The 72089-nt window shown below is 33.5% G+C and overlaps 4 protein-coding genes, 2 non-coding genes and 1 pseudogene across 7 annotated transcripts; 2 read left to right on the forward strand and 5 right to left on the reverse strand.

Annotated features, from left to right (window-relative positions):
• Nucleotides 1–35: 35 nt before the first annotated feature.
• LOC116118312 lies at nucleotides 36–617 on the reverse strand. Its single transcript, XM_031404300.1, has 2 exons — nucleotides 284–617; nucleotides 36–172 (listed from the first exon to the last, which is right to left on the reverse strand). The coding sequence occupies exons 1-2, from the start codon at nucleotides 615–617 to the stop codon at nucleotides 36–38; spliced, it is 471 nt and encodes a 156-aa protein (XP_031260160.1).
• Nucleotides 618–18327: 17710 nt separating this feature from the next.
• On the forward strand, nucleotides 18328–21097 carry LOC116118367 ((R)-limonene synthase 1, chloroplastic-like). Of its 2 annotated transcripts, none has more exons than XM_031404355.1 (7): nucleotides 18328–18648; nucleotides 18902–19163; nucleotides 19258–19633; nucleotides 19749–19967; nucleotides 20062–20200; nucleotides 20304–20552; nucleotides 20650–21097. In XM_031404355.1, the coding sequence occupies exons 1-7, from the start codon at nucleotides 18415–18417 to the stop codon at nucleotides 20944–20946; spliced, it is 1776 nt and encodes a 591-aa protein (XP_031260215.1). In that variant the 5' UTR covers nucleotides 18328–18414; the 3' UTR covers nucleotides 20947–21097. The 2 variants fall into 2 exon arrangements, with proteins under 2 accessions (XP_031260215.1, XP_031260216.1); XM_031404356.1 differs by having other exon boundaries at nucleotides 18507–18648; nucleotides 18906–19163.
• Nucleotides 21098–26631: 5534 nt separating this feature from the next.
• TRNAS-UGA lies at nucleotides 26632–26712 on the reverse strand. The gene has a single exon. It is a non-coding gene; the product is annotated as a tRNA-Ser (tRNA).
• Nucleotides 26713–29742: 3030 nt separating this feature from the next.
• On the forward strand, nucleotides 29743–31279 carry LOC116118313. Its single transcript, XM_031404302.1, has one exon. The coding sequence runs from the start codon at nucleotides 29743–29745 to the stop codon at nucleotides 30976–30978; it is 1236 nt and encodes a 411-aa protein (XP_031260162.1). The 3' UTR covers nucleotides 30979–31279.
• A 1-nt stretch (nucleotide 31280) lies between these two features.
• Nucleotides 31281–33217, reverse strand: LOC116118363 (putative pentatricopeptide repeat-containing protein At3g15930). The gene has a single exon (XM_031404352.1). It carries the CDS (start codon nucleotides 33138–33140, stop codon nucleotides 31455–31457), a length of 1686 nt encoding a protein of 561 aa, XP_031260212.1. The 5' UTR covers nucleotides 33141–33217; the 3' UTR covers nucleotides 31281–31454.
• Nucleotides 33218–44525: 11308 nt separating this feature from the next.
• LOC116118378 lies at nucleotides 44526–44633 on the reverse strand. The gene has a single exon (XR_004126143.1). It is a non-coding gene; the product is annotated as a small nucleolar RNA R71 (small nucleolar RNA).
• Nucleotides 44634–64809: 20176 nt separating this feature from the next.
• On the reverse strand, nucleotides 64810–67316 carry LOC116118371 (annotated as a pseudogene).
• Between the last annotated feature and the right edge of the window lie 4773 nt (nucleotides 67317–72089).

Raw genomic sequence — 72089 nt, forward strand, 5'->3', positions numbered from 1 at the left:
AAAAGATGAAGACAACTATTGTAAAGAAGAACTTGTTATCCTAGCTCGAACTCCTTTTTCACAATGTGCCTATCATGCCATTTCTTTGTCTTCTCCTTGTATAAACTAGCACTCTCGTATGCCCAATGACAAAATTCATCTAGCTCACTCACCTGCAAAAGACGTTTAGCACCTGCACTTTGTACATCAAAATTCAAAAATTTAGTAGCCCAATAAGCTTTGTGCTCTAATTCTACCGACAGGTGACATGCTTTTCCAAATACTAACCTATACAGTGACATACCTATAGGTGTTTTAAAGGCTATCCTATATGCCCATAAAGCATCGTCTAACTTTCTTGCCCAATCTTTTCTAGAGGCACTAACAATCTTTTTGAAAATTCGTTTTAGCTCTCTATTAGAGACCTCTACTTGACCACTAGTTTCGGCATAGTAAGGAGTAGCTACCTTGTGTATGACTCCATATTTCTTTAAGAGGGCATTAAATTGGTGGTTACAAAAATGCTTTCCTCCATCACTAATGATTTCCCTAGTAGTGCTATATCTAGTGAAAATATTTCGCCTAAGGAATTGGAGTACTATTCTAGAATCATTAGTTTTGGTGGCAATTGCCTCCATCTATTTAGAAATGTAATCTACTGCCACAAGTATAAAAGTGTTCCCATACGATGATAGAAATGGAACCATGAAATCAATACCCCAAATATAAAAAATTTCACATACCAATATATTATTTAAAGGCATCTTATCTTTCTTAGAAATAGCACCCATTCTTTGGCAATGATCACAAGAGGATACATACGTTTGAGCAACCTAAAACACAATGGGCTAATAAAAACCTGATTGCAACACCTTTGCCACTATACGATTCGCCCTGAAATGCCCTCTGGTTTCTCTATCATGGCAATGACTCAAAATAGCTCCAATCTCTTCTTCTGGCACACATTTTCTAACAACTTGATCTGCACGTATAGTTTGTACGAGTAAGGGTCTTCCCACAAATAATATTTGACGTCAACCAAAATTGTCTTCCTTTGCTAGAATGTAAAATGCTTTGGGATCCAGCCTCCTGCAAGAAAATTAGCCAAATCAACAAACCATGGAGATTTAGAAAAGATGAGCTAAGAGATAGAATCCGCTCATTAGGAAATTCTGCACTAATATCTCCCTCTTCAAGGATTGAATTATCTAGTCGGGATAAATGATCAGCAACTTGATTTTCTGTTCCCTTTCGATCTTTAATCTCCAAATCAAACTCTTGAAGTAGAAATACCCATTTGATAAGGTGTGGTTTGGCATCCTTCTTAGCAAAGACATTGAGGATTTCAAGCATGGACATTGAATATGAAAGAATCATAAGAGTGTAAGAACAAACGGTTCGAGAATCAGAGCTCAAACGAAGAAGTTATGGATTTTTGAAGATTATTCACAGTAGCAGAACTATTCCCACGCCGCAGCATAAAAAATTGTAAAATGGATAGAAACTTCATGCCGCAGCATCACAAAATCATGCCACGGCACAATGTGGGAAATTTATGTTTGGAAATTTTTCTACCGGAACATGCTGCACGAAAATGATCATAACTTGAGCTATACAACTCAGATTGACCTGGTTCTAGTGGTGTTTTAAATCTAAGAGACAAAGCTACAACCTTTATGTTTCAATCATGGCCAAGTTCAACATGTAATATGATTAAAATGGAGATGAAAGCTACATTAGTGCTTGGAGATGTGCAAATTTGTTATTATGCATTTTTAATTGAAGTATAACTTTTTACCATAATACCCTCATGAATTTAATATTATAAATAGATGTCCTTAGCAATATTTTAGGGAGCTACGGTTTATGATATCAAATATAATTAGGAAGAGGCAAGGAGAGGAGATCTTACCTAGGGTTTCATCTTCTTCTTCTTGTACTTCATGGTTTTCAAGATTTTGAGATTTGATTTCCTTATGTTCATGTGTAACTAAATACTTTTCTAGGCATCCAATGTAGCCTAATAAGAAGGTTTTATGTCTTTGTTAATTCTATTTGTCTTACCAATCCATTGCAATTCTAGTTTTATTCATTATCCTTTATTAAATCTTTAATTGATGTTATTGCTTGATCACCTTTAATTTTAATTAATTGATTGTGTGAGACAACGTTAGACTACACACCCTAGCTAATCTTGAATAGCTCGTGTGAATGAATTATTAGTATTTTGTGCATATGCCCTGATAGAATGCTAATTGGTTCATGATTTCTTGAATAATTAGTGTCTGTGCATACACCCTGACAGATGCGCATTTGTTCTTGATTTCGAGTGCTCTTGTGTTTAATGGGTTTTTAATTATTAGGCTAGACTATACGCCCGAGCTAGTCTCATGTTAAAGATACTAGGTTAATCCCGAACGCCTTCTGGTAATACCTTAATTATGTGAGTGTGAACCCTAGAAATTGGATTGTGATAACAATAGTTTGATAGTTGGCATAAAATTGGATTATTATGGTGAAATTGGATACATAGGTTGTAGTTCATTGGTTCTTAAATCAGTTTTTAATTGGTGTTATTTTGGCTCAGTCAGTAGTAGTTAATTTTTAGTTTCTTTTTACACTTAGTTTTAATCACTAGTTCTTTAATTTGCTTAATTTTTTTTTTTTTAATTAAGGCATAGTTATTAGGATTACTTGATAACTTACAAATCTCTGTGGGATCAACCCTTGCTTTTGCACACTATACTGCGATAGCGATTCGTGCACTTGCAAGGAAGTAAAATTGTTCATCAAGCACCAAAAATTTTACGTGACTAAATCAACCCTAGCAAGTGCACTAGTCATATTCAAGTAACAAAGTGATGAGTTTGAGTATCGTCCCACAAAGATCAAAGCAAATATTCGTAATTATCTAAAACTACCTACACGTTATTTGAGAAAATGAAAATTTAGAGTGCAAAACCATCGGATTAAAAATAACTAAATTAAACAAATACATAATGTGAAGAACTTTGCAGTGTTAATGAAGTTAGGGTACAGATTTCCCCTTAATTATGCTTGACAACTACTCTTAATACTCGTTTGTGCTATAAATTGGTAGGATTCTTCTAATGCTAATTATCCTTATTCAGGCATAATATTCAACTTAATATAGATCCCTATTCGGTTACTCTAAAATTAAGAAGCATAAATTCATCAATCCCTTTCGACTAATTCGCCCTATTTGGTTATGAATTAGATGGACCACAAATTAATCCTAGAATCTCTATTCGATTAGTTCTAGTTTTAGTACGTTGTGCAATGTTATTCCAATAAAACAATTATGAATATGAATTAAGTAATAAATCCTAACTTCTCTATTTGAAACATCATCAAGGTAATTGAATCAATCCAACATTNCTGCCATACAACTTGAAACACGCGTTGAATCCACAGGATGTGAATCAAAAGGATTCACTTGTGTGAGATTAATTAATTGAATCCTAAAGAAGCTATAGTCTAGACTTTTTCACTTTCCCTGGTACCATAATTTCTCTTTGTTGAATGGTGAAGCACAAAATGGTGTAACTGGGGCTTTACTTCAACAATGTCGTTTCACTCTAAAGCTCTAAGACTGATCCTGATCATTGATTGCTGCATAATCTAACGGTTAAGATTCTCCAGTAGTGCAAGTATAAAAGAGTGCAATTCAGTCAAATTACATAGCGCAATATACTCTCTGATTTTGTGATTAAGTTCTTAGAAATTAGGGTCTTGTTTCTCATAGGCTTGTAATCTGTTGGGATTCTAGTAATCATGTTTAAGAGTTGTGTTTCCTTTAGGTTGTGAGGATCTGGTTAGTAGTCTCATATAGGAAAGGTTACGGGTGAGTCTTTGAGAGAGTTACAGGGAGTGAGTGATTTGATTCTGTTGAATCAGGTTGTATTTGTAACAAATCTTTATCTCTAGTGCAATGAGCCCCAAGTTTACTAGAGCTCAACGTGGATGTAGGTTATCCAATTTAGGTAAGTGAACCACGATAAAAATCCTTGTCTTTGTGTTTGATTTTGTATTTGCTTTCTTGATCAATTGGTGAGATTGTGTGTTTGGAGTTTCAGAATCTTACGTTGGATTACAACAGTGGTATCAGAGCTAGCTAATTAGGGTTTGTCAATTTTTTAGGGTTTACTGTTTGAAATTAGGGTTTGGTAAATTTTGTGGGTTTCTTAATTTAAAGATTCAGAGCACTCTAGAGTTAGGAAATCTACAAAATTGAGTCTCAAATTTCTTGAAGAAACTCGAAATCGAATGTAATCCTTGGGTTCTTTCTTTCGGAGTTCACCAAACAATATTACCTACTTCACACAATGAGCACCACATGAGTTGAGATTGCAATGTACGATGGTAAAATCGATTTCAACACTTGAAAGAAGAAGATGAAGGCACTCTTGTCACATAATAAAGTGGCAATAGCATTGGAGAAGGATCAGACCAAATGGCCCGAGGAAAAGCTGAAAAGGAAAGCTAAAATTGATGAAGAAGCATACAATGTCATCGTAATGAACCTTGCCGACAACGTATTACGAAAGGTAGATTGTGTTGAGACACCGATTGCTCTTTAGGGTAAGCTTGAATCCATTTATGCAATTCAGTCTACTCCTAATCTTGCTTATTCGAAAGGTGTATTGTTTTCTTATAAAATGGACAGTGCTAGGACTATACAAGAAAACTTAGATGAGTTCTTGCAAATGACCCTTGTACTCAAGGGCACCAATCAAGAACTCAGTGAGTCAAGCTTAGCCATGAACCTCTTAAACTCCCTTACCGAGGAGTATCAAGTTGTTAAGAATGCCCTCCAATACACTGGAACAGTCCCTAGCCTAGACTTAATTGCATCAGGATTAAAGGCTAAAGAACTAGAGCTTAGGGTTCAAAAGGAAAACAATAGTAGTTTATTTGTAACGAGAAAATGAGATTCTAGGCAGTCTGGGAGTAATTCGCACTTTAACGGTGGTCCTAAGAGTAAAAAGAAGGGTAAGAACACTCATAAGACTAAAGGAGAGACAAGAAAATGTTTCTTCTATAACAAAACTACACATTTGAAGAAAAATTGCTATGAGTGGATCAGAAAACAAAAACAGAATAACATAGAGAGTAATATAGCCTCTAGTAAGAATGATATCAAAGAATCTGAAGGTCGTAACTTTGTCGAGAGACTAAAAACATAGAGGAATGGGTGCTAGATTCTGGGTGCTCATTTCACATGAGCCCCAATGGAGATTGGTTCCAAGATTTTGAAGTTGGTGGGTTAGAGACTGTGTATATGGGCAACAACAATGCCTACAAGGTCCAGGGGATTGGGAATATAGTTTTAAGACTAAATGATGGTAAATCAGTTAAACTGACTAGGGTGAGATACATACTAGAATTAAAAAGAAACCTGATCTCCCTAGGAACCTTAGTCAAGTTGTTGCTATAAAGCTGAATGTGGCTACCTAAATGCGTATAAGAATGAAAACTTGGTCCTAAAAGGTGTCAAATGCAATGGGCTTTACATCTTATGTGGTAATCACTATTCAAACTATGTTAACTCTACTTTCTTTACTACTAACCTCACTGTTACAGAGAAGTGGCATCTCATAATGGGCCACTTGAGCCAAAAAGGACTAGACATTCTAAGCCAACAAGGTATGTTTGGTAAGGACTCTATTGACACTTTGAATTTTTGTGAAACCTGCATATTGGGTAAACAACATAAGGTGAGTTTTCATAAAGGGACTCACCTTGCCACAAATTGCCTTAAATATCTCCATGTTGACTTGTGGGGGCCTGAAAAGACCAAAACACATGGGAGAAGCAGCTATTTTCTATCTATAGTTGATGACTATAGCAGAAAAGTATGGGTTTATCTGTTTAAGACCAAAGATGAGGCCTTTACCAAGTTTAAAAGTTGGAAAGTGTTGGTAGAAAACCAGATAGATAAGAGAGTAAAAGCCCTTAGAATTGACAATAGACTAGAATTCTATAATTATGAGTTTGATAAGTTCTATAGTGACTAGGGATATTAAGACATAGGACTGTTAGGAAGACTCTACAGCAAAGTGGAGTGGCTGAGAGAATGAACAGGACTCTATTAGAGAAGGTTAGGTGTTTATTGTTCACATCAGGTTTGCCAAAATCTTTTTGGGGAGAGACCCTTAACACTACTACATACCTAGTTAATAGGAGCCCTTCAAGTGTTATTAACTTCTTGTGCCTAGAAGAGAAATGGTCTAATAAGAAGCCCAACCTAGGTTATCTTAGAGCTTTTGGGTATGTTACTTATGCACACACCAGTGAGGGAAAGCTAGAACCTAGGTCTCTAAAATGTGTGTTCCTAGGATACCAAGAGGGAACTAAGTAGTACAGGCTGTGGGAAAGAAGTGCACCAAGGGTCAAAATTATCATTAGCAAGGATGTATTTTTTCATGAAAATTTGTTTCCTTGTAGAACTCTTAACAATTCTGCAGGTACCTCAACCAATGATACTGTTAGTCAGGATCAACACCAAGGGACACAAATTGAGGTGGAGTAGGTCTAAGTTCAACTTGAACTAGAGAATCAAGAAGAAACACCTATAACACTAGACTTGGAACATGAACCAAAGGATGATCCAGCTGAAAATCCAGAATTGCCCCAACATGAATCACTGTCCAAATACCAACTAACCAGGGACATGACTAGAAGAGAAATCAGATCACGTGCTAGGTATTCATATCCTGACTTAATCTATACTGCTTTGGTTGCAGGAAATCCAAAGAACTTAACCAGATATCTATGATGAAGTTATAAGGTCCAGAGATAGAGATAAATGGCAAGCTACCATGGAAGAGGAGATGCACTCCTTGAAGATAAATAGGACTTTGTCCTTGGTACTGTGCCCTAAAAATCAGAAACTAACTGATTATAGATGGTTATATAAAGTAAAGGAAGGTATGAATCCCTTTGATCCACCTAGATTTAAAGCTAGACTTGTAGCAAAGGGTTACACTCAAAGGGAAGGGATTGATTTGAATGAAATATTTTCCCCCGTAGTCAAACATAAGACTATTAGGATTATGTTATCAGTAGTTGCACATCTTAATTTAGAACTAGAGCAGTTAGATGTAAAAACTGCATTTGTGCATGGTAACTTAGAAGAAAAGATTTTCATGAAACAGCTTGTGGGCTTTATTGACAGAAACTTCCCTGATCATGTGTGTTTTTTGCATAAGTCTTTATATGGGCTTAAGCAAGCCCCTAGACAATGGTATAAAAGGTTTGATACCTTTATTAGCAGTATTGGATTCAATAGAAATGAATATGATAGTTGTTTTTACTGTGACTTGAATGCTGATGTGCCTGTATACTTGCACCATTATGTGGATGACATGCTATTGATTAGTAAATCAAAATCTAGGACTCTAGGTTGAATTCTGAGTTTGATATGAAGGACCTAGGGATAGTGATTGATAGAAACAGTGAGGACTGTGAACTAAAACTTCAGCAATCCTCCAACCTACTGAAACTGGTATCCAGGTTTGGAATGTCTAATTCTAAGTTGGTTTCCATGCTTTTAGCTAGTCATTTTATGCTTAGCAAGACTCAGTGTCCTAAGTCTAATGCTGAATTAATTAGAATGGAAAAGGTACCTTATGCTAATGTTAGGGTTTAGGATGTTACAAACTTTAAACACTGTTTGAGCTTGCTGTTCATAAAATAGGTAGCAAACTATAGAGTTGAGAAGGGTTCTTGGGAGGCAGCTGCACTAGAGTGACTTGAACTGAGTAGGGAGTTTTGAGCTTCAAAGTGGAGAATGTTGAATGGTGAAGCACAAACGGTGTCGTTGGGCATTACTTAAACGTTGTTGTTTCACTCTTAAGCTCCAAGACTGATCCTGATCGTTGATTGCTGCATAATCTAACGGCTGAGATTCTCCAATAGTGCAAGTATAAAAGAATGCAATTCAGTTGAATTTCACATTGCAATATTCTCTCTGATTTGCAATTAAGCTCTTAGAAATTAGGGTTCTTTTGATTTCTTGTTTCTCATAGGCTTGTACTTTGTTGCGATACTAGATATTGTGTTTGAGGGTTGTGTTTCCTTCAGGGTGTGAGGATCTGGGTAGTATTCTCAATAGGAAAGATTACTGGTAAGCCTTTGAGAGGGTTACAGGTAGTGAATGTTTTGATTGTGTTGAATCAGGTTGTATTTGTAACGAACCTTGATCTCTAGTGTAGTGAGCCCCTAAGTTTACCGAAGCTCAACGTGGATGTAGCTTATCCAATTTGGGTAAGTAAACCATGGTAAAAATCTTTTGTCTTTGTGTGTTTGTTTTTGTATTTACTTTCTTGATCAATTGGTGTGATTGTGTTGTAATGCCCACATCAAGATACGTACCTTTATTTATGCCCTAATACCCTTAGTTGAATCTTGTTAAAGTTATCTTGAACAAGTGTGAAGAAAATGCCTTAAAATTTCATTAGGGGTAAAATGGTCTTTTCACTCATAATTAGTTGAAAAAGTGGGCAGTGAAAAGATGTAGAATAACATGGAGAAGTTAATAAAAATGAGGGCATTATGGTAATTGACTAAGGTACATAGATGAAATTTCATAGAAAATGCAAGGGTAAAATGGGAAGCTATAAGTAATATTTTGTTATATTAAGAGTTCAAGAATGAAACCTTAGCCATTCTTCCCCTTCCATTCATGCCACTTTCCACCCAAGTTCTCTCAAATTTCTTCAATCATTTTCAAGGAAAATTCATGGATCTTGGTTTATTTTTAGTGGAATTTCAATCCCGAGCATCCTTAGGCAAGATCCTTGCACAAAGGTGTGAGATTTAATTTTTAAAGTGTTGAATTCTTATGATTTGTATTCTTAGGGTTTAAGAGAAAGAGAGTTGGATCAAGGAAGAATGCTAAAGTGTTGGGTTGCTCACATCTAAGGTAAGTAAATCCAACCCTAGTCATGATTGGAGTAATATTGTGTAGAGAACTTCTTTTATGCATGTATGTGCTTATATATGAAGAATTGTTGATGGAATGGGTGTTGAATGATGGTTAGAATTTATCCATGAGAAGTAGTGTTTGTGTACTTGATGTTTGATGAGAGGTTGGGTGAATTATGGAAGAATTGGAGGAGAATTTATGAAGTGTAAATCCTGGACAGGTTTAACGTTGATTGTAGTGAGTTTGATTCCAAATTTTGGTGGCTTAGAAGAGATGTAGAAGTGTAGGCAAGTTAGAGTTTGTGTGTGCATACAAATTGTTTGATGAAATGTCAAAGAGAAGTGCATGTATGAGTATGATTATTTGTTATCTTGAGATGAGTTTGTAGACGGTAGAGAATGACATGTTAACATTCCATATTGCATTATTGCATCCAAACATGTGAATTTAGAAAGAATAATAAGCATGAGCCCATCTATTGCATACACACTCACAAGAGCATTAAAGAACAAAGAATAAAGAGAAAGAAAAGGGAAATATTAAAGAATAATTCAAAACTAAAATTTTGTTTAAAGAAGTGTAAAAAGATAAGAGAAGAAAAGGTTGTTGCGATGGGAAACCCGTGAGTGACCTAGCCCCGCATGCACGCCGCCTTTAGTGAGCGGCCTCAAAATCAGAAAGAAGAATTGTACAGTCCGTTAGAAGTGCATGTGGATGAGGACTGTACCCAGAATTAGAGAATACACTCACAAGGCCAGGGTTTCGAATCCATGCCTCAACTGAGTCCGATCAGCAAGAAAGAAAGAAAGAAAAGAAAAGAAAAGAAAGAATAGAAAAGAAAAGAAAGAAAGAATAAAGAGAGAGAATAGAAAAGAACTATGCATTTGTGCATTTGCATCACCTATGCATGATCCCATGCCTACTATCAGAGTAGTGTGAAATTAGAAATTGAGAAAGAACAAAGAAAGAACAAAGAAGAATAGAGAAGTGTGATGTAATGAACAAAATTTAGAATATAAGCAACGGAGAGAGAAGAGTAGCATAGCGGGTTTACTTACTGAGCAATTAGTGCTCACCCCATTGTTTTTCAATATTTTTGCAGGTAGTAGATGAGATTGCAGAAGGGTTTGGCAACAATGTCGAGTTGATGTTTTGTGACCTTATTACATTATGTAAAGATTTGTGTATAAAGAAAATTTAGATATGGGCCCATATATATATATATATATATTTATCTATTTATCTATTTATTTTTTAATTTATTTATTTTACGAGTATACTAGGCAGAGAGAGAGAAAGTACTACATTATTTATTTATTTATTTTAAAAGTATATTAGCTAGAGAGAGAGAAAGTACTACATTTTTGGTATCAGAGCAAAGGTTTTGGGATTTGACAGTGTACCTCTCTCACCACATTGACGTCCCGTAGTCAACCGTTGTAAGTTATTTCTTTCTTTACTTATAGTAGATGAGTTAATTGAGTTGACTAAAAGTGTTGATGTCATGTAGATGAAACGTAGAACTCAAGCAGGCAGTAGGAAGGCAATGAGTACGGGTGAACCTTTCAACTCGTCAGAATCTACTCCCCCTGTCCTCGATGAAGCGAGGATTCGTAATATTATACAGCAAGTCTTAGGAGAGAATCAGGGGAGATCAATACCGGAGAGAGTTGAGACCCCAATTATTATACCGACCCTTAGAGAAGAGAAAGAGAGGTCAGTACCCCCGATAATGTAGAATTGTATTGAGCCAATATATGGGTTGCCTAGTCAACATAACCGTTAGAATTTAGGGGTACGACGGACCCAATAGTGGCAGAAGAGTGGTTTAGATCCGTGGAGCATACAATGGCACTTTTCCCTATGACAGACCAGGAGAAGATTCAGTATGCAAGCTTTCTATTTAGAGGTGATGCCCGTAGATGGTGGGAATTGATGGAGGATACTCACGCTATAGCCTCGATGTCTTGAGGGAATTTTGAAGAATGTTTGAGGCAGAATATAAAACAATTGATCAAGTTCATGAAAAGGTTCAGGAGTTTATCAGTTTGCAACAGGGGACTAACTCAATGAAAGAGTATTCTATGAGATTTAATTCCCTGGCAAGGTTTGCGCCAAGTGTAATGAGTACACCAGAATTGAGGAGGGATAAGTTTGTGGATGGGCTAAAACCAGAAATAGCCCGAGATGTGATGGTCGATGCCCAGCCCCCTCAGTCATATAGTGAAGATTTGGAACGAGCCTTATGGGCAGAAATATTTGTGAATAAGCTAACCTCAACAACTCCATCAGCAATAGCCCCTAGTGTTCCACCTCCTACTCCACAGAGAGATAGAGCTGATGCCCCTACTAATAGATAGGTGAGAAATAAGAAAAGATTTCAACCCAAGAAGAACATGAGGGATTGGCAGAATAAAAGGCCGAGAACTATTGAAGTTCTCCAATGCCAGAAGTGTGGGAGAAATCATTCTGGGGAGTCTCTTAAAGATTTGGGCCGAAATCTATGTTACAGATACTGACAACCAGAGCATATGATGAAAGATTGCAAAGCCCCTCCTGCACCTGCAGTGCAAACACCTAGAGGTACCAATCCTCTGGTGTTTATAGTAGCTCATAGTGAAGCTGAAGCTAGCCCATTTGTAGTTACCAGTCAGTTATTATTTCACTCAGTTCCCTTTTATGCATTAATTGATTCTAGAGCCACACATTCATTTATTACACATGGAATTTTAGAGAGATTAGGTTTGAAACCTATTATAGTGAATTGTCCCATTAAGATAGAGTTACCAGATGGTGTTAGTATGGTAACTCAAGAGATGTTTCCAGGGGAGTCTGTAGTGATTCATGGAAAGGAGTTGCCAGTGGATTTGATAGTGTTTGGTATGCCCAATTTTGATGTTATTTTGAGCATGGATTTCCTGGGGAGATTTGGAGTAGAGATTGATTATTGGAAGAAGAAAGCAAGATTTAATCTTGATGATGGTGATAAGTTTAATTTTGGCGAGGGTCACCAACTTAGTATGTTAATTAGCAGTGTAAAGGCCAGAAAGATGCTAAGAAAAGGGTGCTCAGGTTATATTGCTCATGTAGTGCACAGTAGTGATGTCTCACAACTAGAGATTCAGAATGTGCCAATAGTCTGGGAGTTTTAGATGTATTTCTAGAAGATTTACTGGGTTTACCTCTCTAGAAATAGAAGTAGAATTCAACATTGAACTGACACCAGGGACAGCACCAATTTCTAAAGCCCCTTACTGGATGGCCCTAGCCAAGCTACAGGAATTAAAAAAGTAGCTTCAGGAACTTTTAGACAATGGTTTTATTCGACCTAGCCATTCTCCTTAGGGTGCTCCAATTTTATTGGTGAAGAAGAAAGATAGATCTTTATGAATGTGTATAGATTACAGAGAGTTAAATAAAGTGATAGTGAAGAATAAATACCCATTACCTCACATAGATGATTTGTTTGATTAGGTAAAAGGAGCAACAGTGTTTTAAAGATTGATTTGAAGTTAGTTATCACCAAGTAAGGGTTGCAGAGCAAGATATTACCAAGACTGTTTTTTGAACCAAATATGGGCATTATGAGTTTGTGGTAATGCCTTTTGGGCTAACCAATGCCCCAGCAATTTTTATGGACTAAATGAACCGGGTGTTTCAGGATTGTCTTGATCAATTCATAGTGATGTATATTGATGATATCCTAGTTTATTCTAAGACAGAAGAGGAACATGAAGAACACCTAAGATTTGTGCTACAGCGATTGCGATATAAAAGTTGTTTGCCAAATTTTCTAAGTGTGAGTTTTGGCTAGATCAAGTTATCTTCCTGAGCCATACCGTCTCAAAGAAGGGTATATCATTGGATCCTAGTAAGGTAAAGGCAATTCTGGAATGGCAAAAGCCAAAGACAGTAAAGGAAGTTAGAAGTTTCTTAGGGCTAGCAGACTACTATAGGCGGTTTGTAGCAGGGTTTGGTCAGTTGGCTAAGCCGCTTCTAACTCTCACCAAACAGAGAACTCCTTTCACATGGTCGGATGCCTGTGAAGAAAGTTTTTAAGAGTTAAAAAGAAGATTGACCACAGCTCCTATTCTTGTGTTACCATAGGAGGGCATAGATTATGATATTTATACAGATGCCTCATTTCAGGGACTTGGTGTAATATTAATGCAGTTGGGTAGAGTAATGGACTATGTTTCTCGACAGTTAAAAGAGGATAAGACAAGATACCCTACACATGATATAGAGTTGGCTACTATAGTTTTTGCACTTAAAATATGAGGAATTATTTATATGGAGCAAAGAGTAACATCTATACGGATCATAAGAGCTTGAAGTACTTCTTCACCCAAAGAGAGTTGAATATGAGGCAAAGGAGATGGTTAGAGCTGGTAAAAGATTATGATTATGAAATTAAGCATCAACCTGGAAAAGCCAATGTACTAGCTGATGCCTTGAGTAACCTACTTGTCTCAACTCATAAGACAAAAAGAGTTATTAGGAGAGTTAATAAAGGACCAAATAGAGGTAATACCAGGAAGGCTTGCTAGGTTAGACATTCAGCCTACTTTGCTGGAAGGGATTAAAGAAAAACAAGTGTTGATGAGTGGTGTCAGAAAATAAGTTAGCAAGTGATTAAAGGCAAGATATCAGAATTCCACCTATTAGATGGTGTCCTCCGTTTTCGGAATCGTATATGCATTCCCTAAGATGCTGAGTTGAAGAGAAAGATTCTTACGGAGGCTCATGATACACCATATACTGTTCATCCTGGAGGAACCATGATGTATCAAGATTTAAAGAAAAGTTATTGGTGGTCAGGTATGAAGAGAAATATTGGAGATTATGCGGCTAAGTGTTTGGTTTGTCAACAGATGAAAGAAAAACACTAAAGACCATCAAGTTTGCTTCAGCCACTCAGCATTCTTGAATGGAAATGGGAAAGTATATCAATGGATTTTATCACAGGCCTTCCAAAAGTTCAAAAGGGGTATAATGCGATATGGGTGATAGTAGACAAATTAACTAAATCAGCCAACTTTCTTCCAGTAAAGGATAGGATTACCTTAGATCAGTTGGCCCAGATCTATGTCAGGGAGAAAGTCAGAATCCATGGTGTGCTCAAGACCATAGTGTCAGATAGAGATTCCACATTTGTTTTAGCTTTCTAGACCAGTCTGTAGAGAAACTTGGGTACAAGATTAGCATTTAGTACAGCATACCATCCTCAGACAGATGGCCAGACTGAGAAAACAAATCAGATACTTGAGGATATGTTGAGGGCATGCTGTATGGATTATAGAATGACTTGGCATGAGATGTTGCCGTTGGTGGAGTTTGCCTATACTAACAGTTATCTGTCTACGCTTAAGATAGCTCCTTATGAAGCCTTGTATGATAGGCGGTGTAGATTTCCATTGCATTGGGATGAGGTAGGAGAGAAAGATGAGTTATATACAGCTCTTGGGCCAAAGATAACTCAAAAAATGATAGAAGATATCCAATTGATCCGACGTAGAATGAATCAATCTCAAGATAGACAAAAGAGCTATGCAGATTTAAAGAGAAAAGACGTGGAATTTGAAGTGGTGATAAAGTGTTTATTAAAGTTTCCCCCTATAAACTAGTAATACGTTTTGGCGGTAACGGAAAGTTAGAACCTAGATACATTGGCCCCTTTGAAGTGTTGCAACGAGTTGGAAAGGTAGCTTATAAGTTGGCGCTACCACTTAATATGGATAGGGTGCACAATGTGTTCCATGTTTCGATGCTTCGAAGATATGTCGGTGATCCCTCCCATATACTAAAAGTAGAATAAGTGGACTTAGAAGAAAATCTCGTTTATGAGGAGCAACCAGTACAAATTTTAGATAGAAAAATTAAAGAGCTCCGAAACCAAAGTATTCCACTCGTAAAAGTCCTATGGAGGAATCATAAAGTAGAAGAAGCAACATGGGAGGTAGAGCAAGATATGCGGAACCGCCATCCTGAGTTGTTCGTTGGAATTTCGAGGACAAAATTCTTGTAAGGGGGGAGAATTGTAACGCCCACATCGAGGTACATACCTTAATTTATGCCTTAATACCCTTAGTTGAAGCATGTTAAAGTTATCTTGAACAAGTGTGAAGAAAATGCCTTAAAATTTCATTTGCGGTAAAATGGTCTTTTCACTCATAATTAGTTGAAAAAGCGGGGAGTGAAAAGATGTAGAATAACATGGAAAAGTTAATAAAAATGAGGGCATTATTGTAATTGACTAAGGTACATAGATGGAATGTCATAGAAAGTGCAAGGGTAAAATGGGAAGCTATAAGTAATATTTTGTTATATTAAGAGTTCAAGAATGAAACCTTAGCCATTCTTCCCCTTCCATTCACGCCACTTTCCACCCAAGTTCTCTCAAATTTCTTCAATCATTTTCAAGGAAAATTCATGGATCTTGGTTTATTTTTAGTGGAATTTCAATCCCAAGCATCCTTAGGTAAGATCCTTGCACTAAGGTGTGAGATTTAATTTTTAAAGTGTTGAATTCTTATGATTTGTGTTCTTATGGTTTAAGACAAAGAGAGTTGGATCAAGGAAGACTACTAAAGTGTTGGATTGCTCACATCTAAGGTAAGTAAATCCAACCCTAGTCATGATTGGAGTAATGTTGTGTAGAGAACTTCCTTTATGCATGTATGTGCTTATATATGAAGAATTGTTGATGGAATGGAAGTTGAATGATGGTTAGAATTTATCCATGAGAAGTAGTGTTTGTGTACTTGATGTTTGATGAGAGTTTGGGTGAATTATGGAAGAATTGGAGTAGAATTTATGAAGTGTAAATCCTGGACAGGTTTAACGTTGATTGTAGTGAGTTTGATTCCAAATTTTGGTGGCTTAGAAGAGATGTAGAAATGTAGGCAAGTTAGAGTTTGTGTGTGCATACAAATTGTTTGATGAAATGTCAAAGAGAAGTGCATGTATGAGTATGATTATTTGTTATCTTGAGATGAGTTTGTAGATGGTAGAGAATGACATGTTAACATTTCATATTGTATTATTGCATCCAAACATGTGAATTTAGAAAGAATAATAAGCATGAGCCCATCTACATGCATACACACTCATAAGAGTATTAAAGAACAAAGAATAAAGAGAAATATTAAAGAATAATTCAAAACTGAAATTTTGTTTAAAGAAGTGTAAAAAGATAAGAGAAGAAAAGGTTGTTGCGATGGGGAACCCGTGAGTGACCTAGCCCCGTATGCACGCCACCTTTAGTGAGCGGCCTCAAAATCAGAAAGAAGAATTGTACAGTCCGTTAGAAGTGCATGTGGATGAGGACTGTACCCAGAATTAGAGAATACACTCACACGGCCAGGGTTTCGAATCCATGCCTCAACCGAGTCCGATCAGCAAGAAAGAAAGAATAGAAAGAAATAAAGAAAAGAAAAGAAAGAATAAAGAGAAAGAAAAGAATTATGCATTTGTGCATTTGCATCATACCTATGCATGATACCATGCCTACTATCATGAGTAGTGAGAAATTAGAAATTAAGAAAAAACAGAGAAAGAACAAAGAAGAATAGAGAAGTGTGATGTAAGGAAAGAAATTTAGAATATAAGCAACGGAGAGAAAAAAGTAGCATAGCAGGTTTACTTACTGAGCAATTAGTGCTCACCCCGTTGTTTTTCAATGTTTTTAAAGGTAGTAGATGAGATTACAGTCGCTTGTAACATCAAGAAGCGGAAGGGTTTGGCAACACTATCGAGTTGATGTTTTGTGACCTTATTACATTATGTAAAGATTTGTTAAAAAATGAAAAATTAGACATGGGTCCGTTATTTCATACTCATCTATATATATATATATATTACTGTTTATTTTATGAGTATACTAGCTAGAGAGAGAGAAAGTACTACATGTGTGTTTGGAGTTTTGGTAATCTTGCGTTGATCACAACAAAATCCTTCACTACTGAATTAGTGAGGCTGCAAAGTCTTTTCAGAGATAATCTTGGAGCAAAGTCATTGGCAGCTAATATTGTATTTCACGCCAAAACAAAGCACATTGAAGTGGATATTCATTATATCCACGAGAAAATTGCTTCAAAGAAGTTAGCGGTGAAATATGTTCTTACTGAGTTTCAGATTGCATATCTTCTGACTAAATCTCTACCCTGTACTCGCTTTCTTACTTTGCGAAATAAGTTCATTCATTTTGTCAGATCACTATTACTTACCAGCACTTTCCAGGGGTTGAATTAGAAAAGCGGGAGAAGCATTATTTGTGGGGAATGTTGCTCAGAGTTCGAACAGAAGAAGTATTATTTGAGGGGGAATGTTGCTCCAACTCAAATGTGCCCAGACTTGGTTAAATTTGTTACTATGTAACTGAGCCGTTAGTGCTATGTTAGTTTGGTAAAGAGATAGCTGCATTTTGTAGTTAGTTTTGCTATTAGTTAAAGTAGCTCAGGTTAAGTATATAAGGAGCTAACTACCTATTCTTGTAACTAAGTTTCTAATTTAGTAAAAACAATTCTCAAGTTTTTCTTTCATATCCCTCTGTCCAAGTAGATGTAGATAGATTTTCAGGTAAAATTTGAGTTTTTGGTTGCTGAGAATTTGCAGGAAATTCTTCATCAGCTCTAATACCAAAAAAAACGAAAACAAAAGAAATTTTAAAGAATATTTTTGAAGGAATGTTTAAACTGCTTTTTTACTTTTTGTTTACTGCTACAGCACTTGACAATCTGTATATTGAGTTGCTTGTAACAGAACAATCGTTCCTAAGTTGAAGATAATTGGGACTGTTCCAACTTTGAGCAACTACTGAATCCTTCACAAAGTCGTTGCATTTATCTCTTAAATATTATGATGCATAATTTGTGCATGCTTGTAATCATAATCGTGTTTGTAATTTATTACTTTTTAAATATTTATCAGAAGTAAATTATTCAAGGCCAATGTTTCATTCATCACATTATAGCATATACAAGTTGAGGTTTATAAAAATTTCCTCCTCAAGGTTTGAGAAAAGTGTAACACACCCAAGGATTTTGAAAAGGAACAAATGCATCCAAAAATTTGAAACTTTGTCCTATAAAGACTATAGTGCCCTTGTCTAATTATATATATATTTTTTTTTTTTTTTGCAGTTTTTAGACAAACGGTATTATGCTCTTTATATAATAAAGTAATCAATTTTTGGGGTTCATTTGTTACTTTCGCCAACCCTTGAGGAGATTGTTATAAACACCGCATATGCATGTGTTTTTTTTTTTTTTTTTTTTTTTTTTAATGTGTTGCATCTTTTTAATATTAAATGTGTTGGTGGTTGTATGGATCGGAATTTAGTAGTTAGATGCATATTAATTACCATAAAAAAGTTAATATATACATATTCTCTAACCTCCCAATTTGATCATATCATAGAGATCCTCACATATTGTTAATTTGAACTGTGTGCATATCATAATTAATATATACAAGCAACATTAATGGCGTTCTGCATTGCATCAGCCTCTCATATAATTTCCACTGCCTCTGTTTGTCAAAACCGTAGAGTTTTACTTGTATCTAATAGACCTACTGGCAGAATTAGTGTACAAAAGCGAGTCCAGTGCATTGCTAGCCCAGAACTTAATACTTCAACGGCTGTTAGGCGATCAGGGAACTACCAACCTTGCATTTGGAACGATGATCACCTACTATCCTTGACTAATGAGTACACGGTAGCTATTCATCATCTTCTTTTATTAATTTATTATTTTAGTTTACTTTTTCGCAGGGGAGGACTCACACACTTGTTTTTGGAGCTGGTGACCTCACTCAAAATTTTGTTTTCATTAATTTGGTGTAATTTTTGTTTTGATCAAGTTTTATTTGTATTAATTTTTTAGATTTGACTCTCACTGATTTATTTTTCTTCTATTTTATATTATATTATTTTGAATTTGCCCCCTCTAACGATAATTCTGCATTTAGGAAGATACATACAGAAAAAAGGCTGAAACGCTGAGGGAAGAAGTGAGGATGATGATTAACAGTGTGAAAAACCCATTGGATCAGCTCGAGCTGGTTGACAACTTACAAAGACTTGGATTGGCTTACCATTTTGAAAATGAGATAAACGACATATTGAGCAATGTTCACAATAACAGCGATGATAAATGGAAGAAAGGAAATCTATATGCTACCTCTCTTGAATTTAGACTCCTCAGACAACACAGTTACAATGTTACTGAAGGTAGTGATCGAAGATGTTTAATCTCTTCAGCCTGTAAAAATAAAATATTGTAATCTATAAAAATAAGTTTTTTTTTTTTTTTTCTTGAGTGCAGAAGTTTTTAATAGTTTTAAGGACACAACGGGCGGTTTCCAGGCGTACCTTCATGACGATATCAAAGCAATGCTTGGCCTTTATGAAGCTTCGTATTATGGGTTTGAAGGAGAAAGTGTCATGGAGGAGGCTTGGCAGTTCACTTCTAAATATCTTAAAGAGCTTGACACAAAGGATATCGACCAGAATATAGCATTGCAAGTGAAGCACGCATTGGATCTTCCAATCCATTGGTGGATACCAAGAATAGATACAAGGTGGTTCATAGATTTCTACGAGAGACGAGAAGGCAAGAACCACCGTCTATTGGAGCTTGCAAAGTTAGATTTCAACATTGTGCAGGGAATACACCAGGAAGATCTTAAAGACATGATACGGTAGGAATATTAATTAATATTTCCTCCCACATCATTAACTTAACATTTTTCAGAATTTTTCAGTCTAGTTTCCAAGGTGCTAATTCAGCTGAATTATCCGTTTTTGCCTGTGAAGGTGGTGGAAGAATAGTGGGCTTGAAGAGAAGTTGAGTTTTGCCAGGAGTAGAATTGTAACATCATTCTTGTGGGGCATGGGGATGGCTGCTGAACCTCAATTTGCATACTGCAGGAAGATGCTTACTAAAGCCGTTGCTCTAATTACGGCAATTGATGATTTTTATGATGTCTATTCTACCTTGCCTGAAGCTGAGTTGTTCACAGAAGCTGTTCAAAGGTTGTTAGGAAAAAACTTTGTTTCATACAAATGCTAACAGATTTAAGAAATCATATAACTGTCATATATATTTTTTTTCATACATGGTTTTCAGGTGGGATATTAATGCAATGAAGCAGCTTCCACACTACATCAAGATATGTTTTCTTCAGCTTTATAATTCGGTTAATGAAATGATTTATGACATTCTCAAAGAACAGGATGTAGATGTCTCGCAGATTCTAAGTAAAACGGTAATATATATATGTATATTCTTCTTTTGTATATAATGTTCTATAGTTTATACTTTTCTCTAAAAGTATCTTTTTCTAACTACATTTATCCTCTGCAAATTAGTGGGCAGGTTCGTTCCAAGCCTACATGAAGGAGGCACAGTGGTACCACAGTCAATATAAACCAACGTTAGAAGAATATATGAAAAACGCATGGTTATCGATTACTGGCCCGACGATGACACTTGTATCATACCTTGCTTCAAAATATCCAATAACCGAAAAGGAACTAGAGTTTTTTGAAAGCGGACCGGATTTAGTATACTGGGCATCCATGGTTTTCCGGCTTCAAGATGATTTGGGAACTTCATCGGTATACATAAGTTATCATTATCTTTAGTTGTTGACCGATGAATATTATTGTTTGTAAAATGGTCAATCAATTGATTGTGATTTTTTAAAATTTTCAGGATGAGGTACAAAGAGGGGATGTTCCTAAATCAGTGCAGTGTTACATGAATGACACTAATTGCTCTGAGGAAGTTTCTCGAGAACACATGAAGCATCTAATGAGGCAGTTGTGGAAGAAAATAAATTTTTATAGAGCTGATACAAATTGTCCCCTACCTAAAACTATTAAAGAAATGATATTGAACCTGGTGAGAACGTCCCATTGCGTGTATCTACATGGAGATGGGCATGGTATTGAAGGCCAAGAGGTTACGGATGTTCTTTCGTCATTATTCTTTCAGTCTACTCCACTGTAGGAGAAAAACATGTATTTGCATTATCTTCTGATTGCAAGACAAAGAATATCCATGATGTATTTCAAACAAATATCGGAAATTTTAATCATCTCTTTGAAGAACACATAAAATTCAGAGTAATTAAGAAAGGCATTAGACATTCTGGTTCCAATTTCTTGGTCTATTTGTCACCACAAAATTGTTATCTGTTGATGCTCGATTGTGGTTACCCAGGTGAACAATCCTTTCCCAACTTGAAATCCATTAACACTAGCCTCAACTCCCGTGAAAAGGTATGGACTTCAACCTACAATGCAACAACCGAGTCAAAGAGGGGTAATGAGGGTGCCTCTACTTATTTAGTGAGAACTAAAAACTCATCGACACCCAAGTCAGTCAATCCAATTCTAATAATTTCAAAGTACTATTTCGAACTAGCTACTTATGTACTGGACATTCAACTCTCCATGACATTGGACTTGCCAGCCCCATTAATCTACCCCTTTTTATGTGTATTAATTAACAATAATTACCCAAAGAATACTCTTGCAAAAANTTAAAATTTTCAGGATGAGGTACAAAGAGGGGATGTTCCTAAATCAGTGCAGTGTTACATGAATGACACTAATTGCTCTGAGGAAGTTTCTCGAGAACACATGAAGCATCTAATGAGGCAGTTGTGGAAGAAAATAAATTTTTATAGAGCTGATACAAATTGTCCCCTACCTAAAACTATTAAAGAAATGATATTGAACCTGGTGAGAACGTCCCATTGCGTGTATCTACATGGAGATGGGCATGGTATTGAAGGCCAAGAGGTTACGGATGTTCTTTCGTCATTATTCTTTCAGTCTACTCCACTGTAGGAGAAAAACATGTATTTGCATTATCTTCTGATTGCAAGACAAAGAATATCCATGATGTATTTCAAACAAATATCGGAAATTTTAATCATCTCTTTGAAGAACACATAAAATTCAGAGTAATTAAGAAAGGCATTAGACATTCTGGTTCCAATTTCTTGGTCTATTTGTCACCACAAAATTGTTATCTGTTGATGCTCGATTGTGGTTACCCAGGTGAACAATCCTTTCCCAACTTGAAATCCATTAACACTAGCCTCAACTCCCGTGAAAAGGTATGGACTTCAACCTACAATGCAACAACCGAGTCAAAGAGGGGTAATGAGGGTGCCTCTACTTATTTAGTGAGAACTAAAAACTCATCGACACCCAAGTCAGTCAATCCAATTCTAATAATTTCAAAGTACTATTTCGAACTAGCTACTTATGTACTGGACATTCAACTCTCCATGACATTGGACTTGCCAGCCCCATTAATCTACCCCTTTTTATGTGTATTAATTAACAATAATTACCCAAAGAATATTCTTGCAAAAATAACAATTAATAACCACTAGAGAGAATGGGCTCAGAGTTAAGACATTTTTACATTCTCTAACATGCGCGTTCAAGATATTATAAATTCCCTAGCATTCTCTAATACATAAGCCCAAGATATTCTAAAAAGGCTCTAGCATTCTATAATACATAATCCCAAGATATTTTGAGAAGCCCACAACATTCTGACATGTAAACACAAGGCACTTTGTCCCTCTACATTTAAACCCAAAATATTCTTACAAAGTACTTACCATTTTCTAACATGTAAGCTCAATGCACTCTAGCATTCTCTGACATGTGAGTCCAAGACACTCTAAAAAACCCTTGGCATTCTCTAACATACAAGCCCAAGCCATTCTAGCATTCTCTTCAATGTAAGCCTAATACACTTTAAAAAATACAAGCCCGTCACACTCTCACAGATAAACCCATGGCACTAGTTGCTGAAAGCCCATCAAGCATTGGCACGGATTGACCCAAAAAGCCCATCACAAAATGACACTCATTGCTACAAAACCCATCACACGATGGCATTCATTTCTACAAAGTCCATCGCATGAAAGCATCAATTGTTAAAAGCGCATTGCGTGATGGCACAAATTATCTCATAAAGCCCATCACAGGATGGCACTCGTCATAATAAAACCCACCACACGATGCCATTCTTCTATTTCAAGTACACTCTAGTCCAAGGATCAAAGCATATATTTTCACAGCCTTTTCCACAACACAAGGCCCAAATCTATTTCAATGCAAGATCCGACATGCTCTACAAACAAATAGCCTACAATGAAACACCAAGGTAAACAAGAGTAAGTACTATTCTTAATGAAACACCAAGGTAAACAAGAGTAAGTACTATTCTTACTTTCAAAAGGTCGGTGGACGCAAGCCACTTTAATGAGACAATCTTTGTATGTTACGGTAATGACAGTATTAGAGCATACAAAGAGACCTATTAGGTTGAGATGTTTCTTTGAATTAGGTCCACCAATAGGGTATCTAATAAGGCATCTCAAATTAATAGATGTGTAAGGTCATTTCTAAAAAACCCAAGGGAAAACACTTTTCAAGTTTAAAAAATCTCCCAAAAGTGACATTAGTCCTAAAACACTAATCTTTTACTGATTAGGTAGCAAAATGGTAGTTTTACCTCCTAGAGGCCGAAACTCCCCAAATTATCAAAATAACCCTAGGCACATTATGACATCTCAAAAAGTGTTTTTCTTTTCTAGATTTCTTATTTTTCCCATGTATTGAATCATTTGTATAGCCTTTGGTGAAAATTTCGTATTTTTATCATGCATATTCTATTTTTTATAAGGGTGAGTAAGAAAATAGGTTCTATCCGGAACTGGCAAGTACTTGAGATACTAGTTCTGGTTCTAAAAAATAGAAACCAGGACTCCCCAGTTTTGATTCCGGTTCTGATTCTTTCATTCCAAGAACCAAGAACTGGAACCGGAACCGGAACTAGAATTGGAATCGAAATCGAAACCTGGAATAGGGTACTCTGCTAGGAACAGGGAAAAGAATCGGGGTTAAAAAACTAATATACAACATTGGGGGTTTTAATTAATTTTACCCCTAAACTAAGGTAATGTCATCTTATATTATTTAGATTACCATGTTTGGTTGTCAAGTAATATAAGATTCCGATAATCTTCCAAAACTAATCATAATTACTATTGGTTATATAGGAGGTAATTTGAATACCACTATTTTCTTAGGTATTTTATGATTACTTAGTAATCTTATTTTTGTTACAATTTTACCCTTAACTATTAAAATTTTTGAACAATAATGCCCTTATTTGAAAACAATTTACAAATATATTCATGGACTATTTTATCCTTATATAGAATATTTTTAGGACATAAATACCCTTGAACTTGAACAAAATTACTCAAGACTGGTGGCCGAATCTAGCCACCACCATTGGTGGCCAACAGCCAGCCACCATCGCCAGTGGTCCACGGCCAACCACCATCGCTGGCCACTCGCCTCTAATGCCGAAACGACACACGACTGGCCAGATCTGGCTGGTTGTGCACCAATTTGGCCATTTCCGGCCAAATATACGACTTCTGGCTATCGTCAATGAACAACGGCTAGATAGATCTAGCCATCATTGATGGCCAAATTATGGATGTCAATGGCCAGAACTCTGGCCATAGATCATGTCATTTCCGACCAGATTGGTGCACAACCGGTTAGATCTGACCGGTCGTGCGCCGCTTCGACCGCTGTCGCCATCGCCGGTGGTGGTGGCTGGCGGCTGACAGTGGCTTGGGGTGGGTGGGGGTAATTTGGTTAGAAATTAAATTTTTACGTTGGTGGGGTGTTTTAGCAAAATCTCAAATGTAGGCAGTTAAAAGAAATGATTCAAAATATAATAATAAAAATAATATTATATTAATATTTAAAGAGGATAATTTAGTAATTTATATAACATATCCATCAATTTATTCCTCCCAACCAAACATATCAATATAACATACCCACCAATTTATTCCAACCTCACCAAACACATTTCTCTAAACATTCCCAATTATGGACGTAGCCAAAAATGAAATGTAAGGGGTTAAAGTTAGAAGAATAATACAATTTTAGATTAAAATAAGCACAATTTTTGTATTTATAAAATTCTCATTAACTAATACATTTACAATTGTTCTCAACGGAATTTCATCTTTTGAAAGTATTGTATAATGACTTCATTATCAATACTATCAAATACATATTTCTTTATATACACAACTAAGCTATCATTTATGCATACACGTTACTGGTCCTAAGGCCAACTCCAAAATAACTTTAGAAAAATCTTGTTACTTCCTCTAACTTCAATATATCATCACAAATGAAAAAAAAAAAATAGTACAATTGCTTGCCAGCTAGATAGGTGGGAGAAAACTACATTTGTGTGGATAAAGAATTAGAAATTTAAGAAAAAAAATTGAAACCTAGATTGTTGAAATGGGTTTGTGAAGTAAAGAAAGAAGGGTTTAGTTTTGATAGCCAAAAAAGAAAAATAAGAGCTTAAAATATTGAGGTTGAAGGGGACTTTTTTTTTTTTTTTTAATTTACTTTAGTTTAAGGGTTATTTAAAACTTGTCAAAAAAATTTAAAACTTAAGAAGGGTCAACGACCCTATTGACTGCCCCTCCTCTAATCCTGGTCCCTGTAATCTTAAAGAATTTATCTTTCCATTAATGTAACATTTCCAGTAATACAACATTCTCAAACCAAACGCACCTTAGAGTAATATATTATGTCTCAATTATTCTGTATCTGTTCCACCTTATTTATTTTTTTTTTTTTCTTCATCAAAGTTTTAAATGTTTATGCATGCAAAATCAGTTATAACTAAGTTATAAAGTGATAACTACATCGTGTATTGAATTTCTTACCTATTTAGTTTTATTTTATTAATGTTTATACAGTAAGTTGAGATTTGGACAAGATATTGAATGAATATACAAGTGTGAAGATGAAATACATGACAATAATTATGATAAGGTTTTCAGGCCTGTTGACCTTCGTGTGCCCTGTCGTCTCCATTGATGATAGCGAAAAACATAATAGCCAAATTTGGTCTTCTGGACCCGTAAGACCACCAGCACAAAGCCATAGACATATTATTCTAGGACAATCATTTACGTTTGTATCCTATTTTTGAAGATAATTACGCTTCAACTATTCTTCGAAATAAAACAAAACTCTGTCTTATTTATAAAAAAATAAGCCAAAATCAACATAAATGGGATAAGTATCATTACACCTTTCGCTACATGAAACGAAAGTTATAATATTATCATAGATGAGTGAAGGGAGTGGCCCATTAATTTTTCACACTCTTTTTTAATTTTTCGTATGCAAAGGATAAAAAAGCAAACACTATTGTCTATTATATTGTTGAGAATAAAATGTAGATCCTAGTTAGTGTAAATCTTCGACAGAATTCTGTCGTTATACTGCTGAACAATGTTTTACTAATATATTGTCTCTAATGGTCTAAATGAATGCATGATTTGGAGATAAGGCATTAATTCATCAGAAACTTACAAGGCACTCAACAGAGATCAAATATCAGAAAGGTTAAATATAAGGGCTCTTAGTGGTCTAAAGTTCCGTCCACTACGTATTGTCTTCTGCAAATAAAGGCGTTTCAAATTATATGTGAGATACATGTTAAAGCAAATGATATCATAGCAATAACAATTCAATCAGTGCTCCACTTCCTTATCCACATGGCACGCCAGAATATTGTAAATACAAAAAAATAATTAATTAAAAATACCGTCGACAGCAGGGTTCGAACCTGCGCGGGCGAAGCCCAACAGATTTCAAGTCTGTTCCTTAACCACTCGGACATATCGACTTTTATGCTAAATTCCTTCAGAAATATATGTTAACTTATTTAAAACTGTTTTTAAATAGTTTTTAAATAAGTTATACATATTTTAATATATAAATAGAAGATAGATAATAGATCAATCTATTAAATAAAATTTTAAATTCAGAATATTGATAATTTTAAATTTTATATACAAACTAAGTTAAAATTGAGAGGCTTATTCAAGTGAAGCTTATAGGAAAAAAACTTATTGGGTAGAGATTATTAAATATGCTTTCTATGAAAAAAAAAAATGTAATTATTGATTAAGAAAAATATAAAATATTTTATTAGTGGTAATTTTTTTTTAAAAGACATTAATATATAGAAATAAGTCAAGTCAAAATTATAAAATATAATAAAGATATTTTTTTAAATTTCAACACTCTAAATAAGCTCAAAAGAGCTAATGAGAGGAGTCTCATTAACCCACAATAATCTACCAAATAATCCTTGATATGATAATCACTTTTAAAATGCAATCAAACAATCTAAAAAATTTCAAAGTGTTTAACTTTGAATAAGATCTTTTAGTCACTAAAATAATCAAACCAAATAATCCTTAAGTGACATATATTACTAGGGAACTAGTATATAAAAAAGTAATATATAAAAAAAATATATGGATATATTAATATACATATTAATAAATGTAAGTCTCATGTTAAATGGAATTAATTTTGTATTTTCGGGTAAAAGTTAAAAACAAACGTAATCAAAACCTCGCTTTCTCAAAGCCGAGTAAAGACCAAAGTTTGACTCAACCACCCTCATCAACTACTATCACGTGCTTCTCATTTTGATGTCTTTCTTTCATTTTGTTTTTAATTTATGAGTGGGCCCACAAATAATGGCCCAGGGCCCATCAAAACACACCTCTCTAAAACACTCAATATTTAGCCAGGATGCTCATATATTTTGGTCCATCTTAATAATTCTTTATTTGAATCCGATAAAGTTGGGTCTTAATTTCTTTTTTCTTTTTTTTTTTGTTAGATTAAATATCTATTTTTGTCTTTAAGGCTCAAAGGGAGCAGATATTAAGATGTTAACTGTATATTTAGACATAATTTTGTATGGGTGGGATTGATTATTACTGTATAAAATCCTAATTTGAGTGATTTGTGTTGTAATTTTTAATTCACGAAGGTTTGATTCTGTATCTTTCTCTAACTAATAACAATAAATACCTGATTCAATTGAACGATATTGTTAGAAAAATATCTTTTTTTTTTTACTTAATTGATTAGAGTTTTTGTTTGTGTTTTTTTTTTTTTTTTTCTCTATAATTTTGATGGATAAAGACTAATACATTACCCAGTTTATAGAATCTAATGATTCTGTGTGGTAAATACATTATCAATTTATTTTTTTCTTAAAGAGAGTTTTAATACATTCGCCCCCCAAGATATGATCGAATAACAAATTTCTCCCTACACTTAATTTAAGTGTTAAAATAAATATAGAATGATATATAGTAAACATTCATTAACTCTATATCATAAGTTTTAATTACTTACTAAAAAGTAAGGAATTTTTTAATATTTTAGAAACTGGTCTATGTTTTACATATAATGGCAGCCAGTAGAATATTTTTCTACAAATGTCAAATTTCAAACACAGTTTTGTTATGCTAATTTAAGTTAATAATATATATATTTTTTTACGAATTAGTTTGTGCGTATCTTAAATATCATTGAATACCTTTCAAACTCAAAGATTCAAACTCAAAGAATCAATAGATGGTCAAGGTTAAATCTAATAACTCAAAGAAAAGAACAATCATTCCTAATCGACAATCAATCCTTAGGGTTTAGTATTTTTTAATCTTATTAGTCAATGAGACCCGAGAAAGCACTTATGGTATTTTTTTTTTTTTTTTTTTTTTTTTTTTGTGGGAGCCAGTAGAATACTCCACAAAATAAATGTGGTTTTTTATTTTATCTTAGTTAGCCAAAGCATATAAAAAGAAAAAGTTGATTTGACGTATAATAATTTATTTTATAGACAGATTTACAAAAGCAAGTTGCTTAGTTGACTAGTTAAGTGCTTGCTTTCCATCCTAATATTATTTACATTAATTTTCTTAATTTATACACCACCCTTAATTGATCCATTTTTAATTTGTAATGAAATCTAATATACCAATTCAATATAACATGAAATTTTAATTTTCCCTATAAATAGTTATCTCTATCATGGATACATACCATCCTAGGTTCTTAACTCAACATTTTAGAAATAAATTAAAATTACACTAACATAAAAGTAAAAGAAAAACCATTTAAGAAAAATGCATATAATAAGTATAACAGAGAAAATTATCTTAAATTAGATAGTTTACAGCAACAACATCCTGAAAAGTTTAAAACAACCTGAAATAAAATAATATATATTAAAACGGGTTTAAATATAATCCTTTAGATATAATTAAATAACATAAATTCTAATGTGATTGGAAAAATTACAAAAACTCTTTTATTATTAATTTTAGTGATAAAATAAACGGAAAAAAAGAATTAAATAAATATTTATTAATTAACTAACAAAATTGTTATTTCTAAAGTCTCAGGAGATATTTGTTATTTTATTGAACTTCATCGGTGGATAAAATTCCAATAAAACTGTATTTAATAATTAATAATTTTCTCTTTCCTTCCCTCCAAAAGAAGTAAACAGAAAAACTATAAAAGGAAATCAAAGACAACAAAAGCAAGACCTAACACAGTTGATGTTGTTGTTGTTCTTAATCATATCTCTACGCACGCGGTAATGTAAATTTCTCCACGCTATTGTTTTTCCACCCTTTTCCTCTCTAGGATTTTCAGGTTCAGGGTTCTATTTCTTAAAATAATCAAACTGTAATCATGTAAACAGCTCCACCATTAATATTTCTCCAACAATTTTTTAACCATCTTCATGCAATTCTCAACTTCACTTTTTTCTTTGATTTGAATTTCATTCATTCAAAGAAGAGAAGAAGAAGAGAGGCAATATCAAAATACCAACATAAACATGCCTTTGCCATGGAAAAAGAACAACACAAGTTTCAAGTTTTCGCGTTTGGTGGCGGGTCTTCATCACTCGCCTAAACGCGGCGGATCTCTCGTCGTTGAGACTGGTTTTCCCACCTCTCTTGTTGATCTCTTCGTTAAGAACAAAGATCGCTTGAAAAAACCATCAAAAAGGAAGTCTCCACCGTATTCTCCGCTTCATAGCATCCGTTCTCCGCCGCCACCGCCACCGCCACCGCCACCGTCTCCGGTGCGAAGGTCGGTGTCTGCGGCTGGCTTGGTGGTAAGTTCGCTATCTGGGTTTGAAGGGACGAAGCGAAATGTTGAGGATTTAGTTGTGTTAAATGAATGTGATGGCGGTGCGGATGGGGATGGGATGATGGAGAAGGGGTTTTTTGCGGTGGTTTTGAAGATCTTGATGGTGGTGGCTGTTGCTTTGAGTACTAAAAAGATGGCGGTTGGAATCACAATGTCGGCGTTCTTACTTTTCTTGGTCGAGTATGCCAGTTCTGGTGCTTTGGTTTTCTTGAAACCGTGTTCAAAGGCGAGAACGGTGCTTGATTCTTTCGTTGTAAAGATTAAAGTTTTGTATTTTCCAAATTCTGAGTTGAAGAAGGATGATGATGAATTGTGTTCGCATGAGATTCAGAGATGCAACGAAGACTCATCAAAAGGCCAATCGATTGTTAGAAGCGATGTCTGTGATTCTTGTGAGTTTGTTAATGAAATTGGATTGAAGTCTCCGGGGAGAGAAATTCATGTTCCTGATTCGAATTGTGATGGGGAGAAATTGGATGTTTTGATACATAAAAAGGAGAGAAGCAGAAGCGCCAAAATAAGAAGAAAATTTGTTAAGAATTTTGTTCCTAAGAAGCTGCGTGATGCAAAGAAAGAATGGAAGAACAAAGAAAAGGAAAAGGAGAGGGAAAAGGAAAAGGAAAAGGAAAAGGAGTCTGAGTCCAACAGCGAGATCGGTCTTGCTTGCCTGAGAGATGAAAAATTGGAAAAAATTCTTGGTGAAGAACAAGACCATGTGTTTGGTAATAGCCAGGCTGAGGCAGACGTGGGTGAAGTTGAGGAGATTGTTGAAAGAGAAAGAAAGGGAAATTCAAGGTATTTTTCAATTCTTCTCTTGATTGTTCTTGGTGGACTTGTAGGAGGCCGAGTTGTAGCACTTTTGTGTACACTTGGTTGGTGTTTGATGTTAAAATTGGTGGGAAAGTGGAGATTCAGCTAGAAGAAGTGGTGATGTGAAAAGAAAGATCTTGTTTTTCTTTCCAGTGATGGGTGTAGTTTTGGCTCTTGTTCTGAGTGTTCTTTAAGCCTCAAAATTGTAAATTAGAAGGTTCAGGTGTTATAAGATGTACAACCTTAAATTAGAAGGTTCAGGTGTTATAAGATGTACAACCTTAAATTAGAAGGTTCAGGTGTTATAAGATGTGCAACCTTTCTGTTGGCAGATCCAATTTGAGGTGTTGTATTCTGAACTGTAAATTTACGCATACCAAGGACAAAATATAAAACTTCATTTCATTCCATTTTATTTTGCGACCTCATGAAGTTATTTGTTCTTACAATCTTATTTACAGACTGATTCAATTTGACTCTGTAATTTTCTGACCATTGTCTTGTGTATCGCTCAACAAAGAATTAATAAGACAGATATCTACACCAATTCGCAGAAGCAATTCGATTTTTCTTCCTTTATATTGCCTACAAGTAATGTTTTAGTTCTAAAGTACTGTTGCCAGGCATCTTTCTCATATCAAACTCTTTCATGTTTCTTCTTGCTTCTGCAACTTCAGCCCACTGACCTGCCTGAGCATAGAAATTTGATAATAGGATATAAGTAGCATGGTTCTGGGGACCCAATTTCATCATTTTATATGCAGCCTTCTCTCCAACATCAAATTCTGAATACCTAATGCAAGCACTTAACAGAGTTTTATAAGCTATAAGCTTATCCTCAGCTTTCATGGTTTCAATAAACTCCTCAGCCTGATACAAGAGTCCTGCACGACTAAACAGATCAATTAGACAACCAAAGTGCTCATTCTTTGGTTGAATTCTGTCGACTCCTACCATCCTTCTGAACAACTGGCAGCCTTCAGTAACTAACCCAGAATGACTACATGCCGCTAGCACAGAAACAAATGTGGCTTCATTTGGCTTAATTCCTTGTCTTTCCATCTGATTAAAAACTCTCAGAGCTTCAATTCCAAGACCATAATTGGCTAAACCTTCGATCATTATCGTCCAAGTGAAAACATCTTTGCAACCCATTTTGTAAAATAAAACCAAGGCATCCTCTAGACATCCACACTTAGAATACATATCAATAAGTGCTGTTTTCACAAAAACATCTTGCTTTATATTGTTTTGGTGGATAAACCTATGCACTAGCCTACCACATTCGAGGTCAGATAAACTAGCACAAGCTGAAAGCACACTGACCATTGTGTTTTCATCTGGTATCACCCCCTCATCAACCATTATCTTGAAAAGCTTTAAAGCCTCCTTCGGCAGTTTTGCTTTAACATAAGCATGCATCATCGAACTCCATATAACAGTGTCTTTATCAACAATCATGTCAAACACTTCGCGACCCAGTTCTACCATCCCCATTTCAGCACAACCCTTGATCAAAATCGTATGCGAAACCACATCCCTCCTGGAAACCATTTCATCAAACACTCTTAAAGCTGCACGCATCTCTCTACACTTTAAGTACATTCCCGATAGCGCATTCTCCAAACCCAACATACATTCAAGACCTACTTTTGTTGCATAGCAATGCACAGCTCTTCCGAAATCTGGCCTCCCCAACTGTGCACAAGCTGACAACAGAATCAGCAAAGTGATCCTATCAGCTTTAATTTCTTCACAAATCAATCGTTTAAACAACACCAACACCTCCACAAAAGAATTAGAGCTGTCATTATAAATACCCAGAAGCGTATTCCAGCTGACTATAACTCTATGGGGCATTTCATCGAACACACCACGTGCTGAAGTCAGTTCATTCATGAAGCCATAAAAATGGATAAGATCATTTTGCACATAAATGTCAGAGTCTAGACCAAGTTTGGTGACATGGGCATGTAATTCCTGACCCTTAGGGAGTGAAAATACACCCAAACAAGCTTTGAGTAGAGGTGGGTAAGTATAATTATCAGGGTGGGTTGAGTTTTTTCTAATGAAGAAGTGATTGTAAATGAGAATGGCTTTGATGGGCGTGGGGCTTTTAGAGTAGGCTCTGAGGATACAATTCCATGTGGGTGTGGCATGGAAGAGGCCATTGGTGATGGATTGGGTAAGAACTTGATCTATAATTTTAGCATTGTAAGTTGTAGCACTTTTGAGGGACACAAGAAGGTTTTGCAAGTGTTTGCTGCACATTAGGATCTATTATCTTCTTGGGGCTTCATTGGTCATAGTTCATTTTCTCCTATCAAGGGCAAGGGGGTTTTGATACTTTTTAGGGGGAAAACGAAACTTTAAAGGAGTAAATAATTTATGGAAGTATACAATAATTTAAAAAAAAAAAAAAAAAAAATTAGAAGGAATAAAAATACCCAAACGCGAAACCTAATACCAATGAAATTCCACGTGAAAATGGGTTAGGTCTGATTGAAAATACTTTAATGCAATTTATTATTGAATCATATTGGATTTAACAATTTATTATTGCAAATATCAGGCAAGCTCAGATGATAGTTTCACATAGTTTCTCAAATTTTCACTATAGTAACGGAAATTTTATTTTATTTCACATAGCTTAAGCATTCTTCTTTGTTTCTTCTTTCTAGTCCTATTTTTTTATTATAATTTTATAAATTTTATATTATATATACAGTATAACATTTTTTATATATATTACTACTAAGGTATGTGTCCCTACTCCCTACTGTCTACTGATAATAAAGTCTTACCCTCTTATGATTAATACTTGTGATATTAATTTTCACGAGATTGGGCTTGCCATGTTGGGTCCCACTCAGCATAATTAAGCTAGTTTAATATGATATTCCAAATTAGATATATAAATAGAGTAATGTTATTGGCTTCCATATTTTATCTCTTTATAGTTTATACCTAATTACTATTAATTTTTTTAAGTACAATTTTATCCCATATTTAAAAATACTACATATTACATAAAAGGGTTATACGTATTAAAAAATTTTCTTTCCTCTTTTAATCATAAACCTTGATTCAATTAAACCCTATTTCTATTTGTAAACAATGGAGACGAAGTTTATGTAATTGAAAAAGTTTCATTAAAATCATACAAGTACTAAATTTTTGTTTTGTTATTTCCTTTTTAATATTTCTCTACTTCTGCAGTTCTCCAAAATTTATAAGTTAATTGATGCACCCAAATTTCTTAATTATTATTCTTACAATCTTAGAAGTAAAACCAAATGTGAATGGATTTCATCTTTAAATATAACATTCAAAATAAGAAGCTTAGAAAATTTTGAAAACATAAATAAAAGGATATTTTTGGTAGATGGGGTTTATAAAGAGATCTGCATATATTAAAACATTTTAATGAAATAAACTTAGAAGTTGGCTCTTTGAAAGATAAAATGTGGGGGACTAAGAACATCACTCATATAACTATCATATATAAACGTTTGTACAAAAACTAATATGATATGAAATGAAAAAATAAATAAAAAGTTAATATATATTAAAACTCCATTTATTGAATATTCAAATAACGATAAAGAAATTGATTTGGTAGTTAAAAAATCATGTTATGTAAATTTTAATATATAAATTGATCACCTACAATGATAAGATCCATCAATTCTAAAGTTTGAAATACTTGAGATAGGTGAAAGATGGTAAATTTCTCTTACCTTGCCTTATGTTTGCCTTAAAATATGAGAAATTATATTAAACCAAAATATGAGAAATTATATTAAACCCCACTATTTTAGGGATGCTGATGAAAAGCAGCACTTTTTGAAAAGCTTCTCACAATATAGCAAAATGGCCTTATATAATATTTTTACGGATGAAAATACCCCTATTCACAAATTCTTAAACCCTTTAACCAAAACTCATTCTTCAACCCTTGAAACTTGTCTGGCTCATTCTCTGTAACTGCAATTCCTTCCAAATCAAATCATATTTATGTAGATGGGTGGTTAATATTAGTTTCTAGGTTAATTTTTAGATGGGGATGTTGAAAATCAAAGGATTTTCATTTTTTTGACGAAATCCAGGACTGTTTATTACAAGGTATCGATCATTTTTCCAATTCAAGGTTGAAGATGATGAAAAGTGTCAGATATTGTTTGATAGGGAGTATTAGACGTCTAATAGAACTATACGCGAGTATATGTAATTTTCATGAAGGGTATTTTGATACCCTCCATTAGGTGGTATTAGACATCGGATAGGACTTATAGGGGATATTTGTATTTTTTTAAGGTAAAAATTATAATACCCCCTGTAAGTCCTATCGGATGTCTGATATCCCCTATCAGAGGGCATCAAAATACTCTTCCATGGAAATTACATATAACCCCATAAAAAAATTTGATACCCTTCTATTAGACGGTATTGAACACTTTTCGTTGTCTTCAACATTGGGTTGTGAAAAGTGATCGAGACCACTGGTACCCTTTGATAACAATCTTAGGTTTTGTCAAAAACATCAACATTCTTTGATTTGTAACATCCTTAGTTAGAAATGAACCCAAGTATCAGTATTAACCATCCATCTACATAAAAAAAATCCTCTTTAACATGTTTCTTATAAACAAAACCGAATAAGAATGTGTAAATTGCTCTTATGATCTCCCTTCAATGGTGAGGTTTTTGTTGAATTTTCTTGTTTTGAAATCCATGTTTGTTTCTTAACCATTACCATAAGCCAAACATTACAAGCCAATATAAGTTCTTCTAATATTTAGTGGTGTGTATGCCTACATTAGTGGAGAGATGATTTGAAAAGCAAACATATGAAGTTCCATAGCTTTTATTTAGAGATTAATATTGTGTTTTTTAGTGTGTATGAATTGATCCGGGAAACATGCATGAGATTTTTTATTGGCTAATCACACACACACACATTAAGATTTCAAGAAGAGAATATATTAGCTTTTGAAAGTTGACTTTGACTTGATTGATTCTTTTAACATCATTTAGATTTTATCATATTTTCAGCTTTACAAAATTAAGTATGAGCGTGTTGACTAAAGCTTATTTCATATTTCTTCTTTTCCTCGAGGGCGAGCAAAATCTAGGTTTGGGGGTACTATGTTGAGTGCTTGGAAGTGCACTCATACTTTGATTTTAAGGGTATTTTGTGTGGGAATTAGGTTTAATTGGTTAATTTTACTTAATTTCTATATCTCTTTTGTTTTTTAGAATCACAGATATGTTTTGTGAATTTCCAGGTATTGAGGTGCTGAAAAATGAGGATTTCGAGCATGCGCATTAAAGATTAAAGAATCATAATCATGTAAGAACAAATGGTTCAAGAATCGAAGCTCAAATGAGGAAGTTATGAATTTCTAAAGATTTTTTGTAGGATGACCGCTACGACAAGAATTTTCTTTGCTGCGACGTGCGTGAATTTTATGATTAGATTTTCTACCAGAACATGTTGCACTAAAATAGGCATAACTTGAGCTACACAACTCAAATTGTTTGATTCTGGTGGCGTTTGAAAGCTAAGAGAGAGGGCTACAGCTTTCACGTTTCGGTCGTGATCCAGTTTGACTTGGAAAATGGTTAAAAATTGAGCCAAAAGTTATGTCAGTGCATGGAAGACAAATAGATTTGTTATTATGTTTTTCTAATTGAAGTGTTACTTTTTACCATAATAGCCTCATGACCGAAATACTATAAATATAGGTCCTTAGCAATATCTTAGGGAGGCTAGGGGCTTAGCAATATCTTAGGGAGGCTAGGGGTTATTGAAATAAAACCACATCAAGGAAGAGGAGGAGATCAAAGGAGAGAGTCTAGCACCATTCATTTAAGAGAAGTTGGTGCAAAACCTTTCCAGAGATCAATTCTTCAAGGTCCTAGTTTCAATTTCCATTACTTTATTTTTATTTTCAGTTTGGATTTTTTATAATGACAATTGCACAACTAATTTTGGTTTTGTTTACTTTGAGTATGAAGTAGTTTTCTTTTGTTAAGGGGTAGATTCTACCAACACCAGGTTGACTTGATTTTCAATTCTATTAAATCATTCACAAATTTATTGTTCAATAAGAATCTTTGCTATTTGCTTAATGCTTTTGGATGTTGTGTTTCTCTAATTATTTAGGGTTTTAATTGAATGATGAACTAGGTAGTGAAGTTTGATTAAAATATCGTTTGACTAGGGTTTTATTGTGTTCAATTGATTTATTGATGTGATGATGAACCAGGTGGTGAAATTACTTTAGATCATTAGAATAGCATAGATCATGACTTGAGTAGGATACGCATGAGAGTCTTACAGGATTCATGTGGCGAGCTTAGGTTTTAAGCAGGAGTGAAACTTAACCGTTAGGAAATTCCACAATTGTCATGCAATTGAAGAATTTAGCCATCTTTAGATCAATAGATTTTTGAATATGATTTTCTTTCATTAGATATTTATCAACATAGGTTTAGGTAGAATCGAACCCTTAACATTTTCATTGCATAGTGACATTTTGTCGTGTTATTTTAGTTGTTTTTATTTCAAGTAATTTCCCTTTTTTTAATTTTAAATTCACATCACAATTTTCGTCATGTCAAATAACGTTAATCACTTTATTACTTTCGATAATGCCTTTGCTAGCATACGAAAAACTCATAACAAGTTTTGGTGTTGTTGTCAGGGACAAAAAAATTAGACATATATTTATTTTGATTTGTTTAGTTATTTTGAGAATTTTTTTTTTTTTTTTTTTTTTTTTTTTTTTTTTTTTTTTTTTTTTTTTTTTTTTCCATAGTGCATGACTTGCTCTAGCAAAGAATAACTTGAAAATTTTGATCCTGAAACTGAGCGCACGTTTCACCGATTAAAGAGACTGAGAAGCAATGGAAGGGAACAACAATGAGGGAGTAGGAAACAATGTAGAAGGAAATTATGTAATAGCAACCAATGTAGAGGTGGCGAAACTACTAGGAAAATATGTTATGTCATCTTTAACTGGAGCAACATCAAGCATTACAAAGCTAATCATTCAAGCCAATACTTTTGAAATCAAACAAGCCATAATCCAAATGATTCAACATTCATTGCAATTTGGTGGTCTGACACATGAGGATTTGAACTCTCACATAGCCAATTTCTTGGAAATTTGTAATACTTTTCAAGCATAATGATGCTTTAGATGACTCACCTATGACTTTTTCTATTTTCTCTTAGAGACAAGGGAAATAGTTTGTTACTTTCTCTGCCTACAGGAGCCATCACTACATGGGATATGATGGCACAAAAAAATTTGTGTTAAGTGTTTTTTTTTAGCCCTCATGTGTTTTGAAGTGCCAAAACTAATCAAAGAGTTAATTGGTTTTCTAACAAACATGCTTAGGTATGACAAAGAGTCATAAACAAAAACAACATGCAGTTTTCTTTGTTGACACGACTATGCAAGTCAAAGGAATGATCGTTCCTTTGCTTTCAAAGTTGCCTAGGTGGATGTTCCTCAGCAGGACAACATTCCCTATGATCGTGCATGCTTCTGTTCAAAATGAAGCCAAGTCGCTCACACCAACACGACCGTTCCATCAAAGCCAAAAGTCAAAGTCCTCAGAATTCAAACACTTCACACCTTTGATGAATCTTGGAAGACAAGCCTTGAAGATCAAGTAGAAGTTCAAGTTCAAGTATCGAATGTGGAATGACCGTTCTCCATGGGGGAACAACCGTTCAGACTTAAAGATCGTTCTTGGTTGAATGTCAATGTTCTAGGAAGCCGTTTATGCTTCTGGATTTTTTTTTTTTTTGGTGGATTTTAAGGACCCAATGGTCCAATCGTTCCTCGTGGTGGAATGACCATTCACAGTGGTGGTACGACCATTCTCATGTTGGAACAATCATACCAGAAACCCTAAAGCTGTACGAATTGACTGTTGGTGTCAGGAACAACCATTCGTGATAGTGGAATGCCTGTTCCTTTGTGTTTGTAGGCTTTTCATACATGCATTAAATGCAGCAACAACTCTTTGCATCAAAGGGAGAAGTCAAGCAATAAATATGGCATTTCATTGCTAAGAAAGACATAAAATATCAGAGATTCAAAGTCATATCAAACATTCTCACATAATCCCTTGAGCTCAAAGTCCAAATAAAAGACATCACTCTCTTGCACTTATTTGTAAACCTTTGAGAGTATTGTTCTTATTGTGTGTTCAAGCCTAGCGTAAGAGACAATCATTCTCATACTTTTTATCAAACACTTTGTGGATGAAGTCCTTTAAATTTAAGAGGTGAAATCCTGTCAAACTATTGTAAAAGGTGAAATCCTACCAAACTAGTGTATTTGGCGAAATCCGATTCTAGTGGAACTTCAAAGAGGTTGCCTTGAAGAATTGGATGTAGAAGACTTGTGGATAGAGCTCCGAACCACTATAAATCTCTGAGCATTTCTTCCTTCTCAACTCACTTATTATTCCTTACATATTTACTTGAAGCAACATTTGCACTCATTCATTGCCTATCTTTACAACTCTCTCTCATTTATTATTTAACATCGATTATCCTTATTGATTAGCATCATTCATATTTATTGCCTATCTTTGTTAGTGTCGTAAGTTCATAACATGTTTGGGTTGGTGAAAGCTTTATTTCACAAATATTTTTAAAGTATCCCCTTCCTCCCTCTAGGATTTTTTTTGCCATATAAGGTTTTACAATTGGTATTAGAGCTTGGGCGCTTGTGTAAAAAAGCCTAACAGTTTCAAGAGTTAATCGATCTAGATATGGCTTGTACATCAACACCCCACTTTAATGAAGGTCATTGTACTACAAGACCTTACTGTTTTGTGGTGTAAACTACACACAATGGAGAATTACAATGAGACTTAATATTAGGTCAATAGATTACAATTTATGAAAAATAGTAGAACAAGGGAACTACATTCCCATGGACCCTAATACAAGTTTTCAAAAAAGAGAAGATGACTATACAACAGATGATGAAAAAGAAATTAAGCTTAAATGACAAAACACTTAACATTTTGTTTTGTCCTTTTGATGCTACAGAGTTTGGAAAGGTTTCGGCATGTGATACAGCCAAAATGCATGGAAAATTCTTCAAACAATACATGAAGGAACAAGCCAAGTGAAGGAATCAAAGATAGAGATGCTATTTCGCGACTATGAGCTATTTGAGATGAAAACCAGAGAAAGCATCACTGACATGTACAAGCAATTTTCAAACTTGATAAATGACCTCAAGGATCCTGGAAAGAATTTTGAAAGTCTTGAGCTTGTAAAGAAAATCCTTCGTTCATTGTTAGAAAATTGGACAATAAAGGTGATTGCGATGGAAGAATCTAAGGATCTCACCAAAATGAAAATGGATGAGCTCATTGGTAGCTTGTTAACTTTAGAGATTAAGAGAAAGCCAAAAGAATATGAAAGCCAACCAAAGACGGAGATTGCCCTTAAGACAATAAATGAAGAAGAGGAAGGTGATTCCTCTATGGAAGTTGAAATCAAATTCTTGGCAAGAAGATTCACTAAGTTTCTTGGAAGGAACAAAAGATTCAAGGGAAGAAATTTCCAAAGGTTCAAACCAAGAAATGAAGAGGAAAAAGGCACATCGGACATCATTTGCCATGAATGTAAGAAACTGAGCCATATTCGTCAAGATTGTCCTCAAGCTAAATGGAAGAAGAAAGACAAGAAAACAAATTTTGCAAGAAGAACATTCTTGTCGCCACATGGACTAGAAGTGATGACTCAAGCGATGAAGATGAGTCAAATGAAGAGCAACCAACGGTTGCTTCATGGCCAACGATTGCAATTCGGAAGGAGACTCTAAATTTGAGGTAAATGACTTCGAAAACTATTCTTTCAATAAATTACAATGTGCATTGGAATCATTAATTAATGGAAGAATATGAAAAAGTGTGTTTGAGAAATCGAATGTTAAAGGAACAAGAATGTGTTTTGAAAAATGAACATGAAAAACTTTTGAGCGATTATGAAAAACTTTTAAGTGAACATGAGCAACTCAAATATGATTTTAATTGTGTTACATGTGATAAAATCATTTTGAGTAGAGAAATTGATGTTTTGAAATTATCTTGTGCGAATTTTCAAAATGAAAACATTGGTTTCAAAAATGAGCTTGAAAACCGCCAAATCCCCATGCTTACCTTTCCAAACACAAAACCACCAAATTCCAAAATTGAAACCCTTCAATAAAAATATGCTAGAGAAACTCTCTCTCAAACCACACCAAACTTTGCCAAATCTTGCCTAAACTACTAAAAAATTATTGGAAAACTAAAAGGGATCAAGAAAATGATGCAAATTTGAAGAAAAGTAAGAAGTTTACATCGAAAAGCTTTGAAAAAGGATGAAAAACTCTTATGCTACAACTTCTCTCTCAAAAACCGCTTTTGGAAATACAAATGGCTTCTCCAAAGGAAACTGCCCCCTAATAAAGACCTCTCTTTTCAAATAGGGACATGTGGCAAGCATTTGTGGGGCCTTGGGAAACGAAACCCTTCATTTTCCTACCTCTTTCATATTGAAAAAGTGCCCTGCACGTGTCACTTGCTCAAAGTATCACGTCTCTTGGGAGACATCTCATGACTATAGCCAACTCCGCCATACGACGCCACTAAGCTCGACAATGCATTAATCTACAAATGATGAGCCAAACGTCCTAGTCTCCCACCTAAATCCCATATTTCCTTATAGTGGTATCAAAGCCTAGGGTTCTTAATTATATGTATTTTGATTTTGATTGAAGTATGAGATTAATTGCATAGAATTGCATGTCTCAAGGTTTCAATTATGATTCAATTATTTTAATTTGGTGATTGATTAATTGAATTCTTGATTTGTTGATGAATTATATATTGGTTTCAATCTTGATTGGATTGAATTATTAAAAAAAAAAAAAAAAATTGCAAAACCCTAGGCCACGCGTTGTCGCGCACAACCATCTTGAAGCTTTTTTTGATGTGAACAGTGACCTATGAACAATAATTGGGGCATGAACAGTAACCCGAGGCCGATGCTGGCCACTCATGAGAACAATTGCCTGCTACTCATCAGTAGGCAATTTGGGGCTAAACTACAAATTTTGAAAACTATTGGACCAATAAAAATTATACAAATTCTTGAGAGGAAAACGTAATTTTGCTAAATCAATTCAAAAATTTTGAATTTTGAATGTATGCTTTATCTTAATGTATGATAATGCATAGTGCCCGGTACAAGAGCGTTAGACCTATAGATGTGTTTTAATTTTCTTGGGAATGTATGTTTGTAAATTTTATTAATATAAAATAGTGCTTGCGTGCTTTGCCTTTCTCTCTACTTCTCTATGTACATTCTCTTTTGATCTCACTTCCCTGGAATATAACTCGAGGTTTCTAAATTAATTGATGCAAAATTAGTATAGGGTTATTTTAATTTTGTTGTAAATTTGTAAGTTGTAAATTTCTAATGTACTCGAAGATGGAGTGAAAGGAGATGTAGTCATACTTGAAGACTCAAGTAGATTTTAATATAGGACTGATAAACCAATATTTGCCCTAATATTTTGTTATGTTTTTGGCTATTATTTGTGTGTTTTACCTTAGAAATATGTTACTTTGAGGTGGTTTTTACTATTTGGAAGGTACATGAGCTATTGGAATGCATTTGGAAGAAATCTTGCAAAATGAGTCGAGAATCGGAGTTGAAAAGAGGATGGAAATTGTGAAGCAGCTGGATGGCGCTGCGGCAGAGTTTTTCTGCGTCGCAGTGCTAAAAAGTGATTTGGGCAGAAAATTAATGCCATGGCGTGAAGAATTCGGTGTTGTGGCGCAAAAGAGTTTAGGGTTTGTGAGAAGAATTTGGCATCGTGGCGCCATAAAATCATGTAGGGACTTGGATCGCGAAGAAATTAAAATTCTCACATTTTCCAACTCCGACTTGAATTTGTACTTTCCCAAATAGACCCCTAGCAAAGAAAAACTATAAATAGGACATTGTAATTTATTTTAGGAGAATTCTCTTTGACTTAAATTGAGAGTTTTATATTCTTGAGAGTGTTGCTTTTGTGAGAGAAATTGTGAGTTTTCAACAAGGGAGAGAAGGAAGAGGATCAATCTACTTCAATTCCTAGGTGATTTCTTTTCAGTTACATCTTATTTTGCAATATGATTAGTTTTTCATTCCTTGAGTTCATTGGTTTGAGTTTGATTATGGGCAACTAAATATATTGTGGGAGTTTAGTTTAACTATCATGATTGAATTGGGTATTTGGTGATTTGTTTTATGAAAGTTTTAGATTGTTTCTTGTTTAATTGTTCTTCATGGTATTAATTATAATTTGTTGATTGGCCAACTACTTTTTATAATTAAAATTGAGAATAAGGGTTCTAGTGATCATCTTGCCTTAATTAAGCTCTATTAAATAAGAGCTCAAATTAAATACACGATCATTGTTTTGATTTGGATGGTTGTGTGATATCCTAGTGCAAATTATGATTAATTAGTTAACAACTTGATCATAGAAGTTAATTAGTTAATTTTAAATGGATAATAAACATGATCATTGGAATTCTATATGGTTTAGTGGAAAAATCAACAATCTGGATTTAGGATTTAATTGTTTTATTTGCCAAATATTCCAATACATGATTGAGAAGTTAGCTAAATCCCCACTATCACTCTCATTGATTTAATTCACATTCAACAGATTGCATTCATTAATTTTAATTAATTTACAGTTTTATTTTAGATTAATTTCATCCATCTTTTGGTTAGAGTGTTAGGATTTAGTTAATTGTTTAGTTTAGTTGTTAAAGAAAATAAATTAAGAATTTAGGCCACTGCAATTCCACGAGAGATCGACCTTGGGAGTATACTTATCGCTAGCTATTAGTGATTCGTACGCTTGCGAGTATTAAATTTGTACATCAAGTTTTTGGCGCCGTTGCCGGGGAATTGGCATTTAAATTCTATATTTGTTTTCTTAGTTTTGTTTGAATTTTGTTCTTTGTTTTATTTTGTTTTGCTTTGTTTGAATTTTTCTTGGTTTTTGTTTCAGGTATATGCAAGGTCGAAGGTCCTTAGGAGGAAACCTCGCACCACCAATTGATAATATTCATAGGATAAGGGAGCATTTGCAGAAGCTAGTTGAAGAACATCTTGAAGAACATCCCGAGGATATCTTTGAAGAAGAGACATTACATTCTAAGGATGAAAAGGAAAGCTTTGAAGAAGTGAAAAATATGGAACCAGTAGGGAACCAAAGGATGATGAAGGAATATGCAAGGCCAATCATTGGGACTGCAACGTCTTGCATACAATTAGGGGGAGCAGCAAGGAATTATGAGTTGAAAAATATCCATTATAGCATGTTGCCTTCCTTCTATGGAGTTCCTAATGAAGACCTTTTGACGTTCATAAGAGATTTTTATGCCATTGTGCAAACTTTTCCATTGCAAGGACTCAATGAGGATCAATTGAAGACGAGATGTTTTCCCTACATCTTGAGGGATAAAGCTAAAGCTTGGATTTATGACTCTTCAACCTGGTTCATTGACTACATGAGAGGTGGTTTACAATAAGTTCATGGGCAAATTTTACTCTCATCAAAAGACCGCTGACTTAAGGACCAAGATTACAACGTTTTCTCAAATGGAAGGAGAGCATTTTCATTAGGCATGGGATAGATTTAAGTTGCTTCTCATCCAATGTCCTCATCATTATTACCCACTTCAATTATAAAATTAGTTTTCCTATGACAGATTGACACAACAATGTCAATATATGGTAGACAATGCCACTGGTGGAGCAATAGGTGAGAAAACTGCTGCAAAAACGATTGAGTTATATGAGATGTTGGGTGCTAATTCCCAACAAAAGAGCGTAAGAGGAAGAAGAGTTGGAGTACATGAGTTAAGCTCTGATAATGAAATGACTATGCAAATTGTTGAATTGACTAAGCAAGTCAAACTTTTGACTACCAAAAATACAACGAGTAATGAGGTATATGTAGTTTGTGGTGTTTTAGGGCATGATGCTAACACTTGTTCTTTGTCTTATGACTCTTATGCAGGGAATGAAAAAGAACAAGCCAATTTGATGGAGTATTACCAACCTAAGCCTATGAATGATCCTTATTCAAACACTTATAATCCTAGAGGAGAAATCATCCTAATTTCTCCAAGAAGATTAATAATAATCCTACCTTTACCCAAAACCCAAGGCCTAGTCAATTTCCAAACCAAGCCATACCACCTAACCAACCTAGAAATCCAACCTTGGAGGAAAGCTTAAATGCCTTTATTCAAGTTAGTTGAGAAAATCAGGAGAGAAATAATCAAAGGCTGGATTCTCTAGAGCATCTATGAAGAGGGTAGAAATGCAAGTTGGGCAACTTGCTGGTCAACTACAAGGACATCAAAAAGGAAAGTTGCCAAATCAACTTAAGCAAGCGAAAGCGAATATAGTCCTTCGAAGTGGTAAGGTTTTAAATAAAGATTTTGATAAAAAAAATTCTAATGAATTATCACATGATGCAGAAAATTGGGACATGAGGAGCGTGATAGACAAGAAATTCCTAAGGAAGTGCAAGCAAAGGATGTTCAATCGTCCAAGCCAATCAACAAGGATGAAAGAACAAAGGATTTCTACTCACTAACACTCCATAAGGCGACAGAGCCTTATAGACCTCCAATTCCTTATCCAAATCAACTAAAGAACAATAAATAGGATAAGCAATTTTCTAAATTTTTTGATATGTTTTCTAAAGTTAACATTAACTTGCCTCTTTTGGATGTTATCAGGAATATGCCTTCCTATGCAAAGTTTTTCAAGGAACTCATTACCAAAAAGAGGAGATATGGGAAGAATGAGAAAGACGTGGTTTCAGAAGTTGCTAGTGTGGTGCTCCAACAAAACTTGCTTCCTAAATTGAAAGATCTTGGAAGTTTCTACATAAACACCACCATGAGAGACAAAAAAATCGCGAAAGCTATGCTAGACTTGGGAGTGAGTATCAATCTCATGCCTTACTCAATATACTTGCAACTGATTTGGGGGAGCTTAAACCAACAACTATGACCCTTTAACTAGCAGATAGATCGGTCAAATGCCCAAAAGGGATAGTTGAGGATTTGTTGGTGCAAGTCAACAAGCTGATTGTTCCCATCGACTTTGTGGTTTTGGAGATGGAAGAAGTACCTTCAAAGGACAAGGAGCATACAATTTTTTCTTGGTAGACCATTCATGGCAACAAACAAGACAATCACAGATGTCCATAAAGGAAAGTTAACCATGACAGTCTTAGGAAAGACTGTTGAATTTAAAGTGTTTGCTTCTCTACCTATTCCTTCTACTTCTACTTATGATGAGTGCTCTTTTATCGATTGTGTCGACTCACTTGTTTATGACACTTATTTGCAGGAGAAGATAGAAGATAAGCTTGAAGTTGCACTAACACTTGATAGGGTAGAGGAAACACTTGATGAGGAAACTAAGGGATTCCATGAGATACTAGATAGAGCAATTCTTGTTTTACCACAAGAAAAGTCTAGTAAATCCTTAAAGTTATCAACATCGCCACATAGGGACGAGCCTCCTTGAACATGCAAGGAGAAACGTCTTGCCAAGACGTTAAAGAAAGCACTTGGTGGGAGGCAACCCACTTATATTTGGTAGTTTCTTTCTTTATCCTTTTTATTTGTGTTTTTTAGGTTTTATTTTATTTTATTTATTTCTCTCTTCCCTTTAAATGATTTTCTAAACACATGCTTTCTTTGCTGACATTGAGGACAATGACTAGTTTAGGTTTGGGGGTGCAAAAAAAAATTGTTTTTGAAAATTTGATTTTTGGTTGGTAACTAGATCTTTTGTGCAATTTGTGTTTATTTTAGCATTTTCAAAAGTTTGATGTGTAAATTGATGCATACTCATGTTCCATAGACCATGCTCTTGATATTGAAGTTGAGATGAACTTAGAATCAATGATTAAGAAACGAATAGTGGAGACTACCTTGTGAGTTCTTTGAGCCATTAACGTTTTGATTGAGAGAGTTAATTTTCTTAAACATCTTAAAAACTTTTTCAAATTTGTACTTACATTAGGATGGTCTCATTAGGCATTTATACTAGGTAGCTACGAGTTGGAAGGACCTTGAGAGAGGATGTTAGGCTATGCATGTTTTTCCCCTATTAAAAGCCCTAATCCACATTCTTTTGTGTGCACCAATTACCACTTTTGAAGCCAAACACTTAGCCTTTTCTTTCATCACCTACATCAAGCCTTACCCATTCAACCCAATTTTAAGCCATAGCCTATAGCTTGAGAATCTCAAAGTGATGAGACAAGTTAAGAGGGCTAAACTCCTTATAAAAAATATGGTGAGTACCAAGGAAATGTTTCTTCTTTCAAAATAAATAAATAAATAAAGGAAAAAAAGAAAAAAAAAGAGAGAAAAGAAAAGAAAAAACATAAAGTATAACATCCTGGGCAGCAAAATGAATTCAAGGAGTGTTTGCCTTTCAAGTACAAAAAAGAGGAGCTTTGGTATGTTTCAAGCTCTAGTTTTTCCATACCTTTCTTTCTTAACCCCAATCGAGCCTTACATTACAACCATAATAAAGACCTGACTGATCTTTTGGGAAATCTTGCTTGGAGATAAGGAATGTATGTCTATTCCTTGTACTTGGTTCTTTTCATGAGATCTATTTTGTGATCATTTGAGCGTTTATTGATTATAACTATATTCGTGTGTGAGAATATGTTTGCTATTCTTTGTCTATATAACTTCTACTCACTTATGCTTAATGAGTGCGTAAGTCTAGGATTGGTGCGATATAATGAGTGAATCTTGTGTGAGATCTAGATTTGAAGCGAGTTCCTATTCTTGACATTAAGTTTGGGGAAGATCGAGTTGGATATGTTCTAAGCATTGGAATATGGTGGTGTGGTGTGTATGGTATTTGCATAAAATGTTTTGTTGTGCTAAGATTTTGAATACAATTGTGTGAATGTATTTACTGGCTAATTATAGTGTACTTTAAGATTTGAGGTTTTAGTTGAGTTTTTCTTTCTTCCTTTCATTGTTGATTTGCTTGAGGACTAGCAAAATCTAAGTTTGGGGGAATTTGATAAACCAATATTTTCCCTAGAATTTATTATGTTTTTTGCTATTATTTGTGTGTTTTACCTTAAGAATATGTTACTTTGAGGTGGTTTTTACTATTTTGAATGTACATGAGCTTTTGGAATGCATTTGGAAGAAATCGTGCAAAATGGGTCTAGAATCAGAGTTGAAAAGAGGAAGGAAAATGCAAAGAAGTGGATGGTGCCATGATAGAGTTTTTCTGTGCCGCAGCTCTAAAAAGTGATCTAGGCACTGCAGCGTGAAAGAGTTTAAGGTCTGTGGGAAGAATTCAGTGTCGTGGTGCCATAAAATCACGTTGCAGTGTGGATCGTGAAGAAAACAAAATTCTCACCTTTTCCAACTCCGACTTGAATTTGTACTTTCCCAAAAACACCCTTAACAAAGAAAAACTATAAATAGGACATTGTAATTTATTTTAGGAGAATTCTCTTTGACCTCAATTGAGATTTTTATGTTTTTGAGAGTGTTGCTTTAGTGAGAGAAATTGTGGGTTTTCAACTAGGTAGAGAAGGCAGAGGATCAATATTCCTAGGTGATTTCTTTTCAGTTACATCTTATTTTGCAATATGATTAGTTTTTCATTTATTGAGTTCATTGGTTTGAGATTGATTATGGGCAACTAAATATATTGTGGGAGTTTAGTTTAACTATCATGATTGTATTGGGTATTTGGTGATTTGTTTTATGAAAGTTTTAGATTGTTTCTTGTTTAATTGTTCTTCATGATATTAATTATAATTTGTTGATTGGCCAACTACTTTTTATAATTAAAATTGAGAATAAGGGTTCTAGTGATCATCTTGCCTTAATTAAGCTCTATTAAACAAGAGTTCAAATTGAGTACATGATTATTGTTTTGTGTGATTTTCTAGTGCAAATTATGATTAATTAGTTAACAACTTGATCATAGAAGTTTAGTTAATTACAAACGGAGAAAAAACATGATCATTGTAATTTTCTATGGTTTAGTGGAAAAATCAACGATTTGGATTTAGGATTTAATAGTTTTATTTGCCAAATATTCCAATACATGATTGAGAAGTTAGCTAAATCCCCACTATCACTCTCATTGATTTAATTCACATTCAATAGATTACTTTCGTTAGTTTTAATTAATTTACAGTTTGATTTTAGATTAATTTTATCCATCTTTTGGTTAGAGTGTTAGGATTTAATTGATTGTTTTGTTTAGTTGTTAAAGAAAATAAATTAAGAATTTAGATCACTGCAATTCCGTGAGAGATCAACCTTGGGAGTATACTTACCACTAGCTATTAGTGATTCGTGCGCTTACGAGTATTAAATTTGGACATCAAGGACCCCTAGGTTGACCTGCTGATCCCTCTAGGCTTGAGGAGACCAATTTTAGTTAGGCCATGTACTGACACATTTTAATTATGTTATAGAATGCATGTTAGGTTGATTATTTCATTATATGCCATATAATGCATCAATGTGTGGTGAGACCGACTTGATAAAGGAGCGATCCAAACGCATACTTAGATGATTCCATCTAATTAGGGAGATTGTTCAGATAGGAGATGTGCAAATTTGCATAATACCTACTGACGACAACATCGTAGACCCACTGACGAAAGATCTGTCATAGTAAAAGCATGATAGGCATACTTAGTGTCATTTGGTATTCAATACATAAGTGATTGACTATAGTGAAAGTTGGATATTATTAGAGTGGGTGCACCAGAGCCAATTAAATTTTGTAATTGACTCTAATTTTGTATCATGTTTATATGTTATTAAAAGACATTTTCTATATCTATTTTTCAAATTAACAAATACGTTATGATTTATGTTCTTACAATGGTAGAACTGTGAAGAGGGGATTAAGAGTGTTTTAAATCTTGATTATGAGGACCCTATGAGCAAATGAGGTGGTCATTCTAGAAACGTGCATAGCCCTAGTATTATTCTGACTAAGGGTACAAATAATACGATAATGTTATCATAATGTTGAACAACCCTATCAAAAGGTAGTGACAAATCTCATATGTCAAGGTTGTTTTGTTTGCTGACAACCTATTGCAACGCTGGGTGCTTGTTGTATGCAAGCTCACTGAACTGACCCAGTAGAGGATTCCATATAGACGGTAACCCAAGTGTCTATGAAATAAATCCTCTATTAGATGATAGTGCATGTGATCTTTAGACTTGAGATCACTAGAGCGCCTTGTGTACCTATTGGCATAGTTTGACACTAGCCTAGCATAGTCTTTTACTTAGAACTATCAGAACGGTAGTGAATGACTGCATCAAGAAGTGCATTAAGGCTATGGTGGATCAACAAAGAATTCATCACTCCCAAGTATGAAAGAAGTTATCTCATTGTGTAGTTTAGTTAAATGACAACAACTGCAAATCTATGGCCATAATGAGATTAAGTTGTTGCTCAATCCAATTTCGTTCAATCTTTGATCTGATAGCCAAATACCAATATATATCAAGGGAATATTTGAGGTAGACACCATCTCTATGCTTCAGCCTTGATGAGATAATATATTTTAAATGGATTTGATTACATGGTAACCATATTGTTGACAGGTATATGTCTGCCACTAACTCCCTGTCATTTGGGTGGCCATAATGCCTTGCTAGAGGTCAATCTTGGTCTGTGAATACAAAGATAATTAATTGTAGATTAATTACTTTATTCACGCCAACATGACAGAGTACCTACGGGTCATACACAAAAGAAGGTTAAATTCTGAAGGTTAATACTTTAGGGGTTTATGGAGTGAATTTTATTATTTTCGGAATTTTAGATATCATATTTGGAATTTGTAAAAACAATTCTGATCTCTTTAATAAGCCGAGTCAAGAGAGGTAATTTAGGGTGTTTCAGTGAAAGGGGCCTTTTGATAATTTTAGCATAAGAGGCTTTTTGGTAATTTCATAATGTAACTAAGTGAGTATTATATACCCACTTAATCTAGGGTTGCCACCCATTGCAATTCCTTTTGGGAAAAGGTTTTATAATTACTTTATAAAACCCTAACCTAAATTAGAAAAACCTAATCCTAAAATTCCAAAAATCAATCTAGCAATTGATATTCTATTGATCCTTTGGTGCATTCTGTTAAGTATGTTTTTAGAAAATTATGTTGTAAAAACCAAAAACGTTGTCGTTTTTAGTTTAGCTCAAGCAAGAGGCAAAATGATGTTGTTTTGAACTTGTTTTTTTTTTTTTTTCTTTTTTTCTTTTTCCTTTATAAGCAACCATTATACATCGTGCTAGTCACTGTTGAAGCTACTAAAAACGAAATACAACGAAGTTTGTCCCCAATTTTTTCTCTCAAATTTCTTGTCCTGAACTGTAAAGTTTTCATGGTATTAGAGCTTCTTTGACTCACGTCAATGGAAGGCAAGTGTGAAAGCTCTAAATCAGCAATAAATCTAAACACAATGATTCATAACTCACTACACATCCTGCTTTAGTAGTTACTTCCAGTCTACAGACCATTAATCCTAAGCTAACCAAAGACATTTATCATTTTTGGCGTCTCAAGCTTTATCAACAATTGGAGCTCATGAACTTGATGATCATCTTACAGGTTTTGGTTCCCTATCCACCTCCGTTAATAGCTTACAAAATAGATAGCTCTAGTACTGAAGATGATAGCTCAATTAAGGAAAAAATTAATTCGGATTATACTCTGTGGAAAATAATTGATAAGTTCTTAGTAAGCTGGCTACTTGCGTCAATCTCTAAATGCATGTTTCGACAAATTTCAAAATGTTAGTTTTCTTATGAAATTTGGCTTACTCTGGAGAAAGAGTTTATTACTAATTCAAAGGCTAGGGCACTTCATCTAAAAAATTTGCTCAAAATTACTCAAAAGAACAATTTTAGTAGTAGTGAGTATGTTCGAAATATGAGAGGTATAGCAAAGAGCTTATCAGCAAATGGACAAGTTGTGTCAAAGGAAGATTTGCTTCAACACATACTAGATGGACTAGGTCCTGAGTATGATGCAGTCGTGGTCAATCTTACATCTAGAATTGAATCTAAGATTGATTCCATTTCATTGCAAGAAGCTCAATTTCTACTACAAAAGTATGAAATTAGGTTAGACAAGTTCAATTCACTTGAATTTCACAACAGTTTAGCTAACACTGCAACTATAATCTCTACTGGTCTTCCATTTTCATCTACTGGTTTATTCAAATTGTCAAACAACTTTGTGTCCTCACTGAACAATACCGAAAATCTTTAGTTCAATCCAATTTATCCAGTCTCAACTGGACAAACATTTCACAATGAGGTTTTTTTAATTCACACCTCAATCAGAGTTGTCCAGTAACAACCAGACAACTAGGACATTCCTCACCTCAAGTGTATTTTGGACAAAATACTACTCCTAGACAAGTTGGGCACTATCAGGCTCTACCTTGCCCTCTATTTGCCAGAGGACGTGGTAGAGGAACTGGTAGAGGTCGACCAATTTGTCAAGTTTGTAACAAAATTGCCCATATTGCGGTACAGTTTTACCATCGCTATAATTCTGCTTATAATGGTGCCATACCAAGCACTGGTTCAAATCATCAAATTGGACAAGTTGGTTCTGGTCTTGTTCAATTCAATTCTGGTGGTTTTGGTCCTGTTCAGATGAGTTCTAGTGGTTATCACATTCCAAGTCATCAACGTCATAGTTTCAATCAACCTTCATCATCACAAAACTATACTTATCCTACATAACAAGCTTATAATCAGTCCATTGTGTCATCATCCAACTACACTCATCCTTCTCATCCTCAAACACCGTAAGCTCCTTCATCCAACCAAACTTAGTTTGCTGCTCATTTAGCACAGTCTCATACTCAACAACCTTCTGTAGGACAATATACTCTTCCAACTCGTACTTATCTTGCAAATTCATCTATTGGTCTATCAACATACACAACCACCTCATCCACTATTCAAGATCCTATTTGGTACATGGATTTTGGAGCTATAGACCATGTTACCATTGACCTAAATCAACTCAATGTCAGCAAGAATTATGGAGGTGTTGAGCAACTTCAAGTTGGTAGTGGTGAATTCTTACCTATCTCTCACACAAGTTTCACTTCTCTGCCTAGCATCTTACATTCTAAATGCTTACACTTAAAAAATGTTTAATGTGTTCCCAGGATTACTAAAAACTTAGTATTTCTAAATTCACTAAAGATAACAATGTTGTAGTTGAGTTTAATGCTGATTATTGTGTTGTTAAGAACAAAATCACTAGGACTGTCTTACTGCAAGGAGAGCTTAAAGAAGGATTATATCAATGGACCATTCCACCTTCACTGTCCCATATACCTACATCCTCCAAATTACCTGATTTTTCTACAAATTTTGTTGACTCTAGAGTATCCCCTGAGAAGCCTTTACTATCTACCGATGTTGATAATAAGATTACTGAATGTAGTAGTCATGTTACTCCTACTATGTCACACCATAATGTTATTTATGTGCTGAATTCTCACACTGATAATAACCAGTTGCCTACTCATAATTGTAATGACAATGTAGTTACTACAACATGTAAATCAACCTTTGTTGAACAATCTCAGTCCATTGTAAAAATGTCTACTACTATTTCTACTAATAAAGATTACAAATTGCCTCAATTTGTGCATTTAAATTCTGTTCAATCTTGTTCTCCTACCATATGTGATGATGTTAGTGATAAAAATCATTGATTTTCTTCTACTGAACTTGTAAATTCTGTCAATTCAATTTTGAATTTTGATTGTGCACATGATACATCAATTATGCCTTATGTTCATAAGATTAATATTGGTACAACTAGTTCCATGCTTTGGCTCATGAGATTAGGCCATCCACATCATGCTGCTATAAGTCAAATGCTCACTAACCTATCCAAACAACAACCTTGTACTCCAAAGGTTTCTAGTTCAATTTCTTTTTGTGAGCTTGTCATTTAGGGAAATGCATCAAAATAGTTTTCCTTCATCCAATTCTAGGGCCACTGTACCTTAGAAATCCATAGTGACATTTGGGGTCCTGCCCCTATTGCCTCATCATAAAGCTTCAAATATTATGTCCATTTCCTTGATGACTTTAGTCGCTTCACATGGCTTTTTCCTCTTAGAACCAAGGTTGAAGTCAAATCCATTTTTGTCAAGTTTCATCACTTGGTTGAAAGACAATTAAGTTGTAAACTGAAATGCCTTCAATCTGATCAAGGAGGGGAGTACAAGGGTTTATACTCCTATCTTTTCGACACAGGCATTCAGTTTAGGCTTTTTTGCTCTCATGTACACCAACAAAATGGAAGAAGTGAAATAATGCATAGACACATAGTTGAAACAGGCTTACATTGCTTTCTCATGCCTCTATGCCCCTGCATTTTTGGTGGCTTGCTTTTGATTCTAGTATTTTTCTAATGAATAGAATGCCATCTAGTGTTTTGAATAATGTCTCTCCTTATCAGATTTTGTTTCATAAAGTGCCACATTATTCTTCTCTCAAAGTGTTTGGATGTGCTTGTTATCCTTATCTTAGATTTTTTTAATAAACACAAGTTTGCTTTCCATTCTTCAAAATGTGTTTTTGTGGGATATAGCTTAGTGCACAAAAGATATAAGTGTTTGGATTCTACAGGAATAGTCTTTGTTACCCCTAGTGTTAAATTTAATGAGTATGATTTTTCCTTCTCCACTAGTTTTGTTATTTCTACTTTCTCTGGTCCTCCATTTGAACCTTCTATCCCTATTGATTCTTCAACTTTCTCCTTCTTTCTTTTACAATCCCCTACCTCTCTTGCTCCTACAGTAAGCTGTCCTCAGGATAAGTCTGATACAACCAATGGTAAGCATTTTTCCCCTACAGCATCTCCTGCTACCAACCCTGTGCAACTCCTTTATGCCATGTCCCTTTTGCTTCACCTCCTCTATTAGGTCCTAATTCAACACCTGTGTGCTCTTCATCTCCCTCACAAATAATTCCTCCTCACAAACCTTTTGTTACATTGTCACCTACTCAATCTGTCACTACTTGCCCTTTTGAAGTTGCTTTATCACCTTCTATTATTGCTACAAAATGCTTCCCTTCTCACTCACTCCCTAAATCATTCAATTACCCACAAACATCTCCTCAACAAGCTCTAAGGCTTCTGTCTCTTCCTGTCAAATTACTGTAGATTTATTTACCCCATATTTCTCAAAGACATCCCAACAAACCACCTCCACGTTAAACATGCACCCTATGACTACAAGAAGCAAAGCAGCTGCCAATTCCACTTTAAACACTATACACAGTCCTAGTGCTCTTACTGCTATAGGACCTGTTATTCCAAAACCACATTCAGCTTTAGAGGCTCTTACATTTCTTGAATGGAAACAGGCTATGCAAGTTGAGTATGATGCACTACTTCACGATAGCACTTGGACAATTGTACCTTTTTCTTCTAAAATGAATGTATTAGGTAACAAGTGGGTGTTTAGAACTAAGTTTAATGTTGATGGCAGTCTTAAAAAATACAAGACTAGATCAGTGGCCAAAGGGTTCCAACTAACTCCTAGGTTGGATTTCTTTGAAACCTTTAGTCTAGTCATCAAACCCTCCACAATTCGAACTATACTTACCCTTGTAGTTACTCAAAGATGGGGCATTCAACACATAGATGTGAACAATGCTTTTTTGAATGGTGAGTTAAATGAGACAGTTTACATGTAGCAGCCTGTCGGCTTTGTTGACTCCAGCAATCCTTCCTTTGTTTGTAAGCTTAATAAAGCTTTATATGGACTTAAACAAGCTCCTAGAGCCATGTTTGATAAGTTGAAGTATGCTCTTTTGAATAAAGGTTTTTCATAATTCAGTTTCAGACTCAAGTCTTTTTGTTCAGCATCAATTTGGTCATGTCACGTATATTTTGATATATGTGGATGACATTCAACTTACGGGTTCCAATATGGAGTATATTCATCAGTTATTTAAAGACTTGAATGTTCAACTTGCCCTTAAAACACTAGGTTCCCTTACTACTTCCTTGGTATTGAAGTGTTTCGAATTGATGCTGGTATCCATTTAGCACAAACCAAATATGTTACTGATCTTCTTCTCAAGACACAAATGTTTGAGGCTTATCCTTGCTCAACCATATGGCTCTCGGTACCGAGCTTTTCCTTACTGACAGTGAAGTGTTGATAATCCCATTTTGTATCGAAGTACTGTTGGAGCACTGCAATACTTGGCCCTTACCAGACTAGATATCAGCTTCTCAGTTAATAAGCTAAGTCAGTTCTTACAAAATCCATCCACCTTGCAATTGCAGGCTTGTAAAAGGATTCTTAGATAGCTCAAGGGCACTATTAATCATGGTCTGATCTTTAGGCCAGCAGTTGCACTTCACATTGAGTGTTATGCTAATGCTGATTGGGGGAGCAATCTTGGTGATAGGAGATCCACCAACGAGTATTGTGTATTCTTGGGCCCCAACTTGATTCAATGGAGCTCTAAGAAACAAAGGGTGGTAGCATTATCTTCCACTGAAGATGAGTATAGGGCTTTAGCCCATACAATCACAAAAATTGCCTGGCTGCAGAGTATCTTCACTAAACTGAAACTCACTTTAGCTAAACCTCCTGTCATATAGTGTGACAATGTTAGTAATGGAGCATTGGCTACCAATCTAGTCTTTCATGCAAGGACTAAGCACATTGAAATCAATGTGCACTATATAAGAGAGTAGGTACTTGCCAAACAACTTTGTGTTCAATATGTTCCTACCAAACTTCAGATTGCTGATATTCTTACCAAAGCACTCACTACTACTCAATTTGCAAATCTAAAAGCCAAATTGAATGTTTTACCTTCTAAAGATACAAATGCTGGTTGATTCCTCATTTTTTTTTTTTTTTTTTTTTTTGTTTGTTGCATTGCTATGAAGGATTATTGACATTACAACTTCAGTAGCTGTTCTAATGAGAATTGTCCTGATTAACAATTATTGTGAAAGATCATTGAAGTTGCAGATGTTTGTTCAAGCAGCTGTTGTTGATCTATTCTGCAATGTGTGTGAAAGTTTTATTAATTTACAAAGTTGCTGCTCTCTGTTCAAGCAAGTTGATTGTTCAAGCCACTGAAGTAGATCTGCTCTAATATGTGTACTGCCTCTGCACCGTATGCTGAAGTCCTATTTTTAAAAGTTGTGCAAGTTCCTTGAAGAAGCGATTGTTGTTCAGAGCATCTGAAGCAAGTTTGTTCAGCAATGTTTACTGATGTGCCTTTTTTGTGCAATTTGTTTTTAATGTTGAGTGTTTGGTAATTCAAGCTGCAATGTTTTCACCGTTCTAGCTTGAGGGAGGCTGTTAACTACGTCTTTTTTTTAAGTCAAGCTGAATTTTTTTGCACAGTTTAGCTTGAGGGAGGCTGTTAAGTATGATTTTAGGAAATTATGTTGTAAAACCAAAAGCGTTGTCGTTTTTGGTTTAGCTCAAGCAAGAGGCAAATTGATGCCCTTTTGAACTTGCTTTTTGTTTTTTTATAAGCAACCATTGTACACAGTGCTAGTCACTGTTGAAGCTACTAAAAACGAAATACAAAGAAGTTTGTCTCCAATTTTTTCTCTCATATTTCTTGTCTTGAACCCTAAAGTTTTCACCTTCATATGATGAGTATGTGAAATCCTACGTTTGGATTGATTTATGGAAGAATAAATTAAAGTGAAGGAGTCTCCACAGATAATAAGTTTTATTAAACCTTGTATGGATTAATTGATTAAATACATATAGTCAAAACCCTTATATTGGGTTTATAGGAATTAGGATTAGATTTTTGTGTTACATTCCGTTGCATAAATCCCATACTTCCTTACAGCAACTTGGGTTCAGGGAGTGTTGAAATGCAAGCCTCTTTACCAGGGAGTCATGCATTGCGACTTCGATAAACCAATGCCGCGGCAAGCCTCAGCATCACAACATCAATAAATCAATGCCGCGACATTCCAGCTACGGGTCCGTAGCACTGGAGCTATGCCACGGCATCAATAAATCAGTGTCGCGACATCTTAGCTACAAGTCTATTTTTTTTTTTTTTTCTTTTTTTGTTTCCTTATTAAGCATTCTATGTAACAGCTATTGTATACAATTTTAATTTAGGAATTTTCTAGCCTAGTTATTATTTTCCTATTAAATCAATCTATGAAAATGTTGATTCACCAAGTAAATTATGTTAAAGATTGAATACAGTTTTATTAATTTTATGAAATTTGAATTTAGAATCATATCTTCATTTGAAAATAACATTATTTTATTTTTATTTAATGGTTTACAAATTACAATGACTTGATGTATGAATTATGATGTTGAATTGTTGATGTATCTCTAATTAAATTAATAATTTCTTATTATTTGATTATGGTTTATGCGCATTTACCAAATTTTTCTTAAATTTGAAAAAAGTATTAATCATATTGTTCTATTAAATTTTTTTTTTTACTATGTTTATATTAATATTTATTATGTTCGGTAGGGGTGAGCGGTTCCAGGTACCCTGCATTTTTCAAGGGAACTGGAACATGAATCGCACAGTGCAGGTTTTTCAATTCAAGGAACCGGAACCTAAAATGCAGGTTCCGGTTCCTTTCCTGGGTACCCTATAAAAAATTAATTACCCCTTATTAGTTTAAAAAATAACAAAAATACCTTAAAAGTTTACAAATACACCCTTAAAAAATTTTGATTATTCATTTTATTTTAGGTTCCGGTTCCTTTCCCAGGTACCCTATAAAATTCATTACCCCCTATTATAAAAATGATAAAAATACCTTAAAAGTTTACAAATACACCCTTAAAAATTTTGATTATTCATTTATTTTAGGTTCCGGTTCCTTTCCCAGGTACCCTATAAAATTCATTACCCCCTTTAGTATAAAAAATGATAAAATACCTTAAAGTTTACAAATACACCCTTAAAATTTTGATTATTCATTCATTTTGTTTCCAATGTAACTAATAATCCATCAATCTCTAGTAACACTTGAATTCAATCAATTTATCACAATTCACATAAATTTCTCATCAAAACCAAGACACAAACAATTATTCTATGTAAATTATTATTAATGTTATAAATGTTATGTTTATAATATAATAAATAATATTGTAATTAATAAGTAATCATACTATACATGTATATATAATGTTAATTAATTAAATTTCTAATTATTTAATTAATATTCTACTAATGTTTATATGTAATATTATAATTAATTAATTAATCATACTATAAATTATAATGTAATGTTACAATTAATAGATTTTTTAACCATTAATTAAGTAATGTACTAATGACTAATGTAGTAAATTAATAATGTTTATAATGTAATGTTATAAATTTATAACTAATTAAGTAATCATTTAACTATGTAATGCTATAATTAATTAAGTGATCATAATATAATGTAATTTAATAATGTTATAATTAATTACGTAATATTTAATTAAGTAATCATTTGTTTAATGTAATGTACAATTAATTAAGTAATCGTACTATAAATTTATAATATAATTTAATATGTTATATTAATTAAATTTCTAATCATTTAATTAACTATGTGCTAACTTTTATGTAGTAAATTACTAATGTTTATAATATAATGTTATAATCAATTAAGTAATTATTTAACTATAAATATTATAATTAATTATGTGATCATATAATGTAATGTTATAATGAATTAAGTAATCATATTATAATCTATAATTTAATATTGTAATTAATTAAATTTCTAATCATTTATTAATATACTAATATTTATAGAATGTTATAATTTGATTAAGTAATCATATTATAATTTATAATAGAATGTTATAATTGATTAAGTAATCATACTGTAACTCTATAATGGATGTATATTAATTAAATTTTTAATCATTTAATAAAGTATGTAATAATGTAGTAAATTACTAATATTTATAATGTAATGTTATAAATTTATACTAATTAAATAATAATTTAACTATGTAATGCTATAATTAATTAAGTGATCATAATATAATGTAATGTAATAAACTAATAATGTTATAATTTAATTAAGTAATTATTGAACTATGATATAATGTTAATAATTAATTTCTAATCATTTATTAAGTAATCATTTGTTTATAATGTAATATTATAATTAATGTTTATAATATAATGTCATAATCAATTAAATAATCATGTAATTATATATTTTATGTAATCATACTATAATTAATTAAGAAATCATTCTATAATATTTAATATAATATTATAATTAATATGTTTATAATAGAATATTATATAATTAAGTAATCATTTAATTATAATGTAATGTTACAGTTATTAAGTAATCATACTATAAATTTATAATGTAATATTATAATTAATTAAATTTCTAATCATTTAATTAAGTATTATGCTAATGTTTATATAGTAAATTAGTAATTACTATTTATAATATAATGTTATAATCAATTAAGTAATTATTTAATTATAGAATGTTATAATTAATTATGTGATCATATTATAATGTAATGTTCAGTGAATTAAGTAATCATACTATAAATTTTTAATGTAATATTAAATTAATTAAATTTTTAATCATTTAATTAAGTAATGTAATAATGTAATAAATTACTAATGTTTATAATGTTTTATAAATTTAAACTAATTAAGTTATCTTACATAATGCATAATTAATTAAGTGATCATTAATAATGTTATAATTAATTAATTAATCATTTAATTTGTTATAATAATTAAGTAATCATTTAATTAATGTTATAATTATTAAGTAATCGTACTGTAAATTTATAATGTAATGTTATAATTAATTATATTTAATCATTAATTAAGTATTGTGTTAACGTTTATGTAGTAAATTAGTAACTACTAATGTTTATAATATATGTCATAAATTAAGTAATCATTTAATTATGTAATTTTATAATTAATTATGTGAGCATACTATAATGTAATGTTATAGTGAATTAAGTAATCATACTATAAATCTTTAATGTAATTATAATAATTAAATTTTTAATCATTTAATTAATATTGTACTAATGTTTGTAATAAAATATTATAATTAATAAGTAATTAACTAATTATACTATAAATCTTAATTTAATGCTATAATTTTATTAATTTCCAATTATTTATTAAGTAATATACTAAATGTTATAATTAATTAATTAATGAGTAATCAATTAATGTAATGTAATGCTATAATTAATTACACAATAATCAATTAGCAATGTTATAAAATTATAATTATTAAGTAATCATTTAACTATAATGTAATGTTATAATTGATGAAATATGATATTTAATTAGTAATTAAATTTATTAATGTTTATCAATTTATCATATATATTAATTATTGCTAATTTACTATAGATATACTTAGGATTTGATAATTGAAGTAAATAACTAATATATTATTATTCAACCCAATATACTATTTTATTCAAAAATGATTTTTTTAATAACATTAAAACACTTTTAGTGGATCATAATTCCAATTATACTTAATTAATCAAAACTTTAATATTAATATATATATATATTAAAGTTTTTAATATGGTGTAGTTTATATGTATAAGTATCATTGTATATTTATTTAATTGGTTATTTTAAAATTTTAACTTTTTTTATTTTAACTTTTTATATGTAAAAAATGAAACCCCCCTTATTCACAATATTTGATTGGAGCTTAGGTTCAAAACAAGTTCCAAAATAGGTTCCAAAACAGGTTTCAGATCGATTACTCGCCATAGGTTCCAAGCAGGGTACTCGTTTCAAGTTCTTTTTTCCAGGTTTCGTTCCAGTTTCGGTTCCTCCATACATAAGAACCGAAACCGAAACCGTACAGTATCGGTTCATAAAATGGAACCGGAATCTACCCGTACAGTGTCGGTTTCGAGTAGATTCTGGTTTATCCCTAGGTTCCGGTTCTACCCGCTACTCGGCTCATCCCTAATGTTTGGGAAAATTTCCCGCGTCGATTACCCCCTGACTCTGAGAAAATTCCCCATGGGGATTAATACCTACAAATCCCAACCTCTGAGGCTGGGGATTCCCTGACATCCCCATCCTAGGGACAGGTCCCAGAAACCCATTCCACGCCCTACTTCCATCTCTACCAACTGGCCGATCCGATCCAATTTTAAGAACATTGGCTCAACCAAGCTAAGTCATTGATCCACTTGTGAGTTTGGTATATAAAGAGAGTTCTTCCACTTTTGCACTCAAGTTAGATCGGTTATTATTTTATAAATTTCATTATTAAATCATTCAACTTTTTATTACTTTCACTTAACATGCATGGACTGACCACGCATGGGATCCGTTTTTGGCATTTATGTAGATGCATGACTGCATGTTTTTCATAATTAAAATCTATTCAGTCGGCTACTAAAAAGGAGAAGAAAAGTCCAAGATGTTTATTGAGATATATAGATTTTTATTTATGCACTATCATTTTTTATTACCATTATTATTATTATTATTATCATTATTGAGAATAAAGCAGGTTTGACAAATTTCCATTAATAGACTATTTATACAAGTTAAGAAACAAAAATGTGTATCTTTAGATATGTTCAATATTTATGATTAAGTTAAAAGATGACTACATCTTCGTGTTAGGGACAACTAATTGCATTTATTAAATGACAATGTGCATAGAGGTGCAATTTAATTTGTAATTTATCAAGTATATTATTAACTATTAAGGATTCTATGTAACAGCTATTGTATACAATTTTAATTAGGAGTTTTTAGCCTAGTTATTTCCTATTACAAGAAGATTGATTTTCTAATTGTCAAATATTCTTGGTTTCTTTTTTAATCTTTTCCCATAAGAAAAATTCTATTTTGGAATTGTTTCACTCATTTAATCTATTTATTTATGTCTTTTTTTATTATTCAATAAGATGAGTCATAGAAGAAATTGAGTTTGTATTCATTCACTCTTCCAATCTTCATGTTCTTCAATATATATAGATAGATGCAAACAAATATATTGACTAGCGATGGAAGAAGTAATGAGACTTGTGATTTTCATGCAAAATAATTTTACTCAATTACAATTTTTTAAGCTAATAATTATACGTATCTCCAATGTAATCACATACACAATTATAACTACAAACATGCACAACTTATGATATAATAAATGGCAACCACTTGATCAACTCTATATTATATTGATCACAAACACAATTATAGTCACAAACGCGCACAACTCTATAATATTATAATCTAATAAATTCCATTTCACAATCTCTAACAACTAAACTCCAATATATTCAAAAAAGTAATTATAATTTACAACTAATACCATATTTATCAATCACTACTTGACTCAAAAATTATATATGTTCTTTTAAATTTAACTGGTGACAACTTTATTCGGGACATGGGTATACATAGCTAGTGTCACTCTTAACATTTCTATACTAATGTTCAACTTTATATATTATTTTCAGTTGTAAATTTATTTCATATTTGATGTTGAATTCCTATTTTTCAGCTGTTATTAATTAATAAGTCTCTTTGCAGGTAAACTTTGTTCTTTTTGACAAATTAGCATCTATAAATTAAAAATTTTATTTTATGGGAATAGCAGACTCGACAATTCAAACACGAAAGAGAAAAATTTCATGAAAACACTCAATGTACTATTTTATTATTTTTTTTAGAAAGAAATAATAAAAAGAGTACATTGAGTATGGGATGTTTTAAAAAAATTCTTTAGCATGACTTAACGGCACAAAATCCACCTAAAAGCTTTTAAAAAATCATCAGTGTGTGTAATTGTAATGGCAACTAATCAGTGTCTTTAAGGCTATGTTTATTTAGCAATGGGAACGAGAATTAGAAAGGAGTAGAGAATGGAATGAGATTCCATTATTTAAGTAAGAAAAATGCTATCCTTATAAAAACCCATACAAAAGGGCTACAAAGTGACATCAGCTAGAAGAAAAAAACAATAAAAAAAAAAAAAAAAGGAAAGAGGAAAGAGGAGGAATCATGAAAAATCAAGGTGGAGATTGTCTTTGTATGCCTTTGTATGTTGCTTTGTAAAACTAATGTGTTCTTTAAGTAATAGGAATTCCTTCCGTTCCTTGGTTAAGAAACAAAGGAAACAAGGAATCAGCATTCCTCCAAATTCCCTTGGTGTTACTCCAGTAAACAGTTAGTTAGAGTTTTTTGTATTGAACCTTATAGGCTATTCAAGAAACACATAACATAAAAAATTCAATTGCTTTCTGTGAGTCTAGCTAAACATTCGCAGCTCAACAGATGCACCACAACATAATGAATAAATCAAATGCTTAAAGCAAAGCTTGAAGCTAACAGTCATGTCCTTAGGTGAGAGGTTAGACAATCCTTTATGTGATCATCAATGACCTTTCCCCATGTAACAATGCATCTGTTAGAGTGGTCAACTCTTTTTGGTGTAAGGTTGCCCATTTTTAAGATGTAGCAAAATGATTTACCAAGTTGTGTTAACACACTAGGTTTATAACAAATCAATAAAATAACAAGCTGTAAATGTAAATCAATACACAAATGTAAAAATTTTGTATTCTAAAAGGCACCCAAGGACATTATTTTTAAACACACGTGTATAGATTTATCATAATATACATTCTTGAAACAATCAAGTAACACACTATAAAGCCTCCACATATCACAGATGTGTGTAAAGCATGAATTGTTAATGAAGATACCTGAGTGAATCATTCATAATGTTAATTATAACACAATACAATTCAATCCTTAAAATTTAGCATTTCATGACATGATCACACTTATTCTCTTGCAACAAGAACATGTCGGAAAAAAACATTTATTTAATTTCCGCAACGAAATGGGTTGAAAGAGTGATGAAAACATAACATCCTTAATCTCTTGACCCCACCACCATGCCCATCTCCATGTTGATAAAAATAATGGGAAGTTCTCACAAGATTTATTATCATTTCAACAATAGGTTGAGGTAAGGGACAATTTGTTGCTGCTCTGTATACATTTATCTTCCATATCTTCCTTGTTAGATTTTAATGTATTGCGAGCAACTTCCTCGGAACAACCAGTCTGTAGTCATGTAACACTGGATTGATTTAGGTACATCACCTCTCTTCATCTCATCCTGATTTATTTGTTCAAGAAAGATGACCAATTAGTTTATAGAGAATTCAAATTAAAGTATATACAAACAATTGTAAATAAATTAATTAATTTTATACCGATGAAGTTCCTAAATCATCTTGAAGTCGGAAAACCAAGGATGACCATTTTACAATATCCCGATAGCTTTCTAGAAATTCTAAGTCCTTCTCTAATATTGGATTTGCTGACGATATATATGATAGAGTTGCTATAATAGGACCCGTAATTGATATATAAGCATTATTCAAATATTCATCTAGTGTTGGCTTATACTGATTGTGGTACCATCTTGCCTCCGTCATATAGGCTTGCGCCATATGTTTCAACTGATGAAAATGACATGGCAACGAGTAGTGAGATATTTAAACAACAAAACATCATAAAAATAAAGGAAGAAATTAATTATATAATATTACCAATTTGATTAGAGTCATTGAGACGTCTGTATTCTGTTCTTTGAGAATGTGATAAGTCATTTCATTAATAAAGTTGAATAGCGAGAGAAAACTTGTTTTCATGTAACTGGGAAGTTGTTTCATTGCTTTAATGTCCCACCTGAAATACATGTGTAATATAAAGCATCATATATATTTTTCTTAGAACTGCTAGGTTTGTATAACAAGAAAATTTTGCCCAATAATTACCTCGTGATAGCATCAGTCAAGAGCTCAAGTTCAGGCAAGGTACCATAAACATCATAAATATCGTCAATTACTGTAATTACAGCAATGGCCTTTGTAACGACTTTCCTGCAGTAACAGTGCTGAGGCTGAAAAGCTATAGCCAAAGCCCATAAATATGATGCTATGAAGCTGTCCCTAACAAAAGTCAACTCTCCAAGACCAGTATTCTCCCACCACCTTCACAAGCAAAAGATAAAAATAGATTACGAAATTAAGTGGTAATGAAATATAATAAGTTTCATTAGTTGGGATGCAAAAGGTACAATTTCAACAGGTATTTCATTAATAAAAGCTATGCAATCACAAGGACAAAAAGTTGAGGAAGGGTTACTGACCTCAATGTTTCATTAAAATCTTCCTGGTGAATTCCCTGTAAAATATTAAAGTCCACCTTTGCAAGCTCGAGTAAAAGGTGATTCTTGTCTTCCCTTTTCTCATATAAATCTATGAACCATTTGGTCTCAAATCGTGGCGCCCACCAATGAAAAGGAAGCTCCAAGGCATGCTCAACAAGCGCTACAAGATTTTGGTCGACATCTTTATTGTCAAGATCTTTAAGATGTTTAGAACTGAATTCCCAGGCCTCCTGCATCATACTTTCTCCTTCTAACCCATAGAATGAGGCTTCATAAAAGCTCAGTATTGCCTTCACATCATCACAGAGACACGCGGAGAAACTGCCCGTCTTGTCCCTAAAACTCTCAAAAACTTCTGCACTCAATAAGGAAAGTAGAACAAACATATTAGTTTATTCTAACGATGACTTTTTTCGAAATTTAATTCTTCAGTACCTTCAGTAACATTATAACCGTGTTGTCTGAGGAGTCTAAACTCTAGAGAGGTTGCATATAGATTTCCTTTCTTCCATTTATGATTGTTGATATCATGGACACAGTCCAATATGTTCTTTATTTCACGTTCAAAATGGTAAGCTACTCCAAGCCTTTGTAAGTTGTCAATCAGCTCAAGCTGATCTAATGGGTTGTCTATACTATTGATTATTACCCTCACTTCTTTTGTCAGCTTTTCTGTTTTTTTTCTGTATGCGTCTCCCTGAAAAAAAATTAAGTTTTTGGTAATTATTTCCTGAATTTAAACTAATTAAACTCAGCAAAGAAGAAATTAAGACCATTAAAAAAAATAATAATAAAAAGAAAAGACCATGACTACCGTGTACTCATTAGTCAATTTTGGCAGATAATCTTCGTTAAAAATGGAAGGTTTGTAGTTTCCCGATCGCCTTACAACAGTTGAAGTACTAAGTTCTGGGTTAGCGATGCACTGGAGTTGCTTCTTCACACCGATTCTGCTGGTTGGTTTTTCAGAAACAAGTAGTTGACGTTGTTGAAAAATAGCACCAGAAGGAATATTGCAGGTTGATGCAATACAAAATGCCATTAGTAATTTGTGAAGTTCACTCTGTCATAAACTTGAGAGATGCAAGCAGATATTTATAGTCTAGTTAAGAGCTCACCAGGAGTTTTTCGAGTGAAAGAATTTTATAAAATTGCAATTTGTGAAACTCACTCAAAAGAAGTGATGGCTGCTCAATAATTAAAATTCAAAGAAAATTCTCCCTCCTCATAATTCCTCATAAAAAAATCATTATCTTCTTGTCATTTTCAATCTTCTCTATCTAATGGTTTCTTTTTTTTCTTTTCTCTTCTTTTCTAGGAAGACGAGGTTATTATGGAAAGGATGAACGAACAAAGGTTAAAATGAAGAGGAAGAAGCAGAGTGTTTTATATCGAGAGTATGTCACGCCCCTCCTAGGTGTCCCTATCCATAAAATCCGGGCGCTCTTAGGGACTCAGGATCCCGAAAAGAGGGTGATTGTTTTGAAAACGTTTCACAAAAGTCCATTTATAAGCTTAAGTATCGTACGTTACAAATTGAAGTGCTCATAATAAAAGTTTTGAAAGTGGAAATACCATAAGTCCAGTACAAAAACTGTATCAAAGTGCTTTAGATAAGTTATTCAGCATCTTAATTAGGTTACTTTGAAATGTTATAATGTGTTTGTAACTGTGTGCATTGTTGTGATCGAACAGAACATAAGCCATGCCGTTTGATTTCTGATCAGAATTCGAAATAGGAAAGAACTCATTACATAATAAATGATTTACGCATGGAAAATCACTGAAATTGCTATTAAAAGGACAAAAATTGTTCTTATATAATTGTTAGGTGTTACTAGGTGATAAGTTTTTAAGTAAGACTTTATAATAATATTACCACTAAAATTACCAAGTAGTTGTATATTATTAAGGGTCTATGTGACAGCTTTGTTACATTTTAATTAGGAGTTTTAGCTAGAGATTATTTCCTATTACAGAAGGTTGTTTTCTAATTGCCGAATCTTCTTGTTTCTTTTTTAGTCTTTTCCTGTAAGAGAAATCCCTTTTTCTATTATTTCTACTTCTTTTTATTATTTAGTAAGATGAACTGAAGAAATTGAGTCTGTATTCCTTACTCTTACTATCTTCATTTTCTTCAATATGTATAGATAGATGCAAGCAAATATATTGCCAACGATCGAACAAGTCACGAGACTTGTGATTTTCATGTAAAAGAATGTTATTCAATTACAATTTTTTAGGCTAATTAATTATACGTATCTCCAATGCAATCATATACACAATTATAGCAACAAACATGCACAACTTATGATTTAATAAATGGCAACCACTTGATCAACTCTATATTATATTGATCATAAACACAATTATGGTCGCAAACACACCCAACTGGGTGCATTTGTTTTAGTATTTTTGAAAAAGTAAGAGCTGGGTGGTTATTACAGTGTAAGATTTAAAAATTAACAAAAACACCCCCTTAGGTTTGTTAATTTACTAAACACCCATAATAAAACATTAAAAATTAACAAAAACACCTGCACCCACCCATTAAATACCGGTAGTTGGCCACCACTGTCGGAGGGTGGCCAGAGTTGTCATATCAACTCAAGACCGGCTGGATCTAGACAGTTGTGCACAGATCTACGCTAGATCCAGCCATTCATGGCCAGATCTAGCCACATTTGGTCGTCAACGACAACCATATCTTGGCTGTCATTGACGACTAGCTATGGCCAAAGACGACCAAATCTTTGGCCATAGATCTAGTCTTTTCCGACCAGATCGATGGTAGATCTATCCAGAAAAGGCTAGTTCGGCGCACTACCAACCAGATCCAGCTGGTTGTGAGCTATTATATTAGTTTCCAACCACCTTATGATGGTGGTGGCCAGAATCTAGCAAATGTGGGTGGGTGGGTGGGTGGGGGTGTTTTTGTCAATTTCTAAACTTTTTTTGGGGAGTGTTTAGTTAAATTAACAAACTTAAGGGGTTTAAAAATAATTAAATATAATATAATAGTACTTTCAGAATAGGAAAACAAATGTGTATTTTGGAAATGATAAGAATATGATAGGATAAAAATAGGGAAACAAATGCACCTATAATATTATTGTTTAATAAATTCCATTACACAATCTTTAACAACTAAACTCCAATACATTCATAAACGTAATTATAATTTACAACTAATACAATATTTATCAATTACTACTTGGCTCAAAAAATTTGATAAATTACTCTAAACAATAGCATAGAATAAATTATATATGTTTTTTTTTAAATTTAACTGGTGACAACTTTAATCGGGATATGCGTATACATTAGTTAGTGTCACTCTTTAACATTTCTATACATAATGTTCAACTTTTATATTTATTTTCAGGGGAAAATTAACTTTCAAGTGTAAATATTATTTCATATTTAATGTTGAACTCTGAAAGTTTATAACTAATCTAGTTCATTAAACTCCTGCGGAATAAGTTGATTGAGTTCATTAGTGCTTGTGGGATGGCCATTCATCATCAACACAATACCAATCATCAAAGACCAAGTAACGCAGAAAGATTTTTACATGGTTCAACTAACATCCATGGGACCAATTCTATATGAAGCAAATCCACTATAGCAAAGCTAAAATTAAGTAAACAAATGTAAAACACTCCCTGTTTCACAACACTCTAACTCCACCCTTTGGTTGCTTCAATGTTCTGCTACAACTTGCTTGAGTCCAAGAAACCTCCAGGACAGCTTGAGCTCCACTCAAGCTTCAAGGCCGAAGCCAACTTTTAGCTCCACAACTTGAACTCCCTTCAAGCTTTCATCAAATGAACCATGTTCCAACAAACACTCAACAACAAAACATAAGAAAAGTATTTTGAGTATTAAACCATTTAAGGAACTTGATCAAAGAATATATAAACTCTGTAAGAACTTTCAGAGAGCAAAATGGAATATTCAGGTTCAAGAAAATTGCAAGGACTAAGAAGATGTTATATAATCCTTGGTCAACAAACGCTTAGACAGCCAGTCGACAAAGGCTTACACATGTTGGACTATTTTAGGAAAGTTTTCAACAATTTTGTTGGACCACATCTGAAAAAGGCATAGTAACTTTTCTAGACCACTTCTGAAATCTCAGGCACCTGTATTTGGACCACTTACGCATATTTTAGAACTGGAAAATATCCCAACGACCAATGAAAACTTGACACATGTACTAAAGGGTCTGACTAGAAAAATGTTTGCACATCTAACTCTAATATGCCCACATATTTGCAATAAGCTCAGACTAAAGAAATGTGCACGCATTTATGTAGATGTTACGACATGTGTAAACTAAAGACACGACTGTACTTAACCTAAAAAATTGTGCAAACATCATAAATGAATGTGGCTTATAATTATATAGCTCTCTTTGTAGGTAAACTATGTTCTTTTTGACTAAATTAGCTTTTATAAATTAAAAACGTTATTTTATGGGAACACAGAAGACTTTACAATTTCAAACAACGACAAAGAGAAAAATTTCATGAAAACACTCAATGTACTCATTTTATTTTTATTTCTATTTTTTTCAGCAAGAATTAATGGTAAAGACAGAAAGAAAAAGTATGGGATGTTTTGAAAAATTCTTTGGGATGACCTTACCGACACAAAATCCTCCTAAAATCTTTTAAATAATTTGTTATGGGAACTAATCAGTGTCTTTAAGACTATGTTTATTTAGCAATGGTAATGAGAATAAGAAAATGAATGGGAATAAGAAAGGAGTAGAGAATGGAATGAGATTCCATTATTTAAGGAATAGGGATTTCTTCCGTTCGTTGGTTAAGAAGCAAAGGAAACAAGGAATCAACATTCTAATTCCCTTGTGTTTTACTCCAAGTAAACAGCTAGTTAGAGTTTATAATGTAATCCCTTATAGGCTATTCGTTGAAGCAATAACATTAAAGAATTCAAATGCTCTCTCAGAGTCGACACTACAAGAAAAACCCTCATTCTTGAAGGTTATTAACTGTCAAGAAGGGGGTTCCTTGACAGTTTTTGAACTATAAAGAAAACCCCCTATCAAGGAAAGGTCTTGACCGTTCGAAAACTATCAAGAATTTGGCCTAATTTTTAACAAAATCCTTGATAGTTTTTGAACTGTCAAGGATTTGGTTTTATTTTTCGAATTTTAACCAAATTCTTAATAGTTTTTAGAAATGTTGAGAGTTTTTAACAAATAAAATAAAATAAAATTGAAAAATAATAATTTTTCATCCTTGACAGTCTTAAAACTGTCAAGACTTTTTTTTGTAAATATTTTTTTTTTTTTTTTGTAATTAGTTTATTTTCCTGATTATTACCAATTAAATTGTGGAATAGTGCAATGAAATTATTCATAATATTCCTCAACCAACAACAATTATCACAATTCAACAATAAATTTAGACATCCAACAATCTCTCAATTAATTTATTGAATGGTCTGTATATATATATATTGTTTCTCTTGTTAAACAAATCAAAATAGGAGTATAAGTTTTAAATATTGCAAAAACAACTATAAAAATGAAAAATAGATAAATTCAGTATCAATATACATGAAAAAAGACCCATGCATTAGTGAATCAATAATTAAAATTTGATACATATTTTTTGCCCTCATGGACCTCTGACATCACTGAAACATCAATAATTAAAAGGGTTGATACGTACATCGCCTATTCTCCTCTAACTTCATTGACTTCTTCATCTGTGTATATTTCTTTCCCCATGACTTAAAAGATAAAGGTAGATAATTCAGTAATATACATGAACTACTGAAAATGCATGCAAAT

Source organism: Pistacia vera, unplaced genomic scaffold, assembly GCF_008641045.1.
Source record: "Pistacia vera cultivar Batoury unplaced genomic scaffold, PisVer_v2 Contig840, whole genome shotgun sequence".
NCBI lineage: Eukaryota > Viridiplantae > Streptophyta > Magnoliopsida > Sapindales > Anacardiaceae > Pistacia > Pistacia vera.

What these genes read in the sequence shown, in the direction of transcription:
- LOC116118312 (XM_031404300.1), bottom strand. Translation starts at nt 617, where the DNA reads ATGGAGGCAATTGCCACCAAAACTAATGATTCTAGAATAGTACTCCAA. An exon ending in AGCCTTTAAAACACCTATAG is followed by an intron (nt 173 to 283) that starts GTATGTCACTGT and finishes TACAAAGTGCAG; the next exon opens with GTGCTAAACGTCTTTTGCAG.
- LOC116118363 (XM_031404352.1), bottom strand. Translation starts at nt 33,140, where the DNA reads ATGTGCAGCAAACACTTGCAAAACCTTCTTGTGTCCCTCAAAAGTGCT.
- LOC116118313 (XM_031404302.1), top strand. Translation starts at nt 29,743, where the DNA reads ATGCCTTTGCCATGGAAAAAGAACAACACAAGTTTCAAGTTTTCGCGT.
- LOC116118367 (XM_031404355.1), top strand. Translation starts at nt 18,415, where the DNA reads ATGGCGTTCTGCATTGCATCAGCCTCTCATATAATTTCCACTGCCTCT. An exon ending in CCTTGACTAATGAGTACACG is followed by an intron (nt 18,649 to 18,901) that starts GTAGCTATTCAT and finishes TTCTGCATTTAG; the next exon opens with GAAGATACATACAGAAAAAA. An exon ending in TTCACAGAAGCTGTTCAAAG is followed by an intron (nt 19,968 to 20,061) that starts GTTGTTAGGAAA and finishes CATGGTTTTCAG; the next exon opens with GTGGGATATTAATGCAATGA.